The sequence below is a fragment of the Procambarus clarkii genome, chromosome 38 (genome assembly GCF_040958095.1).
Source record: "Procambarus clarkii isolate CNS0578487 chromosome 38, FALCON_Pclarkii_2.0, whole genome shotgun sequence".
In the NCBI taxonomy this organism is placed as follows: domain Eukaryota; kingdom Metazoa; phylum Arthropoda; class Malacostraca; order Decapoda; family Cambaridae; genus Procambarus; species Procambarus clarkii.
The window spans coordinates 7207538-7279626 of record NC_091187.1 but is presented as its reverse complement, the minus strand read 5'-3'; the positions used below and the strand labels follow the sequence as shown (position 1 = coordinate 7279626).

At 39.7% G+C, this 72089-nt stretch overlaps 1 protein-coding gene, 1 long non-coding RNA gene and 1 pseudogene across 2 annotated transcripts in view; 2 read left to right on the top strand and 1 right to left on the bottom strand.

The window, feature by feature from the left end:
* LOC138372155 (uncharacterized) overlaps window positions 1–1203 on the top strand; it is a 1607-nt gene extending 404 nt beyond the window's left edge. Inside the window, exons 1-4 of the mRNA XM_069337465.1 lie at window positions 1–315; window positions 421–538; window positions 841–984; window positions 1076–1203. The exon at window positions 1–315 is cut by the window's left edge and continues 404 nt beyond it. Of these exons, the coding sequence (XP_069193566.1) occupies window positions 226–315; window positions 421–538; window positions 841–984; window positions 1076–1203 (480 nt within the window). The 5' untranslated portion in view covers window positions 1–225. The remainder of the gene's footprint in view (window positions 316–420; window positions 539–840; window positions 985–1075) is intronic.
* A 15877-nt stretch (window positions 1204–17080) lies between these two features.
* Window positions 17081–19608, bottom strand: LOC138372153 (voltage-dependent T-type calcium channel subunit alpha-1G-like; annotated as a pseudogene).
* A 7570-nt stretch (window positions 19609–27178) lies between these two features.
* LOC138372219 (uncharacterized) lies at window positions 27179–43346 on the top strand. Its single transcript, XR_011230742.1, has 2 exons — window positions 27179–27555; window positions 43010–43346. It is a non-coding gene; the product is annotated as an uncharacterized lncRNA (long non-coding RNA).
* The last annotated feature ends 28743 nt before the right edge of the window (window positions 43347–72089 follow it).

The following is a 72089-nucleotide window of genomic DNA, read 5'->3' as shown; positions in this document are numbered from 1 at the left end:
CCCTGTATTTCATGAAAATTATTAATATTTTGAGAGCACATTAATAGATAAAACTGTATTAAGCCTTTTAGTCCATACATGGCAGCTACTGTTTATACCAACCGAAAATCATTTACAAATGTGGCTAATCTATGATTGACATAATCAAGTAAATCTATTACCAACTTTATGCTAATTTCTTTTTTTGGGGAGAACAACCCTTAATAAGATTTTTCAATTTTGTAGATGACATCTGAAAAGCGGTATGCAGTGGTAGGCTTCAATGATCGTAGTGTGGGTATCATCTCCACAACCTGGATTAAAAAATCTGATGATGTAAGCATTACTTTGAAACTAAAAAATTGCATATATTGAGTTGCTTTAAAAATATTCCAAATTAGTGCTAAAATTAGCATGTAACAGTTTATTTTGACTTTTCAGGAAACCATATTGTGCTGGTGGCCACGGAGCAGGCATACAGTTAGTGCCCAAAAGCACGAAAAGCCAGACACGACAAATTGGCGAGTGCATGTCGTATCAACAATCCTATCAACAACTGGTAGGTATTAAATTTATAATTATTAAGATTTAAGATACAAGACACCTATTCATTCATTCACCATAACTTTAACACTGCAGACAAAAACAGCATTATAATTATATTTTAATCACAAGATGGGTTTCCTCATAGCTACTTAAGACTTTTGTGCCCCAGTTATAAGTTCCAAATCATGTACGTTGTTTTATTAAACATCTCTTTAGGAAGCTGATTTAAGTTATTTCTTAGTGTTCACTACTCTACTAGGTAACGATAAATATATATCTCGCTGATATATTACTAATTATATTCAATTATTACAGATGATTTTGACGTTGCAAAACGAAGATGCTTAGCTGCGGAAGACACTTCAAATGTCGAAACTGAAGACGATATGGGCTATCCTCGACAACGAAAAAGGAAACCATGCTTCAAATATGAAGAAGAGAATTCCGAGAATAACAAACGTAAGCATTGATAACCTACTACAGTAATTTTAAAAAAATTTGCAACTTGAAAAATGCCATTCAATACATTAAACAATTTAAATAATTTCAGGCAATCATCACTCGTCTCAATCCAAGAAGAAGTGTTCGCCATCTTCATATGAGAATACACCTTCAAAAGAAATAAGTCCTCCGCAAATACCATATTATTCTGGTATATTAAGTGAATGTAAGGATTAGTAGTAAATAACATTAAAAGTTCTAAATTGATATTTAACCATGCTTCCTTTGGTTATTTATGCTTTTGGTTTAAAAAAAACTAAAAACTGCTCTAAACTTAGTTCTTGCTGTTTTTTTTTTTTTTTTTTTTGTTTAATTCCTTCTGGAAGTACTAGAAGCTTTGAGTAATTTTTATGCTTATCTGGAATTTCTGTATAGAAATATGTGTTTATTTCTAATTGTTTAATATTAAGTATATTATTCTTTTATGTGCATATGGGGTCTAGTGAACTTTTCCCACTTTGTCTAGCAGGTGCTTTTCACTTGTCACAGTTCAGGGAAATTTTGGTTTTCCTTTGATCTAGTCACTAGAAACAAGCAGGTTTGTTATTACTTTTCTTTTTGTTTGTCCCTTACGTGTTAATTTGTCCTTTATCTTACCTTTACCTTACGTGTTAATTTGACCCTTACCTTAAGTTAATTAACTCCTTTTCAGCTAATAGAACAGTCCTACAAAAGCCGTCTCCAGTGAAGACTACACTTCACAATACACCTTCAACGCCATCAGTATTTCCTCATGAAGGTAATAAATTAATTTTTAAAATGTGTATTTCATGTTGACCCCCACCTCTCTCATGTTAGTTCAAACTATATTAAAGTCTTTAAAATATTATTTGGTTAACGAGTGTTTGAAATAAACATAACTACTTTTCAGCTAATAGAACAGTCCTACAAAAGCCGTCTCCAGTGAAGACTACACTTCACAATACACCTTCAACGCCATCAGTATTTCTTCATGAAGGTAATAAGTAATTATTTAAAATATATATCATGTTGACCCACTCTCTCATGTTGACCCTCATTCTCTCTCTCATGTTGACCTCCCTTTTCTCATGTTGAAATTTGTTTTGTTAATTTTGTTCTGTCACCTCTTCTTATTCTGTGTGTATGTGTCTGTCTGTCTCTGTATGTCTCTCTATCTTTCTTTTTCTTTATTTATTTCTTTCTTTTCTTTTTTCTTCTCTTCTCATGTTGGCCCTCCTCTCTCCCATGATAACCCCCCCCCCCTCTCTGATGTTGGCTCACCCTCTTTCTGATGTTGGGTAGTTTAAATGTGATGTAGACATATAGTATAACTTATAATATTAGTATGCAGTAGTAAAAGCTCATGAAATTTGTTGATTATACAGTACAGTAGTTAGATTTTAATAGGTAAATCTTGCAATCTTAAAGACAATGAGCTGGTCACGCCAAGTACTTCAGTCGTTAGGACTCCAAGGTCAAGGAATTTATTCGACCCAAAGTCACCAGACAAGAACGATGGGAGTTTGAAAGAAATGATGCAGAATATGAGTAAGTTTTGAAAGTTTAATTAATTTATTATGTAGCCTATAACCTATATGTACCCTATGGGTGATAGGCATAAGTTTCATGTTGAAGTAGACTGCAAACTGAGCAGGTTAGATTGCTGAATTTGCTTCCAATTATATAAGCAGTTTCATAATTACTAAGAAATTATCCCATTATCTATCACATCAGTCATAGCCTACTTTTTGGGTGCTTTCTCAGTGTCAGTTATTTTAAAATATACTTTATAATGCTTTTATTTTAAATGTACATTCAAGATATGTAATATAATAGCATGTACACTTTCTATATACTGTATAAATTTCCAGGTAACATGTTGCAGGCCATATACACTGAAGTGAATGAACTGAAAAGTGATGTGAAGATATTGAAAGCAACTTTGACTACAAAAGAAACAGACAAGATCATAGAAGATCTAATACCAAATCCTATTGCTGCAGAAGGTGATCTTAATGTTCTCAATAGGAAGTTAGCGGAATCGAGTTTCAGAACAAAATTTGTAAGTGGTATTTTAACAGTAATGTTTCCTTCAATTTTTCATCTTAAATATTACAGATATTTGCTAATTTTCTAATTAAATTTTTTTGATAGTTCATGCAGAAAAGATAAAATTGCTAAATAATAAGAATAATGATATAATCTTGTTTATATAGGATAGGATAAAATATAACACTTACGTATTTGTAAATTATGTAATATTAACACAGAGTCTTTCACACTCTCCTGAGTGCTTTCTCAAGGTCTTGAGTGTATGGTTAGGATGAGGCTTACATTTCAACGACTATATTTCTCTTGCTAATTTTGTTAGTCGTTGAGATGTATCTCTTCATAACACACACACTTATCTGCTTGATGGGGGTCTGGGAGTTCTTCTACTCCCCAAGCCCGGCCCGAGGCTAGGCTTGACTTGAGAACTTTGGTCTAGTGCTTGGTGATTGTGGGGATTATCATAGAGGATTACATGCTGTTATGGAAACAGTCAACTAGAGGTTTATTTTGTACACCCAGGTCAATATTGAAATCACCTCCTAGAATGATGTGATTTTTGTTGAGATGTTATTTATGATAAGATGCCTTATCATAAGTTATGATATATATATATATATATATATATATATATATATATATATATATATATATATATATATATATATATATATATATATATATATATATATGTGTGTGTGTTTCATTGAATATGACCGCATATTCTGTATTTATTATTTTCTGGTTTAGGGCTTCTATCCCTCTAACTATTTTCTTAGCATCAGGGCTTAATTGAAATAGGAGTTCTCCAAAACTCATTTTCGTACTTTTAAGGTGAAGAAAAGAAGTGATTTACTATAGAGTGTATTACACTTATTTATATAATTTGCACGACGTTTCGAACCTCCATGGTTCATTCTCAAGTGAACAGATCTTGCAATACTAGTTTCACCTCACATTTATCCCTTATGTATCCCCCCATGTTTTCACCTTCATTGTATTATCACCTGACCCAGTGCGGGTATAAAATCAACTAGTATTGTAAGATCTGTTCACTTGAGAATGAACCATGGAGGTTTGAAACGTTGTGCAAATTATATAAATAAGTGTAATACACTCTATAGTAAATCACTTCTTTTCTAGATAGAAGCTAGATAGATAGAGGGATAGAAGCCCTAAACCAGAAAATAATAAATACAGAATATGCGGTCATATTCAATGAAACATGTTTGAAAGAAAACCTGCTGCCAGTATACACCAATATATATATATATATATATATATATATATATATATATATATATATATATATATATATATATATATATATATATATATATATATATAGATAGATATATATATAGATATATATATATATATATATATATATATATATATATATATATATATATAGATATATATATATATATATATATATATATATATATATATATATATATATATATATATATATATAATATATGTATACATACACATACATACACATACATACATACATACATACATATATCAAAATTACTAGTGTACTACATTTTTGTTGTTGCTTTTAGGTGTTGCTTTTAACCAGTGTACGTGGGTCTGATTGTGCAACTACGGTTCGAAGAATGATGAAGAAGATAGGAACAAACGGCCTTTGGTCACTATACAGCCTAAAAGGACAAAAGAAGAAATTAGCATTTCTAGAAAAACAAGAACTATATAATGTTATTTTAAGTAAGTAACAAAAAAATTAAATAATTTTTTTTTATTTAAAATTCACTAAAAAATTAAAATTTTAAGTTCAAATTAAGTGTACATTAAGTATAAATGATTATATTTCTATCACTTGCTCTTAAGATTGTTTCATTTAATAGAGGTTGGTCATAATTGTTCTCTGCTGCTAGTACTGTAGAACTGACTGACTTAGCTATAGGAAAATGTAAACTTAATTGGTTTATCCTTTACAGTATTTTGCAGTTTATTTCATGATCCTGTGGTTATTACTTGCATAAATAGTAGATTGCAAAATGCATTTTTATATCATTAGTATTAAATAATAATAATAATGTAAATAATTGACTTTTAAACAACGTACAATTCATTGGTCGGTGAGATTATATTAGTAATATTTTTTCATTCTTGCAAAGCCTCAATAAAGCCGTTAACATGTTAATATAAACTTGATCACCTTCCACTTTTTTTCTCATGTGCTACCTACATGTACGAAACCTTATTCCTAAATGCATATCTTGTTCTGAAACTTGTCTTTTATATGTTGTGTATCACCATCTCTGGAGAGTTTTATCTGATGTGTAAATTACTTTTAATTTTACAGAATATTATTGTTATACAGAATTTGTTATATAAATAACTGTTAATTTTACAGAATCATCTATCAACGCACATCCGCAAGTTAAGGTGGAAGACGTGACCTTTCAAATTTCTGAAGTACTTAAACATGCTCCTAACAGGCCTGGTGGATCTAGGTACAAGGTAAAATAATTTAAATTTTTTTTGTTTTCACTAATTATCTGTTTATATATATATATATATATATATATATATATATATATATATATATATATATATATATATATATATCGTACCTAGTAGCCAGAACACACTTCTCAGCCTACAATGCAAGGCCTGATTTGCCTAATAAGCCAAGTTTTCATGAAATAATTGTTTTTCGATTACCTAACCTACCTAACCTAACCTAACTTTTTCGGCTATCTAACGCAACCTAACCTATAAAGATAGGTTAGGTTAGGTAGGGTTGGTTAGGTTCGGTCATATATCTACGTTAATTTTACCTCCAATAAAAAAAATTGACCTCATATATAATGAAATGGGTAGCTTTATCTTTTCATAAGAAAAAAATTAGAGAAAATATATTAATTCATGAAAACTTGGCTTATTAGGCAAATCGGGCCTTGCATAGTAGGCTGAGAAGTGCATTCTGGCTACTAAGTACGACATATATATATATATATATATATATATATATATATATATATATATATATATATATATATATATATATATATATATATATATATATATATAGATAGATATATAGATAGATAGATAGATAGTCAGTGTCAGACCACGGAGGAAAATTGAAACAAGAATTTTTCCGATGCAGGAACCACACACAGGCCCAAACATGGATAATCATAGCATAAAAATAGTAAATATTTACAATGAATTAGTGAGACAAATGTGTTCCAATGATCCTACTTAAATCGCCCTTTAATTGATCTATTAAAAATGGATCTAAGTTATATAAACCGCTGCTAATGTTCAATTTACTTTCTTTTGTGATCTGTATCAAAGCAGATCCAATTATGTTTCTGTTATAAGTACTTTTACAATTCATTATTGAAGAAGCCATCTCCCAATCTATGTTTGGGCCTGTGTGTGGTTGCTGCATCGGATGGGCCAATAGGCCCTCTGCAGTGTCCACGTATTGTACCTCGCCTCACTCCACCATTCTCTCCTGCCTATTTATGTCCAGTTCTCGACCTGTAAATCCACTCGTTCTGAAGATGTCCTAATGTCCGAAGATGTCCTAATGTCTTAACAGCAAGTGTTTCTGTCAAATTCCTTAAGGAAATATCTGAGTTCCCCATTATGACCTCTCCACAAATCAGGTTTTTCAACTGCTTCAAGCTCATTTTCTTCCAGATTATAATGCATTGCATACTTTAGTCCCAAAAAGACATGGTCACTTTTACCCAAGGGAGGGAGGTACTGAATGATAAATCTCTCCTCTTTCCTGGTAAATATAATATCCAGCATGGAGGGAACATCCCCTTCCCTCATATATATATATATATATATACATGCAATTGACGATCACAAAACACTGATCATTTTATGCGGAAAATCCACAGAGAAATATGAAATGAGGTGAACGTTTCGGCTTTGTTAAAGCCTTTGTCAACACCAGACTCAATCAGTCTGGTGTTGACAAAGGCTTTAACAAAGCCGAAACGTTCACCTCATTTCATATTTCTCTGTGGATTTTCCGCATATATATACATATATATATATATACATATATATATATATATATATATATATATATATATATATATATATATATATATATATATATATATATATATATATATATTTGTGTGTGTGTAATTTATATAAACAAATAAATATTAATTAATTTTGTTAATATCTTTTCAGGGAAAACTTGCAAGTACGATTCGTATACAAGAGGGGCAACAAGAGGCAGAGGATGTCTACTAAGAAAATTCACAATTAAGTGTTTATCCTCACTCTTGATATATGGTCTTCTCTGGTCTCTTTATTTTCTCTCCTCACAAATGTCCCTTTTAATTTCTTTTACGTTTCTCTCCTGTTTTTCTTGTCTCTTTTTATCTCTCCTTTCCTCCTCTCTTCTAACACCTCTCGTTTTCTGTCTCTTCTAGCTTCTTTCTTCCTTTACTTTTTACATTTGTGGAATTCACTTGCGTCGTTTTTATCTTGTATCTTTTTCTTATCTTGTCTTTCTCTTCCCCTTCTCTTCAATGTTCTCTCATTTCTCTCTCCCCTCTCTGTTGTTTCTATTCTGTCTTCTCTCCCCTTGCCTTAATTTTGTTCTGTCTCCTCTCTTCTTGCATGGTGCTAACATTTGAATAAATGATTTACAATTTGTATTTTTAGTCATAGAAAAACTATAGTGTTATGTTATATAGTATATAGTGTATACTCAGGAAATTTTACTTGTTTTAGTTTTAAGTAACAATAACTGCTTGTGACGTCAGACTGATCTCAGCATGACATGAATCACAGCCTGCTTGACGATGAATTGTTTGAAGGTGCTTAATTGTCAAGTTTTCTTGAATAATATATTTTTTTTCTCTCTTTTTTCTTTCTATCTTTCTTTTTCTTTCTTTCTCTTTTGTTTTCTTTCTCTCTTTCTTTCTTTCTTTTTCTCTTTCTTTCTCTTTCTTTTTCTCTTTCTTTTTCTATTTCTTTCTTTCTCTGAAAGAAAGAAAAATCTTTCACTTTCTACATGAATATTATACTTAACTGTGTTTACATTCACTTGTAGATTTATATTTTTAGTTAATTAGTCCTAAACTTTAAGATTTTACTTTATAATTTGAATAAATGATTTACAATTTGTATTTTTAGTCATAGAAAAACTATAGTGTTATGTTATATAGTATATAGTGTATACTCAGGAAATTTTACTTGTTTTAGTTTTAAGTAACAATAACTGCTTGTGACGTCAGACTGATCTCAGCATGACATGAATCACAGCCTGCTTGATCATGAATTGTTTGAAGGTGCTTAATTGTCAAGTTCTCTTGAATAATATACATTTTGTCTCTCTTTCTTTTTTCTTTCTATCTTTCTTTTTCTTTCTCTTTTTCTTTTTCTTTCTTTCTCTTTCTTTCTCTTGTTTTCTTTCTCTTTCTTTTTCTCTTTCTTTCTCTGAAAGAAAGAAATCCTCTCTTTCTCTTTCTACATGAATATTATACTTGACTGTGTTTACATTCACTTGTAGATTTTTATTTTTAGTTAATTAGTCCTAAACTTTTGATTTATAGATTTTTATTTTTAGTCTTAGAAAAACTATAATGTTATATGTATACTCGGGAAATTTTACTTGTTTTAGTTTTAAGTAACAATAACTGCTTGTAACGTCAGACTGATCTCAGCATGACATGAATCACAGGCTGCTTGATCACGAAATCTATTGTGTTCACATATTGCATATATAAATTTTTATAGATTTTTTGATTTTTACTTTTATATTCTGTTATAGATATAGTCTATATTTCGAGCTATTACATATATTTTGTTGTATTACTCAATCTTAAATAAATATAATATTTTAATTCTCTTTCTGTACCCTATTTATTTGTAATTTACACGTACATATATAGGATGTCCATTTCTTTCTCAGATATGTTTTCTTTCTTTCTCTCCCTTTCTATTTCAGATATAATTTAAAAAATTATTATACCCTGATTTACCCTAAACGTTTTTTTGTAGGTAATTAAAATTTTATAAAAAGTTTTTTTTAAATGTTATTTATTTACGTTCTAAGGTCATATATAAAAATTCTCAAAAAACATTTTTAAAACGTAATTATAAACGTGCTGAAAACAATGAAATGTTGTTTTTAGAATGTTTTAAAAACGTGAAAATGTTTGTTTGCTTTGTCCAACCCGCGCTTGAAACAATCGAGGGACCCCACCTCCAGCACGTTACGCGGTAATTGGTTCCACAAATCAACAATCCTGTTACTGAACCAGTATTTACCCAAGTCTTTCCTAAATCTAAACTTATCCAATTTATACCCATTGTTTCGTGTTCTGTCTTGTGTTGATACTTTTAATACCCTATTAATATCCCCTTTGTTATGTCCATTCACCTACTTGTAAACCTCTATCATGTCACCCCTAACTCTTCGCCTTTCCAGTGAATGCAACTTAAGCTTTGTTAATCTTTCTTCATATGAAAGATTTCTGATTTGGGGAATTAACTTAGTCATCCTACGCTGGACACGTTCAAGTGAATTTATATCCATTCTATAATATGGCGACCAAAACTGAACTGCATAATCTAAATGGGGCCTAACTAGAGCAAGATATAGCTTGAGAACCACACCAGGTGTCTTGTTATTTGTGTTTTGTAGAGTCAGTCAGGTGCAGTCACAGTGAGAGGTTGTGTTAGCTGAAGCTCCGATTCTAATAACATTATTATTGCAATAATGGAGGGATTGGTGAGGGATTTGGTGAGTATGGTTGGAGCTCTGAGAGCAGAGATGGATTCCCTGCGGGAGGAGGTGCGACGGCTGGGACTTCGGGAGGAAACGAAGGAGGAGGCCAGTGTTGACGGGACCTCATTAAGAAGGACTGACGGGACCAGTATTAAGAAGTCCTCGTCTTGGCAAGTTGTGAAAGACAGGGGTCTTAAGAAGACCTTGGCAAAACCGACAACTAATAGCCTACACCTAAGGACTTTTAATCCATTTGACGTATTAGAGGACGAGTGCTGTGTTGAACCTGTTGTTCAACGAGGTGGCAAAGACAAAGTAACGAGGAGCATTAAAGCGCAGGTCCCTCAAACTGCTCGAAAGGAAAAGGGAGAATCGAAGCGAATTTTGGTTGTGGGAGATTCCCAGGTGAGGTATTTAGACAGAACGTTTTGTGCCAGAGATAGGGGGAACAGATTAAGGGTTTGCTACCCTGGAGCTGGAATTGGTGATATTGTTGGAAACATGAATGATATTATGACAGGAAATGGGAACAAACCCATTATTTGTATTAGTGCAGGGGTAATGATGTTGGACGAGTAAGGAGTGAGGAACTAATACAGAGATTCAGGACAGCCATTGAATTAGTTAGGAGCAAGGGAGGAATCCCGATAATATGTGGCATTCTACTAAGAAAGGGAGTGGAAATGAATGGATGTCAAGGGCACTTGGTGTCAATTGCCGGCTGGAAAGATATTGCAGATCAAATGCAATATCTTTCATAGACAACTGGGAACCCTTCTATGGAAGAAATGAAATGTGTGCTCGTGATGGGGTGCATCTATCGAGGGCTGGGGTTGTTGCTGTTGCGAACTCGTTGGAAGAAGTGGTTACAGGTGTTTGTTTGGATTTAAACTGTTAGTAGATAGAGGTATGGGAATTAATTTGGAGGAAGGAGATAATAAAAGTATTTGTTTGTGGGAGAAAGGAATTGGCAAAATGATCAGGGAAAGAAAAGGGCCTCAAAATAACAATTCACTTAGGGTATATTACACTAACAGTAGAAGTCTAAGAAATAAAATTAACGAATTAAATGCTCTTGTCTGCACAGAAAAAATAGATATTATTGCACTTACCGAAACGTGGATGAATGTAGAAAATAGAGAACTATTAGCTGAATATGAAATAAATGGATTTAAACTATTTCACACAGATAGATATATTAGACGAGGTGGGGGAGTAGCCATATATGTTAGGGACAATTTGAAATGTAGTCTCAAAGAGGGAATCAAAACTGAGCCACACACAGAAACTATTTGGATAGAATTATACGAAAAAACAAATAATATTATAATAGGAGTTATATATAGGCCACCAAACTTAGACAGAATGGAAGCAAAGCATCTATGGGATGAAATATCTAGGGCATCTAGATCTAACAGTATTTACGTCATGGGTGACTTTAATTTTAGTGGAATAAACTGGTTGAACAAAACAGGGAATAGTGAAGCAGAAGATTTTCTAGAATTAATTGACGATTGCTTTCTTACGCAACACATTAAGGAACCAACACGGGAAAATAATATTTTAGATTTAGTGTTAACTAACAGGGAAACACAAATTAATGACATCGAAATAGGGAGTGAGCTAGGGAACAGTGATCACAAAGAAATCAGATTTAGCATAGAATGGAATAGACCTGTAGGAGAAAATTCTGTTAAAGTGCCAGATTTTCGAAAAGCTGATTTTAATAGCCTTAGAATTTTTTTGGGTCAAATTGATTGGAAAGTCTTGGGTATATGGTGGGGGCCGGTCTTGGAGCGAGACATGAACCCAGCGATAGGTGACGTAAATGGGGATTTCGATGAGAATTCAATATATAACTTATTTAAGAATATTCTAAACAAAGCACAGGAACGTAGTATACCATTCAAATTGAATAGATCGAATACTAATGACCCAAAGTGGATAACAAAGAATTTGAAGAACCTTATAGGTAAAAAGAGAGCTTGGTACAAAAGGATTAAAAATGGGGAGGTCACTTTAGAACAGGAATTCGTACAACTGGTTAGAAATGTTAAAAAAGAGATAAGGAAAGCAAAAAGAAACTATGAAGTTCGCATAGCAGGGCAAGCAAAGGCAAATCCTAAAGGGTTTTTTCAGTTATATCGTACTAAGACTAGGGAAAGGATAGGTCCATTAAAAACTGACACAGGTCAAATAACAGATAGTGATGAAGAGATGAGTAGTATTTTTAATAAATATTTTGTATCTGTATTTACTAAAGAGGAACTTAACAATATGCCTTCAGCCGAACAAGTCTATGTGGGTGGGGACGAGGACAGGTTGACGAGTTTAGCAGTTACCAGGGAGGATGTTCTTAAACAAATAGTAAAACTCAAACCAAACAAATCCCCAGGGCCGGATGAAGTGTTTGCCAGGGTGCTTAAAGAATGCAAAGAGGAGCTTTGTGACCCACTGTCTACCATATTTAATAAATCAATAGAGTCAGGCAGAGTGCCAGAGTTTTGGAAAGTTGCTAATGTTATACCAGTTTTTAAGAAAGGAGATAGATCACTTGCGTCTAACTATCGACCAATTAGCCTAACGTCTATTGTGGGAAAGTTACTTGAATCTATAATAGCAAATAAAATTCGTCTTCATCTTGAAAAACATAAATTAATAATTGAGTCGCAACATGGTTTTATAAATGGCCGTTCATGTTTAACAAATTTGTTATCTTTTTATTCTAGCATTGTTGAGGCAGTTGATAGTGGAAAGGATTGCGATGTTGTGTACTTTGACTTTAGCAAAGCTTTTGATACAGTGCCACATGAAAGACTGATAAAAAAGTTAGAGTCTTATGGTATTGGGGGTGCTATATTAAGCTGGATTAGGGCATGGCTATACCAAAGGAAACAGAGAGTTAGTATAAATGGAGTCAAGTCAGAGTGGGAAAATGTTGTAAGTGGGGTGCCTCAGGGCTCTGTCCTGGGACCTCTGTTGTTTATAATATATATAAATGATTTAGATTCAGGTTTGAGTAGCAACATTTGCAAATTTGCCGATGATACGAAAATCGGTAGGGAAATTAATTCGGAGGAGGACTCACAATCACTTCAAGTTGATCTAGATAGGGTTTTGAAATGGTCGAAGGATTGGCAGATGGAGTTTAATGCTGATAAATGTAAAGTTCTGAGGTTAGGTAATGATGATAGGGTTACAATATACGAGCTAGATGGTGTTGAGATTGCGAAGTCGAATTGCGAAAGGGATCTGGGAGTGATGATTAGCAAGAATTTAAAACAAAAGGATCAATGCATAAATATTCGTAATCCACATCGAAATCCCCATTTACGTCACCTATCGCTGGGTTCATGTCTCGCTCCAAGACCGGCCCACACCCCATACCCAAGACTTTCCAATCAATTTGACCCAAAAAATTTCTTAGGCTATTAAAATCAGCTTTTCGAAAATCTGGCACTTTAACAGAATTTTCTCCTACTGGTCTATTCCATTCTATGCTAAATCTGATTTCTTTGTGATCACTGTTCCCTAGCTCACTCCCTATTTCGATGTCATTAATTTGTGTTTCCCTGTTAGTTAACACTAAATCTAAAATATTATTTTCCCGTGTTGGTTCCTTAATGTGTTGCGTAAGAAAGCAATCGTCAATTAATTCTAGAAAATCTTCTGCTTCACTATTCCCTGTTTTGTTCAACCAGTTTATTCCACTAAAATTAAAGTCACCCATGACATAAATACTGTTAGATCTAGATGCTCTAGATATTTCATCCCATAGATGCTCTGCTTCCATTGTCTAAATTTGGTGGCCTATATATAACTCCTATTATAATATTATTTGCTTTTTCGTTTAATTCTATCCAAATAGTTTCTGTGTGTGGCTCAGTTTTGATTCCCTCTTTGAGACTACATTTCAAATTGTCCCTAACATATATGGCTACTCCACCTCCTCGTCTAATATATCTATCTGTGTGAAATAGTTTAAATCCATTTATTTGATATTCAGCTAATAGTTCTCTATTTTCTACATTCATCCACGTTTCGGTAAGTGCAATAATATCTATTTTTTCTGTGCAGACAAGAGCATTTAATTCGTTAATTTTATTTCTTAGACTTCTACTGTTAGTGTAATATACCCTAAGTGAATTGTTATTTTGAGGCCCGTCTCTTTCCCTGATCATTTTGCCGATTCCTTTCTCCCACAAACACATACTTTTATTACCTACTTCCTCCAAATCAATTCCCATACCTCTAACTACTAACAGTTTAAACCCAAACACCTCTAACCACTTCTTCCAACGAGTTCGTAACAGCAACAACCCCAGCTCTCTATAGAGGCACCCCATCACGAGCATACATTTCATTTCTTCCATAGAAGTGTTCCCAGTTGTCTATGAAAGATATTGCATTTGATTTGCAATATCTTTCCAGCCGGCAATTGACACCAAGTGCCCTCGATATCCATTCATTTCCCACTCCCTTTCTTGGAAGAATGCCACATATGATCGGGATTCCTCCCTTGCTCCTAACTAATTCTATGGCTGTTTTATACCTCTGAATCAGTTCCTCACTCCTAACTCGACCAACATCATTTCCTCCCACGCTAATGCAAATAATGGGATTGTTCCCATTACCAGCCATAATATCATTCATGTTTATTTTTTTTATTTATTTATATATATAAAAGAAGGTACATTGGGTTTGTGAGAATACATTGGATAGTACAGTATTTACATTCTTGTAAAGCCACTAGAACGCGCAGCGTTTCGGGCAGGTCCTTAATCTAGCAGATAATTTTAAGTAGGTAATTTCAATCAGAATTGATAAATGAAAGATACATTACAAGAGAAAAATGAGATGAGAGAGATAAGTAAGTATATTAAAGCACATTGTTATATTGTCACCAGGTCCTTCATGTTGTTTATAATATCACCAATGCCAGCTCCGGGATAGCAAACCCTTAACCTGTTCCCCCTATCTCTAGCACAAAACGTTCTATCCAAATACCTTATCTGGGAATCTCCCACAACTAAGGTTTGCTTAGGTACTTCCTTTACTCTCTGAGGGGGCCTGCGCTTCCTTGCTCTTCGTTGCTTTCCCTTTTGTGCGATCCGCAGTCTCACCACAGCACTCGTCCTCCAAAACGTCAAATGAATTAGAAGTTGCTATGGCGTTTGAAGGCTGCTTTATCAAAGTCTTCTTAAGGCCCCTGTCTTTCACAACTCTTCAAGACGAGGTCCCTTTACTACTGGTCTCCTCCTTCGTTACTTCTCGTTGTTCTTTCAGCTGACGCACCTCCTCCCGCAGAGAGTCCAACTCTGTCCTCAGGGCTCCCACTAGAGTCACCAGATCCTTCACTACAACTTCCATATTGCTATGATAATATAACACATATAATATACAGATATAAAATATTTGTTAAAAATACTACTCATCTCCTTGTCATTATCCGTTATTTGACCTGTCTCAGTTTTCAATGGACCTATCCTTTCCCTAGTCTTAGTTCGATATAACTGAAAAAACCCTTTAGGATTTGTCTTTGCTTGCTCTGCTATGCGAACTTCATAGTTTCTTTTTGCTTTCCTAATCTCTTTTTTAACATTTCTAACCAGTTGTATGAATTCCTGTTCTAAACTGACTTCCCATTCTTAATCCTTTTGTACCAAGCTCTCTTTTTACCTAAAAGGTTCTTCAAATTATTTGTTATCCACTTTGGGTCATTAGTATTCGATCTATTCAATTTGTATAGTATACAATGTTCCTGTGCTTTGTTTAGAATATTCTTAAATAAGTTATATATTAAATCCACATCGAAATCCCCTTTTACGTCACCTATCGCTGGGTTCATGTTAGTGGAGTGCCTCAAGGCTCTGTCCTGGGACCTCTGTTGTTTATAATATATATAAATGATTTAGATTCAGGTTTGAGTTGCAACATCTGCAAATTTGCAGATGATACGAATATCGGTGGGGGAATTGGCACGAAAGAAGACTCACTATCACTTCAAGTTGATCTAGATAGGGTTTTGAAATGGTCAAGGGATTGGCAGATGCAGTTTAATGCTAATAAATGTAAAGTTCTGAGGCTAGGTAGTGATGATTTGCAGAGTTACAAGATACGAGCTTGATGGTGTTGAGATTGCGAAGTCGGATTGCGAAAGGGATCTGGGAGTTATGATTAGTAAGAATTTAAAACAAAAGGATCAATGCATGAATGTTCGTAATAAGGCAAATAGGACACTGGGATTTATTAATCGATGCGTTAGTAACAAGACACCTGGTGTGGTTCCTCAGCTATATCTTGCTCTGGTTAGGCCCCATTTAGATTATGCAATTCAGTTTTGGTCGCCGTACTATAGAATGGATATAAATTCACTTGAACGTGTCCAGTGTAGGATACCTTAAGGTTATACCATTGCTTACCTTGAGGTGCTTCCGGGGCTTAACGTCCCCCGCGGCCCGGTCGTCGACCAGGCCTCCTGGTTGCCGACCTGATCAACCAGGCTGTTGGACGCGGCTGCTCGCAGACTTACGTATGAGTCACAGCCTGGTTGATCAGGTATCCTTTGGAGGTGCTTATCCAGTTCTCTCTTGAACACTGTGAGGGGTCGGCCAGTTATGCCCCTTATGTGTAGTGATGTAGGATCTTCTTGAGGTTATCTTGAGATGATTTCGGGGCTTTTTAGTGTTCCCGCGGCCCGGTCCTCGACCAGGCCTCAACCCCCAGGAAGCAACCCGTGATAGCTGACTAACACCCAGGTACCTATTTTACTGCTAGGTAACAGGGGCATAGGGTGAAAGAAACTCTGCACATTGTTTCTCGCCGTTGTTGTTGAGAGAGAGGTTTTGAGAGGAGAGTTGTAGTTAAGAGAGGTTTTAGCATGTTTCTTTGAGGGTTTGGTTTGTATGTTCCCAGATTATCCACTTGTTAATCCCATGCTCACCTTGGGTGGAAGATGACATGAAAATTCAATGGGTATGGAGCTAAGTATACTTATGCTTTCTGTAGTGTCCTTTATTCTTATCTTATTATTATTTCAAGTTGTTAGTGATGTTTGTATATTCGTGTTGAATACTACATATATGTAGTAATAAAATTACTGTTTTTGTGCTTCAAAAATCAACTTAGCATTTTTCTAACAATATAACAACTTTGTACCAACCAATTTCCATTTACTGTATCTGGAATTATTTTTGACATGTCAGAAAATACAATCTTAAGTCTAATAATGCAAAAAAATTTGCATAAAATTAAAATTAGCTTACAAACAACTTTCTCAAATTTATTATCACATTACCTGAGGATGACAATGATGCCATCAAAAACATTTAAACCATTGCTTATGTAACCAAAGGGTCCCTCGGCAATAACCTTTAGCAACATTTCGACGGCAAACACGGCTGAGAAGACGAAGTTGCTCAGTTCCACAATAATTGTCAACATCATTGGCTGGTTATGGTACTCGATGCCCATGCTGAGGGTGTTGATGAGGATAGCAATAAGAATGCCCCGTGGAAAGTATCGGTGATCCACCAGCTTCTTCATACGAAGAAGCTGGTGGATCCGTGTGGATATACACACGAATTTGTGAACAAAATCTGTGGGCTAAAGAAGGCTGTTTTGTCCCCTCATCCTTCCAATCTTCATCACTCCAGTCAGACTCTGAGTCACAGGAATCAGACTCTGAATAGTAATTTGTGAAACCTGCAAGGGCTTGATCAGCAGAAAAGAATAAAGTTGGTGCTGAAAAGTGTTTAACTCCTTTGGCCAATGAAGAATAAAGTGTGTGGACGGAACGGGAGTCAATGCCCAAGTGTGTGGGCAAAGCAGCAGAAAGAGCACCACTAAGTGCCAGTAGTTCTCCACAAGTGAGAGAACCTTTTCCCCCTGAACCATTATTAGAGGGTGTTCGCGAGACAGAACGCAAGGAAGATTTATTCTTGTTAAGGGGTAGGAGGGCTGGGGGTAGTAGAGCAGGGGGCATAAGAGAAGGTGGTCCTGGTGTGTGAGGTGATGGGGTAAGGGCTCACGGAAATATGATGGATCTAGAGGTTCATCGTCAGTTTGCGTAGTCTTCTCACTGTGACAGACATTTTTTGTTGCTGTCTCCCCAGCATGACCATGGAGAAGCACTACATCACTGAACATGACAGAGCTGCGTCGATGCTGTCGTGGGGTACAGGTGCCCTGACCACCTGGTGATGGTGGCAAGAGCTCATTGCTGCCATCCCCACTTGTACCACTTGAGATTTTGAGGAGAACAGGACGATGTGTGGAGGCTTGAGGATCTATGTCAGAAAATTCTGGGCTAATGCGGGGAGCATTATTGTTTCTCGAGTCGTCTGGAACTTCGTGTACTTCTGGAGGTGACAAAAGCTGTGGAGATGTTGAGCTTATGTTATTCATCACAGTTAAGGCTCCACCAGGTCCAATGCCACCAACAGTAGGAGCCATGGCTACTACAGTGCTTGGCACTCCAGATGCTCCACCTTCCCGACTGATAATGGCACTCTGTGCTGCCTCATATTGTCGACGACGACGCTGCTTCTTGAGGCTCAGCTGATGAGGATGATCAGACTTGTTTCTCCGGCGAAACTGTTTGTACCGAATGTAAAATTTTCTCTTTCCTCGTCACCATAAGTGAGCAATATATTTTATAATTTCTGCATAGCATGAATTTGGTTCCGAAGTGGAACCAGATGCAAGTGTACTAGTTGACTGAAACCTGGCACGCCGCTCCATTTTCATTCGCTCCATTTCTCGCTTCTTAGTCTCTGAAAACTGAGTAGCAATAACAACCAGGCACAAGTTGATCATGAAGAATGACTCAATCACAATTAGTAGCACAAAATATATCCAGTCCCAAAAGGGGTGAGTATACCATACAAATTGAATAGATCGAATACTAATGACCCAAAGTGTATAACAAAGAATTTGAAGAACCTTATAGGTAAAAAGAGAGCTTGGTACAAAAGGATTAAAAATGGGGAGGTCACTTTAGAACAGGAATTCGTACAACTGGTTAGAAATGTTAAAAAAGAGATAAGGAAAGCAAAAAGAAACTATGAAGTTCGCATAGCAGAGCAAGCAAAGACAAATCCTAAAGGGTTTTTTCAGTTATATCGTACTAAGACTAGGGAAAGGATAGGTCCATTAAAAACTGAGACAGGTCAAATAACAGATAGTGATGAAGAGGTGAGTAGTATTTTTAATAAATATTTAAATATTTTGTATCTATATTTACTAAAGAGGAACTTAACAATATGCCTTCAGGGGGCAAGTCACCCGGATTTAAAAAATTGTTGTAGGGTATTCATAATTTATTATCCTGATACATGTGAAAGGTGCTGCACCTAGGCCAAGTTTCAGCATCTCAGCCTAAATAGAGACGGAGAAAAAAAACAAACAAAAAAAAAGACGAATTTTTCAACCATGTTCAAAAAATTTCACAGCCCACAATTGTGAACCAAAATCATTTATAAGACACTCAGCTACGACCTTACTATATAATAAAGATTTGCATGTGACATTATTATCCCAGATGTATTTAGTGCAATAATACAGATTTTATAAAAGTTTCCCAAAAACGTATGCAACAAAATGAGGTGTATCATTATTTATAAAATCAATAAATCTACGTAGATAAGAATAATGACATGCGTTTATAGAGGCGTAAACTCTACATATAATGTGCAAGTTTCATGTAAATAGAATAATAAATAAAGGCTGTGAAATTTTATCTAGTTGTAAAAGTTGGAGTTGCGTAGCGCGCTCTCAAAGTTTCTCAACCTGCTGTCACTCGTGACTGGTGATTTACGCATTGCGGCCAGCTCGTATGGAGAGCTCGCATGCATCTAGCTGTCAATGCTTCTCTCTTGTTCGTTTGGTAAGTCATATTGCAGTACAAATAGCTAAAAATAGCAAAAATAGCATGTTCTGGGAGATATTGTGTGAGCGCGTCAGCAAACATCCTCTCTCCATGAGAGACACATAAGAACATAAGAACATAAGAACAAAGGTAACTGCAGAAGGCCTATTGGCCCATACGAGGCAGCTCCTATTCTATAACCACCCAATCCCACTCATATACTTGTCCAACCCGTGCTTGAAACAATCGAGGGACCCCACCTCCACAATGTTACGCGGCAATTGGTTCCACAAATCAACAACCCTGTTACTGAACCAGTATTTACCCAAGTCTTTCCTAAATCTAAACTTATCCAATTTATATCCATTGTTTCGTGTTCTGTCCTGTGTTGATACTTTTAATACCCTATTAATATCCCCCCGGTTATGTCCATTCATCCACTTGTAAACCTCTATCATGTCACCCCTAACTCTTCGCCTTTCCAGTGAATGCAACTTAAGCTTTGTTAATCTTTCTTCATATGAAAGATTTCTAATTTGGGGAATTAACTTAGTCATCCTACGCTGGACACGTTCAAGTGAATTTATATCCATTCTATAATATGGCGACCAAAACTGAACTGCATAATCTAAATGGGGCCTAACTAGAGCAAGATATAGCTTGAGAACCACACCAGGTGTCTTGTTACTAACGCTGCGATTAATAAATCCAAGTGTCCGATTTGCCTTATTACGAACATTTATGCATTGATCCTTTTGTTTTAAATTCTTACTAATCATAACTCACAGATCCCTTTCGCAATCCGACTTCGCAATCACAACACCATCTAGCTCGTATCTTGTAACTCTATCATCATTACCTAACCTCAGAACTTTACATTTATCAGCATTAAACTGCATCTGCCAATCCTTTGACCACTGCGTGTCAGTGACACGCAGTCACTGACTGCACCACCCTCGTGTCAGACCATATGTTGTGTTGCCATATGTTTAGTTTATATTCATTTTATGCATAACATGTTATTTTCAACGCTATTACGAAAAATAAGACATCTACAACGTAAGATACAATACCCCGCGGCGTACTCACGGCGCGAGGACCAGATTCACGAAAGTTGCAGCGGGAAATTTGACTCTAATTACGTTATTTTTCAAGATATCATTAAACGGTTTGGACCACAGTGTTGCCAGAACGTTGTAGTATTTTTCGTAATTTTTCGTAAATATTCCATTTTTCATCGGATTTTCGGGTGACATGGCCCCTTCAGCCGAACAAGTCTATGTGGGTGGGGACGAGGACAGGTTGACGAGTTTAGCAGTTACCAGGGAGGATGTTCTTAAACAAATAGTAAAACTCAAACCAAACAAATCCCCAGGGCCGGATGAAGTGTTTGCCAGGGTGCTTAAAGAATGCAAAGAGGAGCTTTGTGACCCACTGTCTACCATATTTAATAAATCAATAGAGTCAGGCAGAGTGCCAGAGTTTTGGAAAGTTGCTAATGTGATACCAGTTTTTAAGAAAGGAGATAGATCACTTGCGTCTAACTATCGACCAATTAGCCTAACGTCTATTGTGGGAAAGTTATCCGAATCTATAATAGCAAATAAAATTGGTCTTCATCTTGAAAAACATAAATTAATAATTGAGTCGCAACATGGTTTTATAAATGGCCGTTCATGTTTAACAAATTTGTTATCTTTTTATTCTAGCATTGTTGAGGCAGTTGATAGTGGTAAGGATTGTGATGTTGTGTACCTTGACTTTAGCAAAGCTTTTGATACAGTGCCACATGAAAGACTGATTAAAAAGATAGAGTCTCATGGTATTGGGGGTGCTATATTAAGCTGGATTAGGGCATGGCTATACCAAAGGAAACAGAGAGTTAGTATAAATGGAGTCAAGTCAGAGTGGGAAAATGTTGTAAGCGGGGTGCCTCAGGGCTCTGTCCTGGGACCTTTGTTGTTTATAATATATATAAATGATTTAGATTCAGGTTTGAGTAGCAACATTTGCAAATTTGCCGATGATACGAAAATCGGTAGGGAAATTAATTCGGAGGAGGACTCACAATCACTTCAAGTTGATCTAGATAGGGTTTTGAAATGGTCGAAGGATTGGCAGATGGAGTTTAATGCTGATAAATGTAAAGTTCTGAGGTTAGGTAATGATGATAGGGTTACATGATACGAGCTAGATGGTGTTGAGATTGCGAAGTCGAATTGCGAAAGGGATCTGGGAGTTATGATTAGTAAGAATTTAAAACAAAAGGATCAATGCATAAATGTTCATAATAAGGCAAATCGGACACTTGGATTTATTAATCGCAGCGTTAGTAACAAGACACCTGGTGTGGTTCTCAAGCTATATCTTACTCTAGTTAGGCCCCATTTAGATTATGCAGTTCAGTTTTGGTCGCCATATTATAGAATGGATATAAATTCACTTGAACGTGTCCAACGTAGGATGACTAAGTTAATTCCCCAAATTAGAAATCTTTCATATGAAGAAAGATTAACAAAGCTCAAGTTGCATTCACTGGAAAGGCGAAGAGTTAGGGGTGACATGATAGAGGTTTACAAGTGGATGAATGGACATAACAAATGAGATATTAATAGGGTATTAAAAGTATCAACACAAGACAGAACACGAAACAATGGGTATAAATTGGATAAGTTTAGATTTAGGAAAGACTTGGGTAAATACTGGTTCAGTAACAGGGTTGTTGATTTGTGGAACCAATTGCCGCGTAACATTGTGGAGGTGGGGTCCCTCGATTGTTTCAAGCATGGGTTGGACATGTATATGAGTGGGATTGGGTGGTTATAAATAGGAGCTGCCTCTTATGGGCCAACAGGCCTTCTGCAGTTGCCTTTGTTCTTATGTTCGTATGATTCAAAGTGCAGCCAACTACTCAATCCCACTGAAAAAACAGTCCACCGGACACCATAAAGATCATTGGTACTATTGCGAACGTGTCAAAAAACCCAACCATATACTCAATAGAACAAGAAAGCTATACAAAAAGCAGCCAAGTGACCGCAACAGGATATTACTTTGTGAGGTCAAGGAACATGTACATCGAGAGACCAGACAAATAAAAGAACAAAAGTGGCTGGAATGGTGTTCACACCTGAATGAACACACCTCTCTCGGAGAGATGTGGCAGCAAATTCACCGGGCCAAAGGGAATAAAACACCTAAAGCTCCACACCCCAAGGATCCTCAACAGGAAGCCGAAGTACTGGCAACCAGGTTTGCAGAGAGAGCAGCCAACAATCAACTTCCACCAGATGTATTAGCAGTACAGACCGGACTAGAGGAAGAAAGGTGGCACAGAATCCTTACAGCATGTGAAGAAGTCTCTGACACTAATGCCCTCTTCACACTGGATGAACTCAATAGGGCTAAGAAAAACTCCAAGGATACATCCCCTGGAGCCGACAAAATAACCTATAAAATGATTAGAAACCTCGGCCCAGAGGGAGACGCTGCATACCTAAGGTTAATTAATTTAGCCTGGACTTCTCAAACTAGACCTTCTGCTTGGAATAGAGCAGACATAGTGCCGATCCCAAAACCCAAAGATCCAGCTAATCCCAGGCCCATCTCTCTCCAAAGCTGTGCAGCCAAGACGGCTGACAGAATGGCACTCAACAGATTGGAGTGGAAAATGCCTAAACTGCACCATGATATGTATGCCTATAGAAGAGGGGTTGGCACAGTGGAATGTATTACAACTCTGTTAGCCCACTTGAATGACAGACCAGGAATGCTGATATTCCTGGACCTCGAAAAAGCCTTTGAACTGGCTAGCGCCCCAGCTATTCTCTGCTGCCTCATTGACAAAGAGGTCAGAGTGCCGATCCTGCTCTCCTGGACCAAAAACTGTCTCATAAACAGAGAAGCAAGAGTAAAACTTCATGGCACAGTCTCTGAGTACAAAAGTACAAAAGACATGAAAATGGTACACCGCAAGGAGGTATTCTCAGTCCTCTTCTCTTCAACTGTTTAATGGAAAGAATAATGAGGTTGAAACTCCCACATCACTGCAGGCTGCTAAACTACGCGGACGACTTTGTCATCATCATAAAAGGAAGGGATGCGGCGCGCCTTGCACACAAATGCTTTGACTGCATCAGTAAAGAGGCAAAACAGATTGGGATCAAACTCAACCCCTCAAAGTCAAAGGCCATGCCCATAAAAATAGCGAAGCCCAACATCCAACTCACTGTACAGGGTCAACCAATAGAATGGGTCAACACCTATCAGTATCTAGGAATCATCCTGGACACACACATGAATTTTAATGCTGAGGTCACATACTTGAGAGAGCGAACTGCGGCCCGGATGGCAATCCTCAGGTCGCTAACCTCCCTTTCTGGAGGAGCCAATCTGCAAGTCCTTCGCACATACTATGTACAGGCAGTCAGATCAGTGATCGATTATGCCGCACCTGCACTCACAAATCTATCACACCAACAGTGGAAAAAGCTTGAAGTTGCCCAAAACAATGCTATGAGAGCTGCACTGGGAGCCCCCATGTGGACCAGGCTTGAAACTCTTAGACTGGAGTTTGCCCTCTCTACAAGAAAGAATATCACAAAGGACAGCTACAATTATCAGTAAGATAATTATTTCTTCTGATCCCATCCCAGTACGGCAGGCCTTGGTGGTTGGACTAGGCCAAAACAATGGGAACTCTTGGGTTGCAAGAGCAGGAAAAGTCCTAAACAGACTACATTTAAAAAACATGATTATTGATAGAGAGGGTGATCATCCACACCCAAATTACACTTCTTCCGCGCCGTGGGAAGAGCCTACTTTCAAAATAGTAATACAGTAGAAAGTCTCCCAATGAAAAAGGCTGCCTATGATCCGACAATCCTAAGGCGCATAATAGAAGAGCAAATGTATAGCATAGCAGTAGCAGGAGCCACCCACATCTTCACAGACGGATCGGTGGACACAGAAAATGAGAGTGCTGGCGCTGCTCTTTGCATGACCAGCGTACAGGCATATTGGAGACTGGGAGGACTAGTATCATCAACCCAAACTGAGCTGTTTGCCATACAACAGGCATTCGCATATGTGATTGCACAAAACACTCAAAATGCAATCATACACACAGACTCAAAAGCTGCACTTCAAATACTAGGACAAAAACAGTGGAAAGATAATGTGGAAATAATTACCACCATTTTGTATCTTGGAGCAGTCGCTAATAAGGCAAAGGACTCAACATAACTTTAAACTGGATCCCATCCCATATTGGAATCCCATTAAATGAAAAAGCTGATGAAATTGCTAAATTGGCAACTCGTCATCCAGTGATACATAAAACAATTCAACCCAGCCTAGAGAACATAAAAAATATCATCACCAAAAAACTCTCACATCTCAACAAAGCCTACCTGCACCAGAGAATAGCTGAAGGTTCGTCATCTGCAACATGGTATCTTCAGGCAACCAAATTAGAAAGGTTAAATATCCCAAAAGGAATCCACAGGGAAATTGCAGTTAGGTTATATAGACTACGTCTAGGTTACAGATGCAACTGGGAGATTGGTGAACCCCGACAGAGAGAGTGCATCTTCTGCCAAACTGTCACAGAAAAGCCATTACTTCACTATCTTCTGGAATGTGAAGCAACCAATGACCTTAGAAGAGCTTTAAGAGTTCCTGAATCATGCAGTGGCCACCCTGAAGCCATCAACACAGCCACTCTCCTGGTCAACAAAGGTGTCCAGCAGCTGGACACCCTCATAAAGACTGTGAAGCAGTATAGGTTGGACAAGTATATGAGTGGGATTGGGTGGTTATAGATAGGAGCTGCATTCACTGGAAGCTTAAATTGCATTCACTGGAAAGGCGAAGAGTTAGGGGTGACATGATAGAGGTTTACAAGTGGATGAATGTACATAACAAATGAGATATTAATAGGGTATTAAAAGTATCAACACAAGACAGAACATCGAAACAATGGGTATAAATTGGATAAGTTTAGATTTAGGAAAGACTTGGGTAAATACTGGTTTGGTAACAGAGTTGTTGATTTGTGAAACCAATTACCGCGAAACGTGGTGGAGGTGGGGTCCCTCGATTGTTTCAAGCGCCGGTTGGACAAGTAGTGGACAATGAGTGGGATTGGGTGGTTAGAGATAGGAGCTGCCTCGTATGGGCCAATAGGCCTTCTGCAGTTACCTTTGTTCTTATGTGTTGATATTTATAATACCCTATTAATATCCCCCCTGTTACGTCCATTCATCCACTTGTAAACCTCTATCACGTCACCCTTAACTCTTCGCCTTTCCAGTGAATGCAACTTAAGCTTTGTTAACCTTTCTTCATATGAAAGATTTCTAATTTGGGGAATTAACTTAGTCATCCTACGTTGGACACGTTCAAGTGAATTTATATCCATTCTATAATAAGGCGACCAAAACTGAACTGCATAATCTAAATGGGGCCTAACCAGAGCAAGATATAGCTTAAGAACCACACCAGGTGTCTTGTTACTAACAAAGCTTAAATTGCATTACCTTGAGGTTACCTTGAGGTGCTTCCGAGGCTTAGCGTCCCTGCGGCCCGGTCGTCGACCAGGCCTCCTGGTTGCTGGACTGATCAACCAGGCTGTTGGACGCGGCTGCTCGCAGCCTGACGTATGAGTCACAGCCTGGTTGATCAGGTATCCTTTGGAGGTGCATTCACTGGAAAGGCGAAGAGTTAGGGGTGACATGATACAGGTTTACAAGTGGATGAATGGACATAACAAAGGGGGATATAAATGTGTCAACACAAGACAGAACACGAAACAATGGGTATAAATTGGATAAGTTTAGATTTAGGAAAGACTTAGGTAAATACTGGTTCGGTAACAGGGTTGTTGATTTGTGGAACCAATTACCGCGTAACGTGGTGGAGGTGGGGTCCCTCCATTGTTTCAAGCGTGGGTTGGACATGTTTATGAGTGGGATTTGGGTGGTTATAGATAGGAGCTGCCTCGTATGGCCCAATAGGCCTACTGCAGTTACCTTGTTCTTATGTTCTTAACTTCAGATCTACAAGATCTTGTTGAAGTTCTCGGTGTACTAGCTGCTGCTTTTGCTCAGGGAGAAGAATTGTTGTTTAACGAGGGGGATGCACTTTCACTAATCCAATGTACCTTCTTATAAGTAAATAAATAAATAAATAAATAAATAAATAAATAAATAAATAAATAAATAAAATAAAAGTGAAAATGAAACTCACACTTGTCAGCTCTATGCCCAGTAGTGCATCCACTATGGTGAGAGCTGTTTCCTATTAAAAGTATAATCGTGTGGCTTTATGTTTAAAGAAACAATTCGAAGTACATTCTTTGATTGAAAAACATGAGGATAAATACAAGTGTTAATTGTAAATTACTAGTTATAAACAAAAATAAGAAACAGGAAAAATGAAATGTGGACCCAGACAAAAACATTGGAACGCTTAGGTGAAGAGGGGTGCGCGACCGCCTCCATATAAGCAGCACCAGCAGGTGATATCCAGCAGTCACGCAATGTGCAGTCGCACCTCCACAGATCTCCAGTATCATCTATTGATACTGGTAATTGCTCAGAAAGGCCTCCACTTACGGGCTATTCTTGCCCGTGCCACCTTTTAGGTGGCTTAATCTTCGTCATTCATTAATCTTCGTCGATATCCAGCACGAGCATTAAGGGAAAACCTTGACACAAACTGCACCTATCATAAAGAAGAAGCACCACCATTGACCGCCAAGTGCTCACATCAAGTCTAACTCTAAGAAACAACACTCAAGCCTTGACGCTTCTCCCAACATCCGGGGGAGAAAACCTTCACACAAACTGCACCTGTCATAAAGAAGATGAAGTCTCACCAGTGTCCACAGTGTCCGAAGGTATTCACCCGTCGTGGAGATGTGAAGACTCACATGTTAGTGCATTCAGGTGACAAACCTCATCAGTGTCCACAGTGTCCGAAGGTATTCACCCGTCGTGGAGATGTGAAGACTCACATGTTAGTACATTCAGGTGACAAACCTCACGAGTGTCCAGAGTGTGGGAAGAGATTCAGTCGGCGTGGAAATATGAAGACTCACATGTTAGAGCATTTAGGTGATAAACCTCATAAGTGTCGAGAGTGTGAGAAGAGATTCAGTCGGCGTGGACATTTGAAGACTCATATGTTAGTGCATTCAGATGATAAACCTAATAAATGTCCAGAGTGTGGGAAAAGATTCAGGCATCTTGGAAGTATGAAGACTCACAGGAAGGTGCATGCGAATGAGAGACCTTTTCAATGTGCCGAGTGTGGTAAAAAATTTAGAGAACGTGGATCTATAATACAGCACATGTTAGTGCATTCAGGTGAGAAACCGCATGAGTGTCCAGAGTGTGGGAAGAGATTCAGTCAGCGTGGAAGTATGAAGACTCACATGTTAGTGCATTCAGGTGATAAACCTCACGAGTGTCCAGAGTGTGGAAAGAGATTTAGTCAACTTGGAAGTATGAAGAGACACAAAATGATACATGCAAATAATAGGCTAAACACTTTGAGTGTGGAAGATAATTAAGAGAATGTTGAAGGATAATGAGGCACATAATGGTATATTAACATACCTTTAATCTAACAGTGTGCTATCACAATGTCAGTTGGATGTTCTTCAGAGGTAATTATATTTTGTTTGACAAATACACTTCACAATGTGGTGAATGCTTTTTCCTACTGAGTTTAATTTTCCTTCCCAATTCTCCTTTTTAATTGCTATTTCCCAGCGACTTTTTGCTATTCTTGATCATTCTTTTAGATGTCGTCCTCTGTTTTGACACTGGATGTTAGATGAGGCACAGTCTTTCGCCCGTAAAACTGTGGTACCCGAAACTGTTGAGCAAAGGGACACTTTTATTGTCACTCTTTTCCTTCGTTGCTGAGCCCAACCTTGACGGACTGATGGTTCTTAAAGTGGTGATTGCAGGGCATATATCTACGATGCACCCCTGGGGGGGCCCACGTCTTATCAGGTCTTATTATACGCAGTCTCCGTGGTGTAGTGGTAAGACACTCGCCTGGCGTTCCGCGAGCGCTATGTCATGGGTTCGTATCCCGGCCGGGGAGGATTTACTGGGCGCAATTCCTTAACTGTAGCCTCTGTTTAATGCAACAGTAAAATGTGTACTTGGATGAAAAAACGATTCTTCGCGGCAGGGGATCGTATTCCAGGGACCATAGGATTAAGGACTTGCCCGAAACACTACGCGTACTATAGTGGCTGTACAAGAATGTAACAACTCTTGTATATATCTCAAAAAAAAAAAAAAAAAGGTGTCCTATCCTCTTATTGTGCCGCCATGGTGGGTATGGGGGCTTGTTTGTTGATATGTTTACCTGTTCATTTACATGCTGATATCTGACCCTTATTTTTAACTTCTCAGATGTGGGGTGGGAGACCAGGGCCCCGAGTCGGACTGTGATGGAAAGCCGGGCTCTGTAGCCCCCTGCTACTTTGGGCCCAGGCCAAGCAGCTCCAGACTTTTCCTGCTTGATACCCACTTGATGATGTTTTGGGTGTTCTTCTAGTCCCCGAGGCCAGGCTTGACTTGTGAGAGCTTGGTCTACCAGGTCCCGACTACCCCTCTCTGCTCCCCTTCTACCTCTGTGGCAGGGTTGAGCCCCAAGCCCCCAGTGATGACCACCTCATCACATGGAGTGGCTTCGTCTCTCATTGTAACAACTGCGCCTTTTACCCCCTCTCTTACTGGGGGTGCTCGGGGCCGTCCTCTCTGCAGTCACACTTGCACGATTCCTTCCGGTTCTAATACCTTCCAAGCTTTGTTTGGTCCTGCTACATGGACTAAGTATTTTAATCTCGGTCATGTTAATTCTACTCGTCCTGATGATTTATTCATCCATAAACACCTAGTTGATACCTGGTTGATGGGGTTCTGGGGGTTATTCTACTCCCCAAGCCCGGCCCGAGGCCAGGTTTGACTTGTGAGAGTTTGGTCCACTAGGCTGTTGCTTGCAGCAGCCCACAGGCCCACATACCCATCGCAGCCTGGTTGGTCCGGCACTCGTTGGAGGAAACTATCTAGTTTCCTCTTGAAGATGTCCACGGTTGTTCCGGCAATATTTCTTATGCTCGCTGGGAGGATGTTGAACAACCATGGACCTCTGATGTTTATATAGTTCTCTCTAATTGTGCCTATGGCACCCCTACTCTTCACTGGTTGTATAGTACTCTGCATTTTCTACCATATTGTTCACTCCAGTATGTTGTTATTTTACTGTGCAGATTTGGGACATGGCCCTCCAGTATTTTCCCACTTGTATATTATTTGATATTTCTCCCATCGTCTTTCTAGTGAGTACATTCGGAGAGCTTTGAGACGATCCCAATAATTTAGATGCTTTATCTCGTTCATGTATCCCGTATATGTTTTCTGTACTCTATTTCAGCAATCTCTCCTGCTCTAAATGGGGAAGTGAGTACTGAGCAGTACTCAAGATGGGACAGCACAAGTGATTTGAAGAGTACAACCATTGTGATGGGATCCCTGGATTTGAAAGTTCTCGTAATCTATCCTATCATTTTCCTGGCTGCCGCAATATTTGCTTGGTTATGCTCCCTAAAATTTAGGTCATCAGACATCATTATTCCCAAATCCTTTATATTTCTTTCCTACTATGGGCAAATTAGATTGTGTTTTGTACCCTACATTAAGTTTAAGGTTCTCAATTTTACTGTATCTTAGTACCTGGAATTTATCGCTGTTAAATATCACGTTATTTTCTGTAGCCCAGTCGAAAACTTTATTAATATCTGCTTGTAGTTTTTCAATATCTTCAGCAGAGGTAATTTTCATGCTGATTTTTGTGTGATCTGCAAAGGTTGATACAAAGCTGTGCCTTGTATTTGAGTCTATATCTGATATGAGAATAAGGAAAAGCAATGGTGCAAGGACTGTACCTTGAGATACTGCAGCTTTTAACTGCGCTTGGACTCGATTTTATATGTTAACTGTTACTCTCTCTGGTCTATTCGACAGAAAACTGAGTATCCAGCGTCCTACTTTACCAGTTATTCCCATTGACCTCCTTTTGTGTGCTATCACTTCATGGTCACATTTATCGAATGCCTTTGCGAATCCATGTATACTGCATCTGAACTCTGTTTTTCTTCTAATGCCTCAGTGATTTTGTCGTAATGGTCAAGTATCTGTGAGAGGCATGATCTTCCTGCTCTAAATCCATGTTGGCCTGGATTGTGGAGGTCATTGGTCTCCATGAAACTAGTGACCTGACTCCTGATCACTCTCTCAAATACAGGAATTTTATTATGTGGGACGTAAGTGCAACTGGTCTATAATTCTTTGCCAATGCTTTGCTACCTCCCTTGAGTGGAGGGGCTATGTCTGCTGCTTTAAGCACATCTGGTATCTCCCCCGTGTCCAAGCTCTTTCTCCACACTCTACTCTCTGAGTGCCTGTGCTACTGGCACTTTGAATTTCATTATAAATATTGATTTCCATGAGTCTGAACCCGGGGCTGAGTGCATGGGCATATTGTCAATTTCTCTTTCAAAACCTGCCACGCTCGTGTTGATATCAATTATATTTACAGGGGTTTGTATATCACGCGTAAAGAAGTTGTCCGGATCTTCCACTTTCATGCTGTGTATCGGGGTGCTAAACATGTCCTCATATTGCTTTTTTAGGATTTCACTAATTTCTTTGTCATCCTCAGTGTATGAACCTTCACTAGTACGAATAGGTCCAATACTGGCAGTGGTTTTTGCTTTTGATTTAGCATATGTGAAGAAATATTTTGGGTATTTCTTTATTTTTTGAATTGCTTTCTGTTTTAGTTGCCTTTCGTCAAGTTGATATGAATGCTTCAGTCTGTTCGATTTCTTCACTCTCCCTGTTTAAATTATTCCTTCTTTGTATGGAAAGTCGTGTCTGCTTCAGCACTTCTGTTAACTTTTTTCTTCTTCTGTAATGTCGTCTGTGTTCTCTTTCTACGTTGGACCTTGTGTAGGATTTTTATTACTTAAACATTTTCCCATTGAATGTTGTAAGTTCCCTGTTTATTTTCTCCGAGTCTATCCTTTTATTATTAAAATTTAATTTATTGAATAGCCCTTCTCGCTTGTTGTTTCTCTTGGGCCTACTACCGTTATTAATGTTAGTTTGCACTTCAATGAGCTTGTGGTCCGAGTACGTAGTGTCTGAGACAGTAATGTCTCTGATTAGCTATCATCATTGTTTGTGAATATGAGGTCCAGCGTGTTCTCATTCCTAGTCGGTTCTGTAATCTGCTGACTGAGTGAGAATTTGTCACAGAATCTCAGTAGTTCTCTGACCTGTGATTGGTTATTTCCAGGTTGATTTCATGCTATAGTATTACTGTTTACTATTCTCCATTGTAAACTGGGTAGATTGAAGTCTCCAAGGAAGATAATATCTGGTACTGGGTTTGCTAGGTTATCAAGGCTATTTTCTATTTTGTGGATCTGCTCAGTGAATTCCTGAACTGTTGCATCTGGCGGTTTGTATATTAGAATAATAATTAGATTTATATTCTCTACCTTGATTCCAAGTACCTCTACCACCTCATTGGTCAAGTTCAGGAGCTCTGTGCATTCCAGCTCCTCTTTAATATACAGACCTACTCTTCCACTTGACCTAATTACTCCTACTCTAGTTGATTTGGTGGATACCTTTGTCACTTTTAACCCCACCCATACTGGTACACGTGTTGTTGCAGCTCCTTCTCGGGAAGCAGCTGTCCACTTAGCCTCGTTGTCCTGCATTGGGGAGACACCGGTTCGAATATCAAAAAATGCCTGGTTAAATAAATGCCAGGATTGGCACAGTTACTCTTCCATACCATGTAGCGACTGGTGATAAGGATCTTACAGACTACCATAATAAACATGTACTTGAGGCCCAAGGCCATTCTATCCTCCATATTAATATGTTACTCGCCCTCCCTCGTGGTCGTCATGGCCAGTCTCTTTGTGTAATGAAAATCACTTTTGATAGGTCCTTTCCGTCTTCCGTAACTCTTGGTGCCAGATGCTGTATTCAGGAGTACATCTGCTCTTCTCGCCTCTTCCCTCTGTGGTGTCGCCTTGTCGTGGTGAGGGGCTCACGTACACCACCCTGGGACTAGTGAGGGTTGCCTTTGCCCCCTCTCCTGTCCCCTCTTTGTGTGTTGTACATGCAGATGGGCACCACGTAGGGGCCTTGTGAGCAATCGGACCGCCCGCTGGAGGGGTAGCCCTGAGTGGATGGCTGGGTGTCCAGGCTGGGGCAATAGGGGGAGTGGGGTCTTTGCACCAGTGTGGGAGAATGAACTATGCAGTAGGACTCCTTGTTAAAAAGGGGGGGGGGGGGAGGCACCGCTGGGGACGATGCACCCTTCCTGCACTGGCCCGCGCTCGGCCTCCCTGGCTGCCCTGGTAGGTGGTATCCCTTGGATCCAGGCCCCAAACTTTTAGAAAGACTGCTGCATGGATAATGAAACGACTTCTCTTTCCCAGCCTCATGGGGGGGGGGGGGTGACCAGGCCCCTGAGTCGGACTGTGTTGGAAGACTGGGCTCTGTAGCCCCCGCTACATTGGGCCCAGACTGGACTACTCCCCCGCTCCCCTTCCTCTTCTGTGATTGGGTCGAGCCCCAAGCCCCCTGTGGGGCGTGGGGAACAACACGAGGAGAAATATTAGAAATATAAACGGAAAGAGAATCCTGTAAGTAAGATAACCTGACAGAAAGAGGGAGGTGGTGAAGAGGAACAGGAACCGCAGGAGGGGTAAAAGTTAAAGCACGACAGAGGAGAGAGGAAGGATGTTGCAAGGACCGCGCAAGATAGCAAAGAGAGTAGTGATCATGGTGGTCCTGGAGAGATAGGAAGCCAGTGTCAACATACAAGAAGAGGATGGGAGTCAAACGAAGGGCACCAGAAATGAGGCGCAACCCAGTATGGTGCAAAGCATCAAGATGGCGAAGAGTAGAAGGAGAAGCAGACAAGTAAGCAGGGCAACCATAATCGAGCTTAGACAGGACGAGAGAGGAATGTAAAGCGAGGAGAGTGCGCCATCCGCTCCCCAAGAAGTATGGGACAATACCTGAAGGAGGGTAAGGGCCTTAGAGTACTCAACACGGAGGTAAGAGATATGGGGAGACCAAGACAAACGAGTTACCTGGTTGATACCTGGTTGATGGGGTTCTGGGAGTTCTTCTACTCCCCAAGCCCGGCCCGAGGCCAGGCTTGACTTGTGAGAGTTTCGTCCACTAGGCTGTTGCTTGGAGCGGCCCGCAGGCCCACATACCCACCACAGCCCGGTTGGTCCGGCACTCCTTGGAGGAATAAATCTAGTTTTCTCTTGAAGATGTCCACGGTTGTTCCGGCAATATTTCTTATACTCGCTGGGAGGACGTTGAACAACCGCGGACCTCTGATGTGTCAAAGAATAACCCCAAAAGCTTCGCGGAATCTTTGTACTCCAGGGATGACCATAAAGTGACAAAGAGGGACGAAAAACGATCCGTTTCTGAGTAAAGTCATGGCACAAGTCTTGGTAGTAGAGAACTTGAAGCCATGATCGGTGGCCCAAGACGACACGACATCAGTCGCAAGTTGAAGCCAGCGTTGAAAGAGAGGCAAATCATCACCCTGACAGCAAAGGGTAAGATCATCGACATACAGAGCAGAGAAGATGTCCGAAGGAAGAGAGGAAAGAAGACCATTGAAGGCAACCAGAATAAGAACATAAGAAGAACATAAGAACAAAGGTAACTGCAGAAGGCCTATTGGCCCATACGAGACAGCTCCTGTCTATAACCACCCAATCCAACTCATATACTTGTCCAACCCGCGCTTGAAACAATCGAGGAACCCCACCTCCACCACGTTACGCGGTAATTGGTTCCACAAATCAACAACCCTGTTACCGAACCAGTATTTACCCAAGTCTTTCCTAAATCTAAACTTATCATATTGAGGTATAATAAGTTTAGTGAGGTATTTAGACAACGTTTTGTGCCAGAGATAAGGGCAACAGGTTAAGGGTTTGCTATCCAGGAGCTGGTATTGGTGATATTGTTGGAAACATGAAAGATATTATGAAGGGAAATGGGAACAAACCCATTGTTTGTATTAGTGCAGGGGGTAATGATGTTGGGCGAGTTAGGAGTGAGGAACTAATACAGAGATTCAAGACAGCAATAGAATTAGTTAGGAGCAAGGGAGGAATCCCGATCATATGTGGCATTCTTCCAAGAAAGGGAGTGGGAAATTAATGGATGTCGAGGGCACTTGGTGTCAATTGCCGACTGGAAAGATATTGCAAATCTAATGCAATATCTTTCATAGACAACTGAGGACACTTCTATGGAAGAAATGAAATGTATGCTCGGGATGGGGTGCATCTATCGAGGGCTGGGGTTGTTGCTGTTGCGAACTCGTTGGAACCAGTGGTTAGAGGTGTTTGTTTGGGTTTAAACTGTTAGTAGATAGTGGTATGGGAATTGATTTGGAGGAAGGAGGTAATAAAAGTATGTGTTTGAGGGAGAAAGGAATTGGCAAAATGATCAGGGAAATTGAAGGGCCTCAAAATAACAATTCACTTAGGGTATATTACACTAACAGTAGAAGTCTAAGAAATAAAATAAACGAATTAAATGCTCTTGTCTGCACAGAAAAAATAGATATTATCGCGCTTACCGAAACGTGGATGAATGTAGAAAATAGAGAACTATTAGCTGAATATCAAATAAATGGATTTAAACTATTTCACACAGATAGATATATTAGACGAGGAGGGGGAGTAGCCATATACGTTAGGGACAATTTGAAATGTAGTCTCAAAGAGGGAATCAAATCTGAGCCACACACAGAAGCTATTTGGATAGAATTAAACGAAAAAGCAAATAATAGTATAATAGGAGTTATATATAGGCCACCAAATTTAGACCGAATGGAAGCAAAGCATCTATGGGATGAAATATCTAGAGCATCTAGATCTAGCAGTATTTATGTCATGGGTGACTTTAATTTTAGTGGAATAAACTGGTTGAACAAAACAGGGAATAATGAAGCAGAAGATTTTCAAGAATTAATTGATGATTGCTTTCTTACGCAAGACATAAAGGAACCAATGCGGGAAAATAATATTTTAGATTTAGTGTTAACGAACAGGGAAACTCAAATGAAGGACATCGAAATAGGGAGTGAGCTAGGGAACAGTGATCATAAAGAAATCAGATTTAGCATAGAATGGAATAGATCTGTAGGAGAAAATTATGTTAAAGTACCTGATTTTCGAAAAGCTAATTTCAAAACCCTAAGAAATTTATTGGGTCAAATAGATTGGAAAGTCTTGGGTGTGGGGTGTGGGCCGGTCTTGGAGCTGGACGTGGGCCCAGCGATGGGTGACGTAAAAGGGGTTTTCGATGTGGACTCAAAATATAACCTATTTAAGAATATTCTAGGTGAGGCCCAGGAACATAGTATACCATATAAATTGAATAGATCGAATACTACTGATCCAAAGTGGATAACAAAGGATCTGAAGAACCTTATAGGTAAAAAGAGAGCGTGGTACAAAAGGATTAAGAATGGGGAAGTCAGTTTAGAACAGGAATTCATACAACTGGTTAGAAATACTAAAAAGGAGATAAGGAAAGCAAAAAGAAAATATGAAAGGATAGGTCCATTAAAAACTGAGACAGGTCAAATAACAGATAATGATAAAGAGATGAGTAGTATTTTTAATAAATATTTTATATCTGTATTTACTAAAGAGGAACTTAACAATATGCCTTCAGCCGAACAAGTCTATGAGGGTGGGGACGAGGACAGGTTGACTAGTTTAGCAGTTACCAGGGAGGATGTAATTAAACAAATAGTTAAACTCAAACCAAACAAATCCCCAGGGCCGGATGAAGTGTTTGCCAGGGTGCTTAAAGAGTGCAAAGAGGAGCTTTTCGAGCCACTGTCTACCATATTTAATAAATCAATAGAGTTAGGTAAAGTGCCAGAGTTATGGAAAGTTGCTAATGTGGTACCAATTTTTAAGAAAGGAGATAGATCACTTGCGTCAAACTATCGACCAATTAGCCTAACGTCTATTGTGGGAAAGTTACTTGAATCGATAATTGCAAATAAAATTCGTCTTCATCTTGAAAAACACAAATTAATAAATGAGTCGCAACATGGTTTTACAAATGGCCGTTCATGTTTAACAAATTTGCTGTCTTTTTATTCCAGCATAGTTAAGGCAGTTGATAGTGGTAAGGATTGTGATGTTGTGTACCTTGACTTTAGCAAAGCTTTTGATACAGTGCCACATGAAAGACTGATTAAAAAAAAAAAGGCTCATGGTATTGGGGGTGCTATATTAAGTTGGATTAGGGGATGGCTATTCCAAAGAAAACAGAGAGTTAGTATAAATGGGGATAAGTCAGAGTGGGAAAGTGTTTTAAGTGGAGTGCCTCAGGGCTCTGTCCTGGGACCTCTGTTGTTTATAATATATATCAATGATTTAGATTCAGGTTTGAGTAGCAACATTTGCAAATTTGCCGATGATACAAAAATTGGCAGGGAAATTAACACGGAAGAAGACTCACTATCACTTCAAGTTGATCTAAATAAGGTTTTGAAATGGTCAAAGGATTGGCAGATGCAGTTTAATGCTGATAGATATAAAGTTTTGAGGCTAGGTAATGATGATAGAGTTACAAGATACGAGCTAGATGATGTTGAGATTGCGAAGTCGAATTGCAAAGGGATCTGGGAGTTATGATAAGTAAGAATTTAAAACAAAAGGGTCAATGCATATATGTTCGTAATAAGGCAAATAGGACACTGGGATTTAATAATCAAAGCGTTAGTGACAAGACACCTGGTGTGGTTCTTCAGTTATATCTTGCTCTGGTTAGGCCCCATTTAGATTATGCAGTTCAGCTTTGGTCGCCTTACTATAGAATGGATATAAATTCACTTGAACGTGTCCAGCGTAGGATGACTAAGTTAATTCCCCAAATTAGAAACCTTTCATATGAAGAAAGATTAACAAAGCTTAAATTGCATTCACTGGAAAGGCGAAGAGTTAGGGGTGACATGATAGTGGTTTACAAGTGGATGAATGGACATAACAAAGGAGATATTAATAGGGTTATAAAAGTATCAACACAAGACAGAACACCCAATAGGTTCTTCTTTTCCATTGGGTCATCCCTTGCAAATGATATTTCATCGTCCAGTACTGATGTTAAGGACTATCTTACAGGTAACTATCCCCAGTTTCTGTACCCAAAGCCTACTAACTCGACTGACGTCAATGAGATAATCCTTTCCCTTAAAACCAAGTCTAGTGCCCTTGAGGAGATACTAACTTTAATTTACAAAAAAGCCTCCAGATCTTTAGCCCCTGCTATTGCATTGCTCTTCAACAAGTCACTTGAACTCCAAACCTTTCCAGATATTCTAAAAAAAGCGAGAGTAACCCTTGTCCACAATTGTGGTGATCTCACAAATGTTAACAACTACAGACCTATATTAATCCTACCTAACTTGTCAAAAATATTTGAAAAACTAATCTACAAGCAGCTTTACTCTTATCTAGCCAAACACAATATACTTAGCTCTTGTCAATATGGCTTCAGACCCCCAAAAAGCATTAACGATGCACTTATTAGTATGATTAACTTGATTCATGCAGCTCTTGATATAAGTGAGTTCCCTGTTGGGTTATTTGTGGACCTGCGTAAGGCTTTTGACACTGTCAACCACCAAAACCTTCTTCTTAAATTACATCATTATGGAGTCAGAGGAGACTCCCTGCAATACCTCAAATCTTACCTTACTGACAGGCTCCAGTATGTTTCTGTGAATAATACAATTTCTCCCACCCTACTTATCAACATTGGTGTTCCTCAGGGTAGCATACTTGGCCTTCTCCTCTTTCTCATCTACATTAGTGGCCTTCCAAATGCCTCCCAACACCTCAAGCCAATTCTATTTGCTGACGACACAACCTTCATTTACTCCAGTCCTGACCCCCTTGCTCTAAATGTCACAGTAAATACTGAGCTAAATAAAGTCCATCCTTGGCTAACTGCCAACAAACTCACCCTTAACATTGACAAAACTCTCTATATTCTGTTTGGCAATAAATCCTCTAGTCAAATAAATCTCAAAATAAACAATACCCAAATTTGTAACAAATTAGATGGCAAGTTCCTTGGCGTTCTCATTGACCACAAGCTGAATTTCCAGGGACACATTCTAAATATATCAAAAAAAGTTTCAAAAACTGTTGGCATTCTTTCTAAGATCAGATATTATGTACCCCGCCCTGCCCTGGTTACTCTCTATTACTCCCTCATCTATCCATATCTTAACTATGGTATTTGTGCTTGGGGTTCTACTACCCAAAATCATTTACGTCCTCTAATTACTCAACACAAAGCTTATATTAGGACAATATCCAACTCTGGCCCTAGACATCACTCGGTACCCCTACTCAAATCTCTGAATATGTTAGACATTAAGTCACTGCACATTCTCTCATGTGTATTATACATATATAAAACGCTGAACTGTAATGCCAATCCTGACCTCAAAAGCTTCATTGAAGGTTGTAACAGAACCCATGAGCACCACACCAGAAATAAATACAGTTTTGATATTCCAAGAGTACGACTTAATCAAACTAGAAATGCTCTACAAATCAAGGGACCCAGAATGTGGAATGACCTTCCCAACCATGTTAAAGACTGTACCTCTCTCAACCAGTTTAAGATAAAAACGAAGCACTACCTAATAAATTCTCTGTAACCTACCTTACCCCTCTATTGTCAACCCATGTTTTTTTTTTTTTTAAACAAAGCTGTTTGTCGACCTTATTGTATTTGTGCTGCTTTTTTAGCCATGTTCCCCTCTTTTATCTCTACTTTTATTTGTTCTCAACACATTTTATTCTTTATACCCAATTAGTATTAAGCTTTAGTCATTAATGTTTTACCTGCGCGAAACGCTTTGCATAATAGTGGCTTTAGGCATTGTATGTACTAGCTCTATGTATAAATCCATCAATCTTTGTAAAATCTCTTGTATGTATGTACCTTACCTAAATAAACATTTATTTATTTATTTATTTATTTATTATTTTTTCTGTAGGACAAGAGCTGGAACTTATCATCATTAAATTCCACATATTTTTTCTGTAGTCCATTGAAAGACGTGATTTACGTGTGATTGGAGGTTTGCTGTGTTCTCTATGTTGTTTACTCTCATAAAAATCATAGTGTCATGTACAAAGGATGAGACAGTGTTATAGATTGTTTCCTAGTCCATATCTGATATGAGGATGAGAAAATGTACTGAAGCAAGCACAGTACCCAGGGAGAGGGAGACACGGTTGATGGTCTGGATTTTATTTTGTTGACTATTACACATTGGGTTCTGTTAGTCGGGAAATTGTAGATCCATCTACCTATTTTTCCGGTAATTCCTTTTGCACCCATTTTGTGTGCAAATAGCATCATTGTCACATTTGTCGAAGGCTTTTGCAAAATCTTTGTAAATTATATCAGCGTTTTGCTTGTCTTCATGCCATCCAAGGCCATGTCATAGTTGTCCGGTAATTGTGATAGCAAGAGCACTCTGTTTTAAAACCATTTTGTCCAGGGTTATGGAGATGCTGTGATTCCATGTGTTTTGTGATCTTATTTCTTAGCACTCTCAAAGATTTTTTATGTTGAGTGATGTCAGTGCTATCGGTCTGTAATTCTTTTCCTCTGCCTTATTTCCTCCTTTAATGAGTGGTGCTATGTCTGCTGATTTTAGTCGGTTAGGGATAACGCGAGTGTCTAGGCTTTGCCTCCAAAGAATGTGAAGGGCCGGCGACAGTGTTTTTTACAGTTCTTGATGAATATGGAGTTCCAAGAATCAGGGCCTGGTGCAAAGTGCATAAGCATACTGTCTACGGCTTCTTCAAAATCCAGTGGGAGATAGGGTGACATAAGATATATGATTTGATGTTGGCATCACGTCCATGAAAATCATGGATGTCAATCTTTAGGGTGTGTAGTGGCTCATTTCAAACAGTCATACTGATTCCGAAGTATTTTGCTCATATCTTTTTTGTCATCTGTGAAAGTTCTATCTCTGTCACAAGGGCCTGATACTAGATGTCATTTTTGATGACACGACACTATAGGATACAGGATGACACGAACCTGTGACTAGTATTTTTGTCCATATCCGAGATTAGAATGAGAAATAGCAGCGGTGCAAGGATTGTGCCTTGGGGGTACAGAACTTTTCACTGCACTTGGGCTTGATCTTATTTGATCGACTGTCTCACACTGCATTGTGTTTGACAAAGTTGAAATTCCAACGCCCCACTTTACCCGTTATTCCCATTGATTTCATTTTATGGGTTATCACTCCCATTTTATGCTCCATGGTCACATTTGTAGAATGCCTTTACAAAGTCTGTGTACACAACATCTGCATTTTGCTTTTCTTCTAAGACTTCTGTTATTATGTCACAGTAGTTGAGTAACTGTGACAAACAGGATCTTCCCACTCTAAATCCATGTTGTCCTGGGTTGTGTAGGTCATTATTTTCCATCAAACTAAAAGTTTGATTCCTAATTAGTCACTCATAAACTTTATTATGTGTTAAGTTAGTGCAACTGGTTTATATTTTTTGCCAAAGCTTTACTACCTTCCTTGTGCAGAGGAGTTATATATGCTGATTTAGGTGCTGCTGGTATCTCCCCTGTATCCAGGCTCTTTTTCCATATTATATTGAGTACTCATGCTACTGGTACTTTATATTTCTTTATGAATATTAAATTCCACGAGTCTGGACCAGGGGCTGAGTGCACGGGCATGTTGTCAATTTCTCTTTCAAAGTCTTACAAGTTCATGTTAATACCTGTTATATTATCTGCAGCTTGGATGTCATTCATAAAGAAGCTGTTTGGATCTTCAACTTTCATGTTGTTTATTCGGGTGCTAAACAGTCTCATACTGGCATTTTATCTCTTGTATAGCTTTTCGTTTCAATTCCATTTCCTCACTAATATGATCACTTCAACGTCTGCTCTATTCATAGAATTATTTCTTCGATCTCTGTTTAGATTTATTTTCCTTTCAAAAGACAGTCGTGTCTGTTTAAGCATTTCCGTTATATTTTCCTTCTGTATAATCGTCTGCGTGTTCTCTTTCTAGAGTGATCCTCTTTCTGACCCTCCTCACAGGCATGTGCTTTAAGCAGATCTAGTATGCTTCAGCTGTCAGTGGAGCTATTCCCTGTGTGAAAGTTTTGTCGCTTAAGATGGTTTCCCAATGAATGTTTCCAAGGTCTATATTTATTTCTTCCCAGTCGATCCTCTTATTGTTGAATTTGAATTGATTGAATAAGTCTTCTAGCGTGTTGGTTCTGTTGGACTTACTGCTGTTAATAATGTTAGTTTGCACTTCAATGAGCTTACGGTGTGAGTGTGTAGAATCTGAGATTGTAATGTGTCTGATTAGTCTGTGAGTAACGGTTGTGGTGTCAGTGTAGCCAAAAGTTTTGTTGTGTTTTAAATTATTTTTAATTAAAAACAGTTTGTTAGGGTGTACGTGCTAGAGGTAAACTTTACTTCACATATGACTTTTACACTAGAATATGAGCTCATTTTGGACATTGTCAAGATGAGTGTTTATTTACCATAACTGTTGTTGTTGTCTACCTTACATGGTACAAGCAGGTGAGTTGTGGAGTTCATTTACATAATTGTGTGTTAGACTTGAGACCAAATAGATCTTTTGGATGTAATTTGATTCATTTGTTAAGAGCATGTGGTGGCACACTATACAGTAATTTATTTATTTATTATTATTTATTTATTATTATTTATTTATTTATTATTATTTATTTATTCATTATTATTTATTTATTTATTATTATTTATTTATTATTATTTATTTATTATTATTTATTTATTATTTAATGTAAGTTTGCCTCGGGTAATAAATAACAGTGATCATCATTACCCGGTTTAGGTCACATCCATCATTACGATGGTGTTTCAGGCCATCCTCCAAAGGTTTCACAATGTCAAGAAAACAGTCAATTCAAATTAATCTCTCCTACCCTACCAGAGGCTCCAAAACAGAAAATGGGACAGTACATCACTTTCTCCAGTCGCTTTAATTTTTTAGTACATTTTTTGGCCTTGTGTGATGCATATGAGCGAAAAGTGACATGCTTTTTCAGAGGACAGTTTAAGTATTTACTCAGAGTAGATAGAATATTATAGAGAATCTTTTTTGTTTCTCTTTGGCAGGAACACCACTTGAATATGGCGTTGCTTGTGTGGGTGTGGCGGCGAAGTGATCTGGCTGCAGCGGTGCGACCCATCGTGGCTGTCCTGATTTACGTCCTGGATGATCCCAGAAGCGCATTAGTCGGATCTCAGCACACGCCTTAGCCCGGACACAAGTTCGAACCCTCATTACGGCCCTTGTGGATTTGTTCATTAAATGTATCATGATATTGTGATTTCTGTATCACAAGTGATGTTCTTTTTCTTAAGAATGTTTTCCATGATTTGTATACAGATAAAGGTTTGATTGTTAACAGTTGTGTACCTCAACTTGTCTTGATAATAAACAATAAAAGTATATTTGAGTTTAAAAAGTTATTATTGCTGTCAAGTTTCATAATTTCTGGAGTACAAGACGACTGGTATTGCCCCTTTTAACCCCTCCGTGGTGCCTCCTTGCCGTGGTGAGGGGCTCACGTACACCTCCCTGTGACCGGTGTACGTTGCCTTTGCCCCCTCTCCTGCCCCTTTTTGGGTGGTGGACGTGCTGAAGGGCACCACGTAGAGGCCTTATGAGCCATCGGACCACCCACTGGAGGGGTCGCCTGTGAGGGGCCTCCCTGAGTGGATGGTTGGGTGTCCAGGCTGGGGCGATAGGGGGAATGGGGTCTTAGCACCAGTGTGGGAGAATGGACGATGTAGTAGGACTTCCCTGTTGAAAAGGGGGAGCACCGCTGGGGACAACGCACCCTTCCTGCACTGGCCCGTGCTCAGTCTCCCTGGCTGCCCTGGTAGGTGGTATCTCTTGGTTCCAGGTCCCAAACTTTTGATATTGTTTGCTGCATGGATGACGACGCGACTTCTCTTAGCCAGGCTCATGGGGTGGGTGACCAGGCCCCTGAGTTGGACCGTCCTGGAAGACCAGGATCTGTAGCCCCCGCTACAGGGCCCGGTTTATGCCCAGACCGGACTCTTCCTTCCTGCTCCCCTCTCTCCTCTGTGGTTGGGTCGAGCCCCAAGCCTGCTGTGGTGACCGCCTCGTCCCCTTACATGGCTCCATCTTATTGTGACTACTGCGCCTTTTGACCCATCTCTCTCTAAAGGTTTTCATTGCCGTCCCCGCCACGGCTACTCTCGTATGCTCCCTTCCCATACTAATTCGTACCATGCTTTGTTTGGTCCTGCTTCATGGACTAAGTACTTTGATCTCCATCCTTTACATTCAATTCCTGACAATTTTTCCCTTCATAGGCATCTTGTAGATTCCGTAGATGCCTCAGTTACCTTCAACCCCACCCGTCTTGGTACCCATGTCGTTGCTGCTCCTCAGGATGCAGCCACCCGCTTAGCTGCCTTATCCTGCCTTGGCGAGACCCCTGTTCGGGTCTCAAAGAACGCTCAGGTAAATGCCAGTGTTGGCACTGTTCTCCTCCCACACCATGTTGCGACTGGTGTTAGGAATCTAAAAGACTGAAAAGACCACGAGGATATCAAGCATATCCTCAAGGCCCAGGGTCATTCTGTCCTCCAGGTGGATATGTTTACTCATCCCCCTCATGGTTACCGCCTTCTGCCCCTTCGGGTTGTGAAGATTAACTTTGATGGTAGGATCCTTCCGCCCTCTGTCATTCTTGCTGGTGCCAGATGCTCTGTTCAGGAGTATATTCCATCTCCTCGGCTCTGCAGTAAGTGCTGGAGGTTTGGGCATGGTGCCCTCAAATGATCTAGTCCTGTCTCTCTCTGTCCCATGTGTGGGGGCGAGGGTCACTCTAAGCTGGAGTGCACTTCTCCCTAGGTCCGCTGCCTCAATTGCGGTGAGGCCAACCCTACCTTCTCCCGCACGTGTATACGTTACAAACTTGAGGCGGCTGTCCTCAACTTGAAGCACCGGGACCATTTGTCTTTTCCTGAGGTTCGGCGCTAAGTTCATTGTCTCCCCTCTTTCGCTGGCGTATCCTATGCTCGTGTGGTGCGCTCTTCCTCTCCTCGTCCTTCCCACCTTACTCAGTCTCACAACCGTTTCCAAGCCTTAGACCCGGTCACACCCACCACCACCTCCCTTGTTTCCCTCCGTTCTATCCCAGAGGGTCCCCTCCCCTTCTGGTTCTCTGTCTAGGATATCCCTTCTTTCTACCCAGTCTGTCATGTCTCCTGTGTCTTCTTTCTCCTCTCCTTCTGGTCTTCCTTCCCGTCATTCTCCTCCGTCTCTTGGCTCACCACGCCACCTGACAGTGCGGGCCGATGTCCATCGCTCTCCTGATAGTCATGTTGTTCCCTCGCGCTCTTCTTCTCCTTTCGAGATGCTGGAGTCTGTTGCCCAGTACATTGCTGCTGCGAAACCTGTCTCTTTGAGTCAGAAGCGGAAACCTGGCTCCTCTCCTTCCCGGTAGGTAAGAAGGCTTCGCTTTCTTCTCAACCCCCTATCTCTGATTCTTTCGTTCCTTCCCCTTCCGCTTCGGTGGTGGAGCTCCCTGTTCCTACTGTGGGGGTTTGTTTAGCCCCCAGTTCCGTCTCGGATACTGCCCTTGCTGAGGTGCACTCCCCTCTTTCTGCCCCTCCTCCTCCTCCTCCTCTTCCTTTTCCTCCTCCAGACCCTGTTCGTCCACCTCTGGTCAGTCCTCCCACTTCTTTCCCTCCTTCTTTACTCAGTTTACCCATGCCCCCTAACCCTGACTTCGCTGATCCCGACCCTGTGCTTCTTTCACGTGCTGTATTCCCTTTTCACCTTTGTTTCTTCTTTGATCTCTGTTGCTATCCTTTCTCTTTTTGCCAATGTCTATTCTTCCGTGGAACATCCGTGGATAATACGCCAATTTCCTTGACCACCAACTTCTAATTTCACAGTTTTCGCCCCCCTTTGTGTCTGTCTCCAGGAGTTGATGCTTGGTGCTCGTCCTGGTCGCTTCCGTGGCTATTCTTTTCTCTCACCCCCCCCCCCCCCAGCTGTTGCTGGGGCCCATAACCCTTCTGCTCTCTTGATTCACTCAGATGTTCCCTTCATCCCCTTACTTTTCTCCTTGCCTCTCCACTGTTCTGCTGCGTGTGTCTTTGTGCATAAATGGTACGTGGTTTGTTCCATTTATCTCCTCCCCACTGTCCCACTTTCTCTTCCCGATCTTAAACACCTAGACTCCTTGCCAGAACCTGTGCTCCTTCTGGGTGATTTCAATTGTCGTCATGCCCTTTGGGGTGATGTGCTGACAAACACCCAGGGTCAGCCTCCTTGAACCTTTCCTCCTCTCTTCTTCCCTGTCCCTTCTTAATTCTGGTGAGCCCACTCATTAGGACTCTCGGACTTGCTCCCTTTCCTGTCTCGATCTTTCTCTGTGCTCGTCATCCCTTTCCTTAGATTTTGGGTAGTGGGTCCTTGATGACTTCCATGGCAGTGACCATTTTCCTATCCTTGTTAGTTTTTTCTCTTCTCACCCTCCTCTCTCCTTCCCTAGGTGGCGGTTTGCAGAGGCTGACTGGTGCCTCTTTACTCTCCATGTTACTATTTCCGACCTCTCCGTTCTGCCTCTCCCTCATGCCCTCCTTGTTTTTCATGACACTGTCTTTGATGCTGCCCTCCACTCTATTCCTCGCTCTTCCTCTTGGGGAATGCGGAAATGTGTTCCCTGGTGGAATGTGGACTGTACTCGGGCTGTCTGCTGTAAGTGTTCAGCCTGGAAGAGACATCGCTACTGGCAGAAAGTTGAGTCTTTTCTTTTGTGTCGAAAGGCGAGTGCGGTGGCCTGTAGGACCATCCGTTCAGCTAAACGTGCTTGCTGGATGTCTTATGTCTCCATCGTTATGTCCAAAACTCCTCTACCACTGGTCTGGAAGCGTATTCGCAAGATTAAGAACTTACCCGCGTAAGTTCGTTCCCGATGTCTCGCCGGTCCTTCGCCTCCGTGGTGTTCTTGTGGCAGACCCATTGCAGGTCGCGACCGAACTGGGTTCCCACTTATCATGTTAGTTCTAGTTCTCATCTTCCCCAATCCTTCCTTCTTCGTAAGCCTATTCATGAATTTCGTCTTTTAAATTTCTGTACTCATCTTCGCCTTCCCTATAATGATCCCTTCTCTCTCTCTGAGCTTCAGTCTGCCCTAACCCTCTGTGGTTCTACAGCAGTGGGCTCCGATGGCATTCATTATGAAATGCTTTGCCATCTCTCTCCGTGCACGTCTCAGTATTTACTGAGTCTGTAAAATCGGGTCTGGAAGTCGTTGTCAGTCCCTGAAGACTGGCTCGTTGCTGTTGTCTTCCCTGTTCGGAAACCAGGGTCTCTCGGGTCATCCCCCAACGACTTCTTCCCTATTGCCATCACGAGTTGTGTCTGCAAGCTCTTTGAACGTATGGTTAACATTCGCTTGATGTGGTTCTTAAAATACTATCACCATCTCTCCCCTTCTTAATATGATTTTCGCAAGTGCTGCAGCACAACGAATGTCCTGGTGAACTTGGAGGTCAATATTCGTACTGCTTTTGCTGCGAAGACCTCCGTTGTTGCCATCCTTTTTGACCTGGAAAAGACTTACGACATTACCTGGCGGTATCATATTCTGTCTCAACTTCATTCTTTTGGCCTTTGTGGTCATCTCCCTCTCTTCCTCCAGAGTTTCCTCTCTCATCGTTCCTTTCGTGTGCGGCTTGGTACCACTCTCTATGCCCCTTTTCGGCAGTATGAGGGTGTACCCCAGGGTAGTCTTATGAGCACTACTCTTTTTTTTGTAGTTGGCCTCAACAGTCTTCTTTCCTTTCTTCCTTCTGACGTCTTCCCCGCTCTCTATGTTATCTTCGATCTATGTTGACGATCTTACCCTTTGTTGTCAGGGTGATGATTTGCCTCTCCTTCAACGGCGGCCTCAACTTGCGATTGTTGTCGTGTCGTCTTGGGCCACTGATCATGGCTTCAAGTTCTCTGCGTCTAAGACTTGTGCTATGACTTTTACTCAGAAGCATGTCGTTCTTCGTCCCTCTTTGTCGCTTTATGGTCATCACCTTGTGTACAGGGATTCCGCTAAGCTTTTGGGGTTAATCTTTGACACTCGTTTGTCTTGGTCAGCCTATATCTCTTACCTCTGAGTTGAATGCTCTAAGGCCCTTAACTTCCTTAAGGTTTTGTCCCATACTTCTTGGGAAGCGGATAGGCGCACGCTCCTTTATTTCCACTCCTCTCTCGTTCTGTCTAAACTCGATTATGGTTGTCCTGCATACTCTTCTGCTTCTCCTTCTACTCTTTGCCGTCTTGATGCTTTGCACCATACTGAGTTGCATCTCAGCTCTGGTGCCTTTCGTTTGAATCCCGCCCTCAGTTTGTATGTTGACACTGGCTTCCTCTCTCTCCATGACGGCCGTGATCGCTACTGTCTTCGCTATCTTGAGCGGTCCTTACAACATCCTTCCTCTCGCTTCTATCGTGTTTTAACTTTTAACCCTCCTGTGGTTCCTTTTGTTCTTCATCGCCTCCCTCTTTTCGTCCGGTTATCTCGCTTACAGGATTCTCTTTCTGTTCATATTTCAAATGTTTCTCCTCGTATTATTCCATCCTTGCCTCTCTGGAGAGTTCCTCTAGCAAAGTTTTGTACGTCCTTGACTCGCGTCACTAAAGCTTTTACCCCTCCTACAGTTCTGAAACGCATTTTCCTTGAGCACTTTTCTTTGCACTCCCACTCTATTTCCGTCTTCACCGATGGGTCTAAGTCTGCGGACGGTGTGGACTACTCTGTTGCTTTTCCTGACCGCACTTATATGTGTCGCCTCCCTTCGAAGGCTAGCGTCTTCACAGCAGAACTTTATAAATAATAAATAAATGTTTATTTAGGCAAGGTACATACATACAAGAGATTTTACAAAGACTGATGGATTTATAGATAGAGCTAGTACATACAATGCCTAAAGCCACTAATTACGCAAAGCGTTTCGGGCAAGAAAAACATTATTGACTAAATCTTAATACTAATTGAGTATAAAGAATAAAATGTGTTGAGAACAAATAAAAATAGAGATAAAAAAGGAGGGAACATGGCTGAAAAAGCAGCACAAATACAATTAGGTCGACAAACAGCGTTGTTTAAAAAACAAAACAGACATGGATTGAGAATAGAAGTGTAAGGTAGGTTACAGGGTATTTATTAGGTAGTGCTTCGTTTTTATCTTAAACTGGTTGAGAGAGGTACAGTCTTTAACATGGTTGGGAAGGTCATTCCACATGCATAGAGATTAGCATTATGCTAGTCTCTATGCTCTCCGTCTCTTGCTTTCTCATTGTCATTCCTCCTCTGTGGTTGTAGTTGACTCTCGTAGTGCCCTCATGGCTCTAGGGTCCTTTAATCCTGTCCATCCGGTGGTCATCGAGATTCACCATTGGCTGTTTCTTATTTCTAGTAAATTTAAATCAGTAGAGTTTTGCTGGGTTCCCAGCCATATTGGTGTTTCTTTAAATGAGCGTGCAGATGCTGCCGCTAGGGACGCTATTCATTCTTGTCCCATATCCCGTAAAGGAATTCCTTATTCCAACTTTTATCCTGTTATTCATTCCTCCATCCTTGCCCGTTGGCAGGGTTGTTGTTCCTCTGTAGTTAGTAACAAGCTGCGTACTCTCAAACGTAGTGTGTCCCCGTGGCCTTCCTCCTACAACCGTAACCGGTGGTGGGAAACTGCTGTGGCAAGACTGCAGATTGGCCATACTCTCTTAACTCACGGTCACTTAATGGAGCGCCGCCCTGCTCCTTATTGCCCAAATGGCGTTGTCCCTCTTACAGTTGTGCATATTCTTGATGAGTGTCCTGACTTCCAGGACGAGCGTGTCTTGCTTTCCGACCGTCCATCGCGGTCACTTGTCCCTCGATAGAACTCTTGGTGAATCGGATACTTTTGATATCGTTCGCCTTATGCGTTTCTGTTCTCGTATTGGCATTCGTGGTGATATTTTGCGCCCTTTGATTATTTCGCACTCTGATGGTGCTACATAGCCTTTCCGGTTTGGTGCCTTCTTTTGATAATTACCTTACCTTGCCCCCTTTTAAGTACTGTGGTATATGTGTTGTTATTTGTAAGTAGGTATTTAGTAAGTAGGCAGGCAGGCAAGTAGGGGTTTTATGGCTGAGTGGACAGCGCTTCGGATTCATAGTCCTGAGGTTCCAGGTTCGATCACCAGTGGAGACGGAAATAAATGAGCAGAGTTTCTTTCACCCTGATGCCTCTGTTACCTAGCAGTAAATAGGTACCTGGGAGTTAGACAGCTGCTACGGGTTGCCTCCTAAGGATGTGTAACAAAAAGGAGACCTGGTCGAGGACTGGGCCGCGGGAATGCTAAGCCCGGAAATCATCTCATGATAGGTACTGATATATCAAATCTTTGATCAGTAATGTTTTTGCTTAACACTGTATCAAGCAATGTTAAATTATATATGACTAATTGTGCAGCCCATCCTTCTATTTTGGTAGTACTGATAGTAATGAGGAGGACCATAGTATATATACCAACGTACAGCAAAATTAGAAAGTCGAAATTTGAACTATTTAGCTGGACAAACTGGATTTTTTTTTATTTTACTTGTGTTGCTTTGACAAACTGAACTAACCCAACCTTCATAGGCCTAATACACAATATCTGAGGCCTAATATAGTACATGTGTGTGCTATACTAGGCCTAGGAATATGTAAGTTTGTTTTTTGCTGCATTTAAACTTAAAAGAATTCCTTACTAGTCAGTATACTACTATCTAAAAGCTAAGTACGTACGAATTCTGACTATTGACTATTGTCACAATAGTTACTATGTAAACAGGAGGATGGGTCGAGTGTTGACTAGTTATTTAACAAACTTCCTGGAGTAGTAGTAGTAGTAGTAGTAGTAGTAGTAGTAGTAGTAGTAGTAGTAGTAGTAGTAGTAGTAGGAGTAGTAGTAGTAGTAGTAGTAGTACAGTATTCTCAAGAGGCAGAGAAGGCGGGAATTATCAGGGGAAAGTGTCAAGCCATTATGACTATATAGCTCTTTTAAGAGAGGGATCAGGATAAGGATTAGGGATGGATTGGGGGGGGGAAGGAATGATGCCCAACCACTGGGGAAGTGGGGTCAGGATAAGGATTAGGGATGGGACGGTGGAGAAGGAATGATGCCCAACCACTGGGAAGTGGGGTCATGATAAGGATTAGTGATGGGATGGGTGAAGGAATGGTGCCCAACCACTGGGAAATGGTCAGGATAAAGATTTGGGGTTCTACAAATTAAAATTTGTGCAGTATGCACCTGGTGAGAGACAATGGATAATGTATCCCAACTTGGGATCAAAACACCCTTGAAGTCGGGCAAAAAAATAAGAATGTAAAACCCCAAACTAAACATAAAATGCAGTCAGGTCACACAACAAATGGGAAAAACAATAATTCTGCAATATAAATGATTTGGGAGTAATTATGTTGGAAGGCCTCACTTTAAAAGAACACAATATAGTGGCTGTAACAATTGCAAGAAAAAGGAACACCGTATAACAAGAACATTACAAACAAATGCCACACCAATTATGGTACTTTTTAAGACACGTGTGTTGATAGTGTCTTAATATTGTAGATTGAATATTGTTGCACACTAATGACTACTCTAAGCTGGAGAAGTTGCTGATCTGCTGAGAACTATTTTTACCCGAATTTATACAATAAAATATCTAAATTATTGGGCCCACATAATAGTTCTCAAACTGTGCTCAACAGAGTGCGGGCAAGAGAAAAAATTTTCACTTGGAAAATATTTGAGTGACTGGTTTCAAATCTGTACACGGAAATCATTCTTTACAAGACCAAAGGCTTGTCAGAAAGTGCAAGATATCCTTGTTGAATAATAGAGGAGCAATATGTACACTTAGCGACAAAGCTATCAGATATCATTTAATATAGATATCAAGGTTTGATATCGCTATCAAAGCTATCGGGCCAAAGACTTTTTCAATGCTATGTGTTATACAGTGGTACCTCGAATAACGAATTTAATCCGTTCCGGCGCCGTGATCGTCATGTGAAACGGACGTCATACAAAACGAATGTCCCTGTTTGTCCCCACTTTTTGCCTTGTTTTCCTACAACCAGCCTTCTTATACAAACAAGTATAGACCCAAGAACTAAACCTCTTATCCACTATCTATGACAATCATCACTTTAATGATCAAAATTGCAGATATTTTATAGCACATGATGTAAACAATGTATTAACACATAATCACAATATCTCTGTAATGAACTTGAATGTAAGATCTCTAAGCAAACACTTCGATGATGTTAGTGCCTTGATTGAAACTGTTGACAACAAATTCCATTTTATTATACTTACTGAAACGTGGTTAAAAGAAAAAATCTATCCCTATCTTAATTATGGTATCTGTGCATGGGGTTCAATCACTGCAAACCACCTCAGGCCCATCATCACCCAGCAAAAATCTGCTATCAGATTAATAACAAATTCTGCTTTCAGACAACACTCAGCCCCCTTATTTAACTCCCTAAACATGCTGAACATAATCTCACTCTATAATCAGTCCCTGAACCCATTATGTGTCTCTGTAACCCTTTTCACTACCGCCCACAAGATGGGTATGGGGTGCAAACAAGTAACTGATAAAAGAAAAAATAACCCGTGGCTCACAAGTGGCATAATCAAATCAATCAACAAAAAACATGAATATGAAAAGAAATTTAGGATTGGACTAGTTACAAAGGAAGTAGTTAAGAGGTACTCATCAGTGCTTACCAGTATCATAAGAAAAACTAAACTTTCATATTATGAGACTAGATTCAAAGAAGCAAAAGGCAACATGAAAAGCACTTGGAAAACAATCTCTAGTATCCTAGGAACTAAACAACACTCACATAACCAAATAAAACTCTACAAGGATGGGGATATACCGTCACCTGATTTAGAAATGGCAAATGAATTTAATAGTTTCTTTTCATCGGTTGGTGCTAATCTTGCCAGTAAAATCCCACAGACTCAGACACATATTAACACATATCTCTCAGGCAGCTATCCAAACCATCTTCTCCTTTCACCAATCAGCCCGGCAGATGTTGTGTCCATCATACACTCTCTAAAAACCAAGGCAGGGAACACCAGTGAAATTCCGTCCATTGTGTACAAGAGAGCCTCCCCTTGCCCCACCCATAGCACTACTGTTCAAGAAATCTATAGTGTCACACCTTCCCTCATATCCTCAAAAAAGCAAGAGTAACGCCAGTCCATGAAGGAGGCAATCCGGCGGACATAAACAATTATAGACCAATATCAAATCTACCCATTCTATCAAAAATATTTGAAAAAATTATTTACAAACAGCTCTATTCCTACCTCGTAAAATTCGACATACTCAGCCCCTGCCAGTTTGGCTTCCGGTCCCAAAAGAGCACCAACGATGCAATCATTAGTCTCCTTGACGTTATCTACTCAGCCCTTGACAAAAATGAGTTTCCGATTGGACTCTTCATTGACCTAAGAAAAGCCTTTGATACTGTTAATCACAACTACCTTGTAGCGAGTAGATTATCCCAATAATATACGCGCTCCAAATGCATTGTTAATATTCCCGTCAACCTTTGGAGATGAATGAGGTGAGGCGTTGCCGGGCAACACGGTGAGGTGTTGCCCGAGCATATAAGCAGCAGAATAGCAAACATTAACTAGTCTACTTTCAAGTGTGGTCTAGAGCAGACACTTGCGAGATACTGTACCGACTCTCAGTGCGCTCAACTCACACCAAAGTATCACCTGTGTACTTCTGTATATTCGACCAAATATATATATAGTATCTTAGTGTCTGTCACCATACTTTACGTAACAATAGAACCGTTACATTGGTGACCCCAGAGAGTATCGACGATACCCAGCCACGATGGACTACAACATGGACTCTCACTGGACCTCCACTGCTGCTGCTTGCTGTGGACCACAGCCACCTGTCGTGGAACGTTGTCAACACCCTTGCCACAGCTATGATTTTCATCGCGATCATCTCTGCATTTTCATCTACTACGGCTTGCTGCTCCACGATCACTACTCACTCATCTGGCAGCTTCATCAGTAACTACATAATGTGGGATCTACAGCCTGTCCTGCTGACTCTCCGTCGCTGCCAGGGCACTGCTTGTTCTACAGGGGCGCCCACGAAAGCTGCTCTTTCGTCAGATTCATCTACACGTTCACTGCATTCTGATACTCTGCCGACTCAAGCACTTTGCGCAGTACAGGACTTACAGCTTGCGTTTCCGACTCTTCGTCGCCTCCAGGACAATTCAGCTCTAGCAGTGATTCCCTCGTTGTCCTAACTACGTGCCTACATTCCCTCCGATTGTCCTGGTGCCCGAGCCCATCCGCCCCGGATCTAAATGCTCCACCAACAGCCCAAGACGCTACAGCTTCGAAACTTAGACAGACAGTTGACTACGAACGCATCGAGCCGCCACGCTCTCGCTCCCTGAGTTCAGACACACAATTCTCAATCGAGCCGCCACGCTCTCCCACATAGAGCTCCACGACTCTGGCCTCACTCAGCTCTCTGCTCTGCTCCAGGCTTCGTCTCAACGTCTGCGACACTGCTAAATCCAGAGACACATCCGCCGACTACGCAGTTCACTTTTTCGACCACAGTTACCAGCAGCACCGCCAGCTACGACGACGGACGATCCTGTGCGACCTCCCACCCTACGACCCCAGTTAGATGACATCAGCGAAGAGGAGGAAGTTAACTTTGATGGTTAACGCGAGCAGGGCGTACAATTCACCAACCAGCTAAGTTCCTTGATCAAGTATTTTTCCTTTCATCCCCTGGGAGGGGGAGTTCTGTAGCGAGTAGATTATCCCAATAATATACTCGCTCCAAATGCATTGTTAATATTCCTGTCAACCTTTGGAGATGAATGAGGTGAGGCGCTGCCCGGGCAACACGGTGAGGTGTTGCCCGAGCATATAAGCAGCAGAATAGCAAACATTAACCAGAGTCTACTTTCAAGTGTGGTCTAGAGCAGACACTTGCGAGATACTGTACCGACGCTCAGTGCGCTCAACTCACATCAAAGTATCACCTGTGTACTTCTGTATATTCGACCAAATATATATATAGTATCTTAGTGTCTGTGTTTATTTGTCACCATACTTTACGTAACAATAGAACCGTTACACTTCGCTAAGATTTCGGGCAGCACATCATTATGAATGAAGTACTTACACATTTCTTGGACACTATTGATGGTGTTATCTCTAAATTCAGCGATTTTTTCACATTCCATTATATGATGACGCAAAGTATGCGAATAGTTCTGCTGACAGAGTTTACATTTAGTCAACTCTACCCTTATTAATATCCCCCTTTGTTATGTTCATTCACAGAATCACTTGATCCATCGTCGAGGCCACGTAACCCAAATTACACTGGTAATAGCACTTATGCTTATTATAATGATTCTAAATTGCATGTACTAAAACGCACTGCCAGAAGAATTAATTGGACTAGCTTATAGAAGGACCCGCACTGCTGAAATGCTTAAGCTCTTTCAAGCGGCTCTGGCTGAGGCCAGGGAACGTATGGTAGAGCTGAGGCAGACAGACTGGGAAACTTTTGTCAGTGGTCTCAATTCTCTCACGCCGATCGACTTGGAGAAACTATGAACATGTTTGCCATACAATTTTCGTTTTCTCTAATAGTCACATAGCCTATTTGAGAGAACGGCATTGTATTGGATCTTTATGGTAAGACTATTGTTTTGTTGACACGACGAGTGTAATTAATCGACGTAGGTTTTTTTGTTTGTTGCCGGTCTAACGCATTCTTCTTTGACATTTTATACATATGTCCTTGTAGAACATTCTATTGCGAACACATTGGTACAAAAATGAAATACGTACATTGAAAATTAAGGTCAGGACAGTGAAAAGAATAAACTTTTCAAAACTAATTTCGTCGATGTGCGGTAACGGGTAACACTTCACCCACTTCCCACACTCTTGAAGGTGGGCGCGATCAGGATTCTACATTTATATGCATATGTACGTGTAGGGAATTTTATTGCGATTTCAGTGATACCAAATTTAATGCTATAGAACAAGTGTGGAGTTTACAACCCTGAAAAGAATAGAAACATTTCGTCGCTGTTTGGAGCTCACGGCTAGTGATCAATATATAGTTATTCATTTGCGGCCGGTCTAACGCATCCTTGTGTGACATTTTATACATATGTTCTTGTAGAACATTTTATTGCGAACACATTGGGCGCTGCCCAATAAACTCGCCCCTCGGAGCAAAATTTTTTTTTTTTTTTTTTTAATCTTGATGGAACATAAAATGGCCGCCTGTGTTTATGCTGTCGTCAGCTGAGGCTGTGACGTCACAGGTGAGGGAAGCACATACTGCGCATTAATGCCTCCATCCCTCGTTATTTATTTATTTATTTACTTATTTATTTATTTATTTTATTTATTTATATATATACAAGAACGTACATTGGGGGTTAAGAGACAACATTGAGTTTAAATTGGAATTACAATCTTGTAAAGCCACTAGCTTGCATATCAAATCAAATGTTTATTTAGGTAAGGTACATACATACAAGAGATTTTACAAAGAGTGATGGATTTATAGATAGGGCTAGTACATACAATGCCTAAAGCCACTATTACGCAAAGCGTTTCGGGCATGAAAAACTTAAATGACTAAAGCTTAATACTAAATGAGCATAAAGAGTAAAATGAAAACAAGAAATTTATTTATTTATTTATATATATACAAGAAGGTACATTGGGTTTGTGAGAATACATTGGATAGTACAGTATATACATTCTTGTAAAGCCACTAGTACGCACAGCGTTTCGGGCAGGTCCTTAATCTAGCAGATAATTTTAAGTAGGTAATTTCAATCAGAATTGATAAATGATAAAGATACATTACAAGAGAAAAATGAGATGAGAGAGATAAGTAGGTATATTAAAGCATATTGTTATATTAAAGCTCTGATTGATTACATTGACAGCTTGATTAGTAATTTAAACAAGATTAATATACACCATACAGCAGATTGACAGCACATATAAGACAGCAATGATCACAATGGTAAAGATGTTCACATTGGGTACATAAAGATTGGGAGACTGGGTAGCAAAAGATACAGATAAACAAGATTTATAAACACCATACAACAGATTGGCAGCACATATAAGAAAACAGCAATGATCACAATGGTAAAGATGTACAAATTGGGAACATAAAGGTTGGGAGATTGGGTAGCAATTGATAGAGTGCAATTTTAAGGCAAAAAGTGAGAAATTTTGGGTAGCAATCGGCAGGGTAATCAATTGGGTAGCAATTGATACAGTGCAATTTTAAGGCAAAAAGTGAGAAATTCAATTTTAAGGCAAAAAATGAAAACATAGCTGAAAAAGCAGCACAAATACAATTCTGTCGACAAACAGCGCTCTTTAAAAAAAAAAGACATTGGTTGACAATAGAGGGGTAAGGTAGGTTACAGGGAATTTGTTAGGTATAGCTTCGTTTTTATCTTAAACTGGTTGAGAGAGGTACAGTCTTTAACATGGTTGGGAAGGTCATTCCACAATCTGGGCCCCTTGATTTGTAGAGCATTTCTAGTTTGATTAAGTCGTACTCTAGGAATATCAAAACTGTATTTATTTCTGGTGTGGTGCTCATGGGTTCTGTTACAACCTTCTATGAAGCTTTTGTCTTTTTGAAGCTCTTATCTAGCCAAGCACAATATACTTAGCTCTTGCCAATATGGCTTCAGACCCAAAAAAAGCACTAACGATACACTTATTAGTATGATTAACTTAATTCATGCAGCTCTTGATAAAAATGAGTTCCCTGTTGGGTTATTTGTGGACCTGCGTAAGGCTTTTGACACTGTCGACCACCAAAACCTTCTTCTTAAATTACATCATTATGGAGTCAGAGGACACTCCCTACAATACCTCAAATCTTACCTTACTGACAGGCTCCAGTATGTTCCTGTGAACAATTCAATTTCTCCCACCCTACCCGTCAACATTGGTGTTCCTCAGGGCAGCATACTTGGCCCTCTCCTCTTTCTCATCTTCATTAATGACCTTCCAAATGCCTCCCAACACCTCAAACCTATTCTATTTGCTGACGACACAACCTTCATTTACTTCAGTCCTGACCCCCTTGCTCTAAATGCCACAGTAAATACTGAGCTAAATAAAGTCCACCTTTGGCTAACTGCCAACAAACTCACTCTTAACATTGACAAAACTTTCTATATTCTGTTTGGCAATAAATCCTCTAATCAAATAAATCTCAAAATAAACAATACCCAAATTTGTAACAAATTAGATGGAAAATTCCTTGGCGTTCTCATTGATCACAAGCTGAATTTCCAGGGACACATTCTAAATATATCAAAAAAAGTTTCAAAAACTGTTGGCATTCTTTCTAAGATCAGATATTATGTACCCCGGCCTGCCCTGGTTACTCTCTATTACTCCCTCATCTATCCATATCTCAACTATGGTATTTGTGCTTGGGGTTCTACTACTAAATCATTTACGTCCTCTAATTACTCAACACAAAGCTGCTATTAGGACAATATCCAACTCTGGCCCCAGACATCACTCGGTACCCCTACTCAAATCTCTGAATATGTTAGATATTAAGTCACTGCACATTCTCTCATGTGTATTATACATATATAAAACGCTGAACTGTAATGCCAATCCTGACCTCAAAAGCTTCATTGAAGGTTGTAACAGAACCCATGAGCACCACACCAGAAATAAATACAGTTTTGATATTCCAAGAGTACGACTTAATCAAACTAGAAATGCTCTACAAATCAAGGGACCCAGAATGTGGAATGATCTTCCCAACCATGTTAAAGACTGTACCTCTCTCAACCAGTTTAAGATAAAAACTAAACACTACCTAATAAATTCCCTGTAACCTACCTTACCCCTCTATTGTCAACCCATGTCTGTTATTTTTTTTTAATCAACACTGTTTGTCAACCTATTGTATTTGTGCTGCTTTTTCAGTCATGTTCCCCCTTTTTTTTTATCTTTATTTGTATTTGTTCTCAACACATTTTATTCTTTATGCTCAATTAGTATTAAGTTCTAGATATTAATGTTTTTCATGCCCGAAACGCATTGCGTAATAGTGGCTTTAGGCATTGTATGTACTAGCTCTATCTATATATCGATCCATTAATGTAACATCACTTGTATGTATGTACCTTTCCTGAATAAACATATTTATTTATATTTATTATTTATATTTTGAGGTCAGGATTGGCATTACAGTTTAGCGTTTTATATATGTATAATACACATGAAAGAATGTGCAGTGACTTAATGTCTAACATATTCAGAGATTTGAGTAGGGGTACCGAGTGATGTCTGGGGCCAGAGTTGGATATTGTCCTAATAGCAGCTTGAAATTGAAATTGAAATAAGTTTATTGAGGTAAAATACACACAAAGGGATGAGGTAGCTCAAGCTATTCTCATCCCATTCAGTACAACGTGTTAATATATACATAGACACACATCACAAATAAACATATTACCAAACATTCTGAGAGATAAACATATACATTTCCTCCTTCACAAGTAGTATGTTATCAGACGTACACACAATTACTTTTATGACCTAGGTATACTGTATAGACAATTTGCAAGAGACAAGCAGATAATTCAACAAAATATTACAATCTTGGTGCAAAATTCTTATATCTCTCAAGAATATCATCAACCTTTCCGTTGTGACACATCCAGGCTATTTGTTCAGGAACAGTCCTTATCTCAGTGTTTCTATATACATTAATCAACGGACAATCAAGAACATAATGGGCAAGGGTGTGAGACCTTAACATACCACATAGTTTACACTTCGTGTCATTATCATGAACATCTATCCCATATTCCCAGTAATATTTGTACCCAAGCCTGAGCCGCATGTACACAGAGTCACTCCAAGCATTTCTCCTTTTACCATAAGTGAAATGGGTGTTTTGACTCACATACATGTAGTGTTGCATGGTTTGACTACTCTCATACATTATCCCTCTCCTCTCCACTCCTGCCTGTGCCTGAATATTTCTGATTTTGCTTCTTATTTGTCTCATTGTGAATTCACATTCAATGTCAACTTGTGGTTTTGATGTGGCACGTTTGGCCAAGTCATCCGCCACCTCGTTGAGCACTATTCCAACATGAGATGGAATCCACATGAATTTCACACTATAACCTTTCAGCTGTATCTCAGTTATTCTTCTCTTACAGTCCTCAACTATAGACATGAAGACTGGGTTTCGACTGTTTAAGGACTCCAGTGCTCCTCGGCTATCGACAAATACAAAAAGCAGGCGATGAGTCACAATAACGTGGCTGAAGTATGTTGACCAGACCACACACTAGAAATTGAAGGGACGACGACGTTTCGGTCCGTCCTGGACCATTCTCAAGTTGATTGTCAAAATACAAAAACATTTTTGTCCTCATGATGTACTTCCTCCAAACACGCCAGAATGGACTGCAGTTCAGCTTGTGTGGATGATATATAATTACTAAGCCGGAGTTCAATTATCCTGTCCACAGTCCCAAACTCCGTATATTCCCTTATTAGGACACCACACCCGGCTCTGCCATCCTCCGCCACCGACCCGTCGCAATATACATGTAAACTGTTGCCTCTTGGTAACCGAGATATCATGCTTCCATACAAACACCGTAATTGTCCCGGTTCATGATAAATCTTTTTCACCTTGAGGGGTACAATTTCGACGTTTATTTTCTGTACTTTCCAGGGAGCAGACATATTACACTGTCGAGAGGGTTTACAGCAGTCAAGTACGTCGTATTCCCTGAGGTCACGAGCTAATCCCCTCGTGTAGCGTGTCTCCCTCAGTTTCCTGGAAGTGTGTTCGTCACTCAAGCAGGTCTGAACGCTCTCAAACAGCTTATCCCCTCCTTTTCTCCGCATGAAACGAATAGATACTCTAGTGTTAATGTCACGGACTCTATCATACACACTCTGTAAATTTAATTCCATTCTCATTATTTCAATCATTGCATTTCTTTGACATCCAAGAATAATCCTCATAGACTCGTTCTGTATCAGCTCTATTTTTTGAATTCTGCCTTGGCCTGTGTAAGACAATACGGGTGCTGCGTAGTCTATCAGGGACCGAACAGTGCTTATAAAAAAAAAATGAAAATAAAATACGCTTATGTATAAAACTTATGGTTACTAAATACACTTATGTATAAAATGCACTTATATACATAACACTTATGTATAACATCCGCAAGATAGGTACCCCAACACCTTTACCAGAAAAAGCCAGTGCTTCCAGAGGATGCAGACGGGCTTTACATAAGGTGCTGATATGATTTATTTCAGCATTTTTACTCTCACATGTGTATCCAACATGCATGCCCAGATACTTGTACTTCTGAACACGGCTCAGTTCCACACCATTTAGAGTAAGTGTTATATTTCTTCGTTTCCTATACTCGTATTTGGTTTTATCTGCATTTATAACTAAGCCTAACTTGTGACAGGTTGTACCAAGTATGTTAAGAGCAGTTTGAATTTTGTTCCCAGAAGTGCCTTGTATAAGAATGTCATCAGCATATATGATCGTCGTGACCCCTGGAGGATACATCTCTGATGCTAATCTGTTCATTAATACATTGAATAAGGTGGGACTTAATACTCCCCCTTGTGGGGTCCCTTGTGGGGTCTGGGGTTCCTCAGACATGTATCCCTGGTAATACACCTGACCTTTTCTGCCTTGTAGATAATCCCTTATCCAGTGTAGCAATCTCCCTGTTATTCCCAGATTGGCTAATTCGTATAAGATTACTTCCCCATTGGCTTTATCAAATGCTCCTTGTAGATCAACAAAAACTCTACAATTGTCATCCACATTAGACAAACACTTTAAGAGACAATCCACAGTACTTTTGCCTTTGATAAAACCAAAGAGATTACTGGATATGTTATCACCTACAAGGTAGAGTAGCCTATTTAACAAAATCCTTTCCATCATTTTACAAAAGCAGGATATTAAGGAGACAGGTCTGTAGCCTCCGTTTGACTTAGGGATAGGAATGATGACAGCCTCTTTCCATTTTCTTGGTAACTTTCCCTCTCTATAACTCATATTAAACAAATCAAGTAAGGGACTAGGTTTCATACCGGCTAAATAATTAAGTATGTCATACGTTACTCCATCTTTTCCCGGAGCAGTAGAGCTGCCACTTTTTATTTATTTATTTATGCATATACAAGAATGTACATAAGGAATGTGAGGATACAAATATGGTAATTACAGTCTTGTAAAGCCACTAGCACGCGCAGCGTTTCGGGCAGATCCTTAATCTAAGAAAATTTTAAGGAGGTAAATACTTGCAAAATTTATAGACAAAAAAATGATAACAGATTACATGAAATGAAAAAAAAGATGAGAGAAAATTGTAGGTACAGTATATTAAAGCACATAGGTAGCTAAGATTGATTGCAATGACAGCTTGAATGGTAGTTGACAAAAAATAGGTAGGCACAATACAGCAGAAACAATATAAGATTGATTGCAATGACAGCTTGAATGGTAGTTGACAAAAATTGGTAGTCACAATACAGCATATGGCTAGCACATAAAAGAAGACAGCAATGAACACAATGATAAGGTTGTTTGATATTACATAAAAATTAGGAGATTGGGTAACACTAGGTACAGAGCAAATTTAAAGCTCAGTGTAGGAAACTAAGAAGATGAAGTTAGGTACTTTTTGGTTTTGCTTTTAAATAAGGCAAAAGTTTTACAGTTTTTCAATTCACTAGGGAGTGAGTTCCATAGACTAGGTCCCTTAATTTGCATTGAGTGTTTACACAGATTAAGTTTGACCCTGGGAATATCAAAGAGATATTTATTTCTGGTGTGATGATAATGGGTCCTATTACATCTGTCCAGGGAGAGTTTCAGAGCATGGTTTGCATTTAAGAACAGGGTTTTGTAAATGTAGTTGACACAAGAGAATGTGTGGAGGGAGTTAATATTTAGCAAGTTTAGGGATTTAAGCAAGGGAGCTGAGTGTTGTCTGAAAGCAGAGTTAGTTATTATTCTGATAGCAGATTTTTGCTGTGTGATGATGGGCTTAAGGTGGTTTGCAGTGGTAGACCCCCATGCACAGATACCATAATTAAGATAGGGGTAGATTAGTGCATAATATAGTGAGAGGAGAGCAGAGTTAGGAACATAATATCTGATTTTGGAGAGTATGCCAACTGTCTTAGAGACTTTCTTAGTTATGTGATGAATGTGGGTGCTGAAGTTGAGTCTCTTGTCTAGGAATAGGCCAAGAAGCTTGCCATCATTTTTATTACTGATGTTAATGTTGTCTATCTGTAGCTGAATTGCATTTGATGATTTGCTTCCAAATAAGATGTAGTAAGTCTTTTCGATGTTTAATGTTAGTTTGTTCGTTGACATCCATAAGTGGACTTTTTTTAATTCATTATTCACAACATTATTTAGTGTATGTGGGTTGAGGTTTGAATAGATAAGGGTAGTATCGTCAGCAAACAATATAGGTTTGAGAATATTAGAGACATTAGGCAGATCGTTTATATATATAAGAAATAGAAGAGGTCCTAAGATGCTGCCCTGTGGCACTCCAACGGTAATTGGTAGAGTGGAAGAAGTTGTATCATTGATGGTTACATATTGGTGTCTGTCACTAAGATAGGATCGGATGTAGTCAAGGGCAAGGCCTCGGATTCCATAATGCTGGAGTTTAAGTAAGAGGTAGTTGTGATTAACAGTATCAAAGGCTTTTCTTAGGTCTATGAAGAGTCCAATCGGAAACTCATTTTTGTCAAGGGCTGAGTAGATAACGTCAAGGAGACTAATGATTGCATCGTTGGTGCTCTTTTGGGACCGGAAGCCAAACTGGCAGGGGCTGAGTATGTCGAATTTTACGAGGTAGGAATAGAGCTGTTTGTAAATAAATTTTTCAAATATTTTTGATAGAATGGGTAGATTTGATATTGGTCTATAATTGTTTATGTCCGCCGGATTGCCTCCTTTATGGACTGGCGTTACTCTTGCTTTTTTGAGGATATCAGGGAAGGTGTGACACTCTATAGATTTGTTGAACAGTAGTGCTATGGGTGGGGCAAGGGCATGGGAGGCTCTCTTGTACACAATGGACGGAATTTCACTGGTGTTCCCTGCCTTGGTTTTTAGAGAGTGTATGATGGACACAACATCTGCCGGGCTGATTGGTGAAAGGAGAAGAGAGTTTGGATAGCTGCCTGAGAGATATGTGTTAATATGTGTCTGAGTCTGTGGGATTTTACTGGCAAGATTAGCACCAACCGATGAAAAGAAACTATTAAATTCATTTGCCATTTCTAAATCAGTTGACGGTATATCCCCATCCTTGTAGAGTTTTATTTGGTTATGTGAGTGTTGTTTAGTTCCTAGGATACTAGAGATAGTTTTCCAAGTGCTCTTCATGTTGCCTTTTGCTTCATTGAATCTATTCACATAATATGCAAGTTTTGCCTTTCTTATGATACTGGTAAGCATTGATGAGTACCTTTTAGCTACTTCCTTTGAAACTAGGCCAATCCTTACTTTCTTTTCATATTCATGTTTCTTGTTGATTGAGTTGAGAATGCCACTTGTGAGCCATGGATTGTTTAATCTTTTGTCAGTTACTTGCTTGGTAAGAAGGGGACAATGAAGGTTGTAGAGGCTTAGAGTTTTGGAGAGGAAGAGGTTAGCTAATGAATTTATATCATGGGTATTATTGAATTCAGAATCCCAGTTAATATTGTGAAGTGCCTCTGTAAGAATGTCTAAAGCTGATTCACTATGTAGCCTAAATGAAAGTTTCTTGCTTTTTGGTGGTGTTATGTCCATGTTCGCTATGAGAAAGGTAGGATAGTGGTCAGTTGTTCTGTCGTAGATTATACCAGATACAAGGGGAGCTGTTATGTTTGTCCATATGTGGTCCAAGGTAGTAGCTGATGTTTGAGTGACTCGGGTAGGTTTGGTGATTGTGGGGATTAGCATACAGGAGTTCATGCTGTTAAGGAAATAGTCAACTTGAGAGCAATTTTGTTGACCCAGGTCAACATTAAAGTCTCCTCCCAGAATGATGTGGTTTTTGTTGAGATTGTTGTTTATAATAAGATTCCTTAGGTTGTCTGAGAAAGAAGCTATGTTAGTATTGGGAAATCTATAGATGGCTCCAATAGTCAAAGAAGATTTAAGGGATTTAATTGTAAACTGAGCAAAAGTATATTCACAGTAGTTATCTCTGTCACTAATAACACTGTTGCAGATAAATGTATCTCGGTAATAATTTATAGCATCCAGGAGCTCATCGTAAGTTATCTCAGTGCATGTTATAGATCTTTTATTTAAGGCACATAAAGTTACTCCATTTCTAATATTTTCCCATGACTCAATGGTGACTCTCGTGGTTGCAGGTAAGGACTCCATACCAGCAGCACTTGCCCATTTATCTACTAACTCATTAGCAACTTTTCCTGGATCTGAGTGAGCAATGAATTTGGTCTTACAACCCCTGATTTTGTTTACTGCTCTCCATATGTCTTTAAGGTTCTTAGTATCACCAATGGACTGAGCAAATTCTTGCCAGTGTCTGTCCCGCGCCTCCTTCCTCACCTGACTGCATTCCCTAGCCACTTCCAACATTGTATTTTTCTCTTTATCCCTCATTCCATTTTTTAACCATTCTTTATGCGCACTCCGTAGCATTCTCTCCCACCCCTTGACTTGCTGATCATTGGAATATTTAAATTTCTTAGGTCCGTGCGTCTTGTTTCCCCTGCCCCCGTTATTTTCCCTCTGTACTAATTTCTCTATGTTCTCGACCATGTCCTCGTAAAAACTATCAACGCAGAGCGGCGTGTATTGTTGATACCAATCTCCCATATTTTGAATAAAATAATTTTTCATATCTTTATTAATATTTAGCCTTTTCCTTTGAAAGTGGACTTGTTTTTTCCCCAGTGGTAATTCAACGTTCAAGGCAAAGTGGTCACTAAGTAGTTCCCGAACAACCCGAGCCTCCCCCATAATCCCCTGAGAGTTTAAAATGCAGGCATAGTCAAGCCGTCCTCCCCTGATGTGAGTTGGTTCATTGTTTCCCAATAGACAGGTATCTGGATGATCTTGTAGAAACTGTAACCACTTGACCCCATTAACATTAATACTACCCACTGTCCCAAGGCTTGTGTGCCGAGCATTAAGGTCCCCAATGACCAGTGAAGGATTAGTATAAATGCAGTCAGGTAAATAGTTAGCGTCGAAGCAGTTCCTGGATACATACAAATTAACTACAATAAATTCCCCTTCCCTTAATGATAATTTAACACAGACACTCTCTATACCTTGCGTTTTTGATTGCGGTTCTACTAATTCTGCTGGTATGGAGTTCTTAACATAAATCGACGTGCCTCTGATGTTATTTGCGGCGAAGAGGTTAAACCCTTTACAGCCATTTAATTTCAATAAGCCTTCATTCCTATCCCCTGTCTCCTGGAGAGCTACATCAATATCATTTCCCATCACATAACAATGAACATCTGTAACCCTGTTTCTTAAACCATTAACATTCCATGACAACACTTTCAGTCTAGGGTGATCCATTAATAATCAATTCACTGTCTAAGTCATCCCCAATAAGTTCACTAAATGATAGCCATACCTTGTATAACATCTCCCACCTCCTCCCAAGTTCACGAGTAAAAGCGACATTGCGATTCTCAAGAGATTTTTTCAGTCCTGTGACGTCCATTATTGGCCCAAATGATTCCTTCATTTTATGTGTAATTATAGGGTTCTTCCTTTCACTACGACTATCATCATTCACACACACTTCACTTTCCTTCATTTCATCACTCAATATTTCATTATTGTCCTCAACCACTATATCCTGATTATCCTTCACCGTTTTGTGATTTTCCTTGACCTCCTGAACGTTTAATTTCGCCTCGATGGACTCGATTCTCTGCCCAAGATTTTGGAGGAACTCACCAACTTTTCTAAGTTCAGTCCACACTTCTTTGACCATATTATTATGACCCTCTTTCTGAGCCACAGTAGCCACTTCACTCACCGTTACACTGTCACTGCCGGAGTCCTGAGTGGTGGTGTGACTGCTTGTTGCTGGAGCCTGCCTAAGTAAAGGTGACTCCTTTACCCACGCATTCGTCCGGTTCACTGGCACTGTTTGGGGCAGACTGTTTTGCTGTGCTCCCGGTGTCTAGGTAAGAGCTCTTGCTTGCTCTGTAACATTCACCGGCCGGAGAACACCCATACTCGGCCTCTTGCTACACACAGCCGAGCTGGCATTGTGAACACCTCCACAGTTGCAGCATCTGGGAACTATTTTCTCACCCAGATTAAGTCTGTTTCTACACACATTAGAGAGGTGAGACTTTCCGCAGAAACGACATCGTGGATCATTTTGACAGCTCCAGGATTTATGCCCCCATCTGCAGCATTTCAGGCATATTATGGGCTCTTCCACATACTTTGCTACATGCCTGTAGCCAGCCCCGGTGATGAACACTTTCTCGGGTACTTCACCTCTCACTAGAGCCACCACCTGACTCCTAGCTTCACCTTTAATAAGGTGACGCTTGGCCCACACAAATCGTTGGTCGTCGAGGATGAACTCGGGGTCCAGAATCTGAGGGTATTTATATATAATTACCTTCGTCAGCTTCTCGTTCCCCTCCGGTATTTCCATAACAATTCCATCATATCCTTGCTGGCTAAGAAACTTCACTGCCTCCATAGAACCTACCGTTAAGTAAGGTCTGTTTACACCTTCCTTCAGCAGGGGCTCGAACTTGCGGTGTTCTCTTCCGAGTCTGACGGTCCACAGCAGCTTCTGATGATAGGCCAGCGTGCATGAGGCAGGGAAGAGAAGCCTCCATCTCCGCTGACCCTCACCTTCCTGACATCGTTCCGTCCGTTTGTCTGCATCAGTCTCGGCGTCGTTCTTCATTCTCTTGTCGTTTCCGTTAAGTGTACCATTACTGTCCACACTACGCCTTGCCTCCTGTCTTCTGCGTTTCTTCTTATTCCTTGTCAGAACTTCTTGATACTCGCCCTCCTCGTCTGACTGGCTGCTTTCAGAGTCCATGTTAATATCGCCGTGGGAAGTAGCCAGTTCTTCTGGTGACTGAGTCTCCATCTCAGTACCCAGCATGGGGGAAGGGGGGGGGGAAGGTGCGGAGCAGGTCGATCTATACAGTCAGACTATACGGTATAGTCGATCTTGACCCGACCGCGTCCCAGGTAAGACTTGCTACGAATGATGTACTTGAGTACTGTAAGATCTCTTATTGATTATGCTGCATCTGTCATTTCTTGTTTTGGTAAAGGTAGGATGGGCAAGTTGGAGAAGGTACAAAATGAAGCCATGAGAATTATCTTAGGATGCCCAAGAAATGCTATGAATAAGATAATGAGGATGGAGTTGAATCTGCAGAGTATTGGGGATAGAATTGTAGAGATAAATGTAGCCTCTGCCATTAGATTAATGAGAGGTGGGAGAGCTAATGAATTAATCCTCTCGGTTCAAAAGGTGGGAAGTAGTGAACAATGTATGATGAAGAAAAGAGCATATATGAATACCCTATGTTCTAATGTATTAAGTATGATGTTATTACAGAGTGTATTGCTGTGCCCAAGAGAAAATTCACACCACCATGGGAGGATTGTAATGTAGATGTAGTAATTACTCCCTTGCAAAAGAAAAAAAGTATGTATGGAATAGGAGAGCTGAGGGCAACATATGATTGTATAATTAGAAAATTGCCTACAGAAAACACTCTACATGTATATTGTGATGGGTAAGTAGCTATAGGGATGGGAAGGCAGGATCGATGTGGAGTCTTGATCAGGGAGTACACTGACATCGGCACTGTAGATACTGTTATTGGACGCCGCTTAACTGACAATGTCTCTTCAACGCAGGCTGAACTCCAAGGAGTATTAGCAGGATTACAGGAAGTAGTCAAATGTGGTAAAAATGCTTGCTTCTTTATTGACAGCAGAGGAGCGTTAGAGTCTTTAAATAGCAGACGCCCAGTATATCAGAATATTGTGATAGAGTGTAGAGAGAATGTTAAGAGACTAGAAAAAACTGGGTATAAAGTAAGATTCATGTGGATCCCTTCACATGTGGGAATACTGTTGAATGAGGTAGTTGATGACATAGCGAAGAGAGCCACTGAAAAAACTCTTGTTGATGTTGTATGTCAGTTAACCTTGAAACAAATAAAAACAAGACTCAAGGTGATTCAGGAGGGTGAAGAAATGATAAAGAGAATGGCAATGGACAGTAGTAACACACTTAAGAATTATTCAATAATAAATACAAATTCGTCCTTCACTTATGTTAAAGGAAAGTCTACTTGGAAGGATTCAATTTACATGAGATTACGATTAGGATATAAATATATCTGGCAATACGGTGTTGATATCAGTGAAAAAGATAAGGAGTGTAAATTATGTAGTATGCCGTACGCCCACACCTTAGAACATTATGTATTAGAGTGTCACCTTATTGAAAAATATAGAAATAAGGAAATAAATAGTGTACCACATCAAATTGTTTGGAAGTGTGATAATGGTATAATAGACAGTATACTTAGGAGCTACAAGAATTTTGCCCTAAGAATGTAACAATTATATGCTGTACTTGCTGTATGCAATGTTAAGTGGGATTCTTGTACTGTTATATGTCTATTTGTACTCACTGAATTTGTGCGCCCCTTGAGGGACTTGAAGTAGAGGGGGGTAGAAATAGCCTAAGCTACTCTATCCCTTTGAGATGTATTTATTGCTTATCTCAATAAACATACTTGAACTTGAAGTAATGAAGTAATATGGTATATTTACTCACTATAATGTGGGTGCTGAATGCAGAAAATGAGAAAACATATATTTACTCCAAACTAATATAATTTCATTATGAAATAAGTAAATAAGTGGCATTAAAGGAAGTCGACGGTCCAAGCGTCAATGTTGTGGAGCGACTTATCCAAGATATATCGTTGTTTGGAAAGTGTTTGTTGGCATATCCAGTTGTCGCACTTCTCTGCACAAATTATCACAAATTTAAATAATAATGTTAACAAGTAGAATACATATTTTTAATAAAATCTAACATAACTAGCCAGAAAACATTTAACATTTTTTAAAAAATATATGTTTGGAAGTTAAATCGACTTCATAGGACAATAGTTTTGTTATATATACTTGTTATTCGTTGACATGCGTTCGCTACTTAAACTACCATGTACTGTACTTATGTAAAATCTCCCATGTCTCTTCGCTCGGCTTAGACTCGCTTACAAGTATCTCTGGGAATTCTCATTATCTGCTGATGTAGACCTGACCAAATGTAAACTGTGTCAACAAAATTATTCGCACACCCTCAGTCACTATGTGATGTCTTGCCTACAGTAAGCAAATGCTGGATACTTCGCTAAGATTTCGGGCAGCACATCATTATGAATGAAGTACTTACACATTTCTTGGACACTATTGTAACAGTTCTATTGTTACGTCCTACTACCCCGTCCTACTACCAAAACTGGACGAATCACTTCCAAAACCACACACCCTGGACGCAAACACAGTGGCCTCCTTATCAGAGCCTCAGATATTAACACCAAGTAAGGCTTCCAGCACTTCCACTAACACGATAACATCATTTATATTTGCCAACATCCAGGGTATAAAAACACGCAAAACCAACAAAGTTCAATTTATAGATGGTCTCCTTCATGAGGCAAATGCAGTGTTTGCAGCCCTAACAGAAACCCACACAAAGGACTACCATGATGGTGAAATATGGATCTCAGAGTACAATCTTTTCATATGTGATAGGAAACACCGGCTTCAGGGTGGGGTCAGCCTCTACATCAAAGACACACTCATCTGTACTGAGCTGCTAAACACCTCAAATGATATGGTGGAAGTGCTGATAATCAAAATAGAGATTTTAAATGTAGTTATTGTCCTTGTATATAAGTCACCGGAGGCAAACCCTCAGCAGTTTAAAGACCAACTAATGAAAATAGAACACTGCTTGGAAAACCTCACAAATCCAGCTCCGAACATCATCCTGCTTGGGGACTTCAACCTACGGCACCTGAAATGGAAGCACCTGGCTAATACAGTAATATCAGAAAGAATACAAAGAAGTAGCCTAAATGAACAGGCACATGCAAATGACCTGCTACGGATGTGCGACAGGTTTGCCTTAAACCAGCAAATAGTAGAACCAACTAGGAAGGAGAACACGCTGGACCTCATTTTCACTAATAATGATGAATTGATCAGGAACATAATGATTACAAATACCTGTTACTCAAATCACAACTTAATTGAAGTTATGACAACCATGGAGAGTAGACCTTCAAAACCAGTCCAGATTCCCGGTGGAGGAGATTTCAGCAAATTCAACTTCAATAATAAACAGATAAACTGGGAGCGAATAAACCAGGACTTCACAGAAATAAACTGGGAAGAACAGCTAGGAAATGCAAACCTGAACCAGTGCCTGGAAAAAATAAGCTCAGTAGCACTAGAAATATGTTCAAACCGCATACCTCTAAGAAAAAAGAGGAAGAGATGCAGATTGGAACGGGAACGTCGTTCCCTATATAGGCGAAGAAAACGAATCGCGGAACAACTTGAGAGTCGCACCCTATCTCAAGAGCGGCGAAGAAGGTTAGGTAGAGAAATAGAAACAATTGAACGGAAGCTACAAGAATCATACAGAACCCAGGAGAGGCAAAGAGAGCAAAAGGCCATCAGTGAAATAGAAAGAAATCCGAAATATTTTTTCTCCTATGCAAAATCAAGATCAAAAACCACATCTAGTATCGGGCCCCTGCGAAAGGCAGATGGAACTTTCACCGATGACAACAAAGAAATGAGCGAGCTACTGAGGACGCAGTACGACTCTGTTTTCAGCGAGCCATTAAACACACTAAAGATTGATAACCCAAATGAATTTTTCATGGATACGATACCAACATCAA